This window comes from Lathyrus oleraceus, chromosome 7 (genome assembly GCF_024323335.1).
Source record: "Lathyrus oleraceus cultivar Zhongwan6 chromosome 7, CAAS_Psat_ZW6_1.0, whole genome shotgun sequence".
Lineage (NCBI taxonomy): Eukaryota > Viridiplantae > Streptophyta > Magnoliopsida > Fabales > Fabaceae > Lathyrus > Lathyrus oleraceus.
In genome coordinates, this window is record NC_066585.1 from 442,648,118 (window position 1) to 442,720,206 (window position 72,089).

At 36.4% G+C, this 72,089-nt stretch overlaps 1 protein-coding gene and 1 long non-coding RNA gene across 2 annotated transcripts; one reads left to right on the plus strand and one right to left on the minus strand.

The window, feature by feature from the left end:
* The first annotated feature begins 38,452 nt into the window (after window positions 1–38,452).
* LOC127104252 (proline-rich receptor-like protein kinase PERK12) lies at window positions 38,453–39,427 on the plus strand. Its single transcript, XM_051041445.1, has 2 exons — window positions 38,453–38,561; window positions 38,763–39,427. Exons 1-2 carry the CDS (start codon window positions 38,453–38,455, stop codon window positions 39,425–39,427), a joined length of 774 nt encoding a protein of 257 aa, XP_050897402.1.
* A 30,239-nt stretch (window positions 39,428–69,666) lies between these two features.
* Window positions 69,667–71,919, minus strand: LOC127108032 (uncharacterized). Its single transcript, XR_007795896.1, has 3 exons — window positions 71,772–71,919; window positions 70,075–70,143; window positions 69,667–69,839 (listed from the first exon to the last, which is right to left on the minus strand). It is a non-coding gene; the product is annotated as an uncharacterized LOC127108032 (long non-coding RNA).
* Window positions 71,920–72,089: the final 170 nt, after the last annotated feature.

Genomic DNA, 72,089 nt, shown 5'->3' on the forward strand with positions numbered 1-72,089 from the left:
ATTTTTGTGTTTGACAAGACCTTCGGACTTGTGCCTACGTACCAACATAAAAATGAGGGATAAAAATCTCATAGTTCGTGGTATCAATTTCAAAGTGAGTGAATTGCTTTTAACAAAAGATTTAAATTTAAAAGAGGAACAAATGGGCCTAAAAGAGTTTGAATGATTGTTAGTTATTTTTGTCTTTTAAAATTTTTAAGTCAATATGATTAGATTCATTTACAAGTTTGATTTAAGAAAAGATTTTTAAAATGCAATGGCATAAGGCCAAAGTTTCTAATTTGCAATAAAGTCTAAGTTTGAAATCACAAGCAAAGAAGGTTTTGAAAAGGGGAAGAGATTTTGAAATTTAAGAAGTGGGAGGAGATGAAGAGACTAATCCTAAGCATAAAATCAAAAGTTAAAAGTTAAAAATATCTGACCAATGGGATGCAATCCAATAGACAAAAATGTCATATAGAAACTCAATTTTCCTTTGGACTTTGAATCAAGCAAATATCAATAAGCAAGTAGCAATATGAAGAGTAAGGCATCAAATAAAGATAGCCACATCCAAGCAAGCAACTTCATAGTCTTCTTCTTAATCTTCTCATGTATCAGATGACATTCTCCTTGATTGGCTCAGAATAAGACATTAGACATAGGTTCAAAGTAACATTTGCATCAAGACCATGTCGCAGATGAATTCATGTGGATCCAAATACTTGCATCTGATGGAAGATCAAATCACAATAACTTGGTCTCAGAAATGTTGGCATTGGTCAAGTCCTCTTGCATAGGGAATGTTGCCTAATTCTAAGTCCAAAGCTCAAATCAAATCCAACAGTCCACACAAATATTTTTTTTTATGATTTTTGTTGTTTATTAAGTATTTTAAGGTCCTAAGACCATAAACACAAACAAAATATACAAACAAATATATACAGTCACAATATATGGCTCATGTGAGCAAAGTAAAAATGACATAAACATAAACAAGTTAAATGATATGTAAAATGACAAATGAAATGGTAAATGGATTGAATTTAAACAGCATAAAGTAAATGACTTGAAATTAAAAGCAAGAATAATAGAAGTTAGTCAAATGTTAGTTGATTAGATGTTAGTGACGTTTTTTCTTTTCAATTGATTAAGTCATTCTTTGGAGAACACTCAACCCTCTATTCACAAGCATGGATCTTTGAACCAAGACATCTTCCAAGGGAAGGAAAAAAGGCCAAGTTTCCATACAATACCATGAAATGGGGGAGACTTATAATCATACTTACTAGAATGTTATGCCTTTGGGTCAAAATTTAGCGTTATGTTAAGCAATCGTAATTGGACTTATATAGAAGTCACAACTATCTAAGGTCGGGCAATAGAAATTTTGGTGTTAATGCATGTTAGAGATATGGTATAATGAACCATACTCCTAAAACATACCACACTCAAAACTGAAATACTCGATCCAAATAAGGGATGGTGATTTCACTAAGGAAATACGCACTCAAACTCAATTGGGAAAGAAATGAACTTCAACACAGGAGTACCAGAAATATATCATCTATTATCGGTTACTAGGTAAGGAGATAACATAATCTGAGAGGATATCTGTTACCGATTAGGGTAAACATATCAAGTATGACTCGCTGAGGGCAACATGAGGTGTATTCATTACCAGTTATTGGGTCAGAATAACCTACTGGGGAAAAGCCAAATAGGATTTATAACTACCGGTTACTGGGAAGAAGGCCGAAGGAAGAGGATATCCGTCAACGGTTAGAGTGAACATATTAAGGATAAACTCAAAGGGAAGAAAATCCTTCATCGGTTAAGATGAACATATCAAGGATCGACTGTCGGGGAAAAGTAGGAATTACATCTATCAGTTACTGGGTAGAATACCGAAAAGAGAATATTCGTCATCAATTAAGATAAACATATCAAGGATAGACTCCGAGGGGAGAAAGTAGGATTTATAACTACTGGTTACTGGGTAGAAGACCGCAAAGAGGAGGAAACCCGTCATCCATTAGGATAAACGTATCAAGGATTAACCCTCTGGGGAATGAAATAGGGATTACAACTAACTTTTTACTGGGCAGAAAACCACAAAGAGAATATCCGTCACCGGTTAGGATGAACATATCAAAGATAAACTAAAAAGAAAGAATATTCGTCATCGGTTAAGATGAACATATCAAGGATAGACTACCTGGGGAAATGTAAGATGAATCTGCTGGGGAAATACCATAGGAAGTAGATCACCATTACCGGGTATTGGGTAAGAGTAAAGTACTCGCAAATTGAGAAGAATATTACCAGTTACTGGGTAATATACTCTCAGGGGACCAAAAGCATCGATCTAGGTAAGAGCTTAAAAGAAACGGTCAATCAAAGACTCAACCCGATGAGGATATAACTCAAGAGGAGTGGTTCCATCCAGATAATCGATTGTGGAGGAAACTGAAATAATAATCATCCACGAGGAAATAACTCAGTGGGGAATGAGAAAGGTTAAATTCTTTCTACTTAAGGGGCTGATACTCTACAATTGAGGGAGGATAGACGCACCAAATCTGCATGGGGAAATAATATCACCGTAGCAGAGGACCAGAAAAATGATGAATCAAAAAGTGCAATGATGTAATAATGAAATATATGAATGTATATGTATATGTATATGTATATGTATATGTATATGTATATGTATATGTATATGTATATGTATATGTATATGTATATGTATATGTATATATGATGATTATGCTGACAAAACAATCACGAAGGATACAAATGTTAACGATATTAATCATCGATACAACCCTCGGCTAATATCGACAGGATGAAGGCATCGACTGGAGAAAAAGAGTTGAGGGGTGGACATAAAACCATCCATCTCAAAGGCCCGACCCAGGGATAACTCCGCTGACGACCTTAGGGGAAACAAAAATTTGTACTGAATCTATACAAACCGTTGAGAATACATGCCTACAAATCAGTTGGGGAGGAGATCACAAAACTGAGCTGGGGAAACTGAATTGTCGAACCAACTGCTTGGGGAAAGACCAATAATGTTTTACACTTCTAAAACTTACTTGTTCTCAGACTGCGATTGATATTCCTTAATGAAATTGATTGTTCTTTAAAAGTAATTGCTTTTATTATTTTAAGAAAGACAATTTTTTTTTAATTCAATTTCAAAATGATCATTATAAAATTTAATTCTATTCGGCTGAAAAATAAATTAGAGTGGAAACGATTGGATAAAAAGCTCAACTTTATTTAATAGAATGGTAGTCTGTAAATGACAAGACTCCATAGATCTTTACAAAAGTTAAAAAATGGTAATTTACATGGAAAAGGGCTACATTAAGTACAATGATCACTAATACTTCTACATACTTCAATATCCAATGTGCTCTTGGCTTTGTTGAAGATGACGAATCAGAACCAAATGACGTGCTCAAGAATGTCTTCAAGACTGAAGATCAACCGAATGCAGTTACTTTCCATAATCCCTAATTTTTGTATAAATTGCCCCAAGGTGGGGTACTCAATCTATCGGGATAAATTTTCTATTTTATGTCTCTAACTTTTGCCTGGATCGCCCTTTCGGATTTTCAATCCACCGAAACGCTCATTTTTGCCTAAGCCGCCCTTTCGAGTTTGCAACTTAGCGATATGTTCTTTTCTTTTTAGGAGAAGTATTTCTTGACGACATCGACATTCATAGGACGAGTAAACTCTTCACCATCCATAGTTGTAAGAATCAGAGCACCGCCTGAAAAGGCTCTCTTGACAACATATGAGCCTTCATAATTAGGAGTCCATTTTCCCCTAGAATCTGGTTTGAAAGATAGAATCTTCTTGAGCATATGGTCACCTTCTCTAAACACACGAGGCCTAACCTTCTTATCAAAAGCTTTCTTCATTCTCTGCTGATATAACTGACCATGACACATGGTAGTCAACCTCTTCTCTTCAATTAAATTCAACTGGTCATATCTGGTTTGACACCATTCAGCTTCAGTCAACTTGGCTTCCATCAAAACATGCAATGATGGGATCTAAACCTCTACTGGGAGCATAACTTCCATTCCATAAACAAGGATAAAGGGGTTGCCCCTGTTGAAGTGCGGATGGATGTACGATACCCATGGAAAGCAAATGGCAACATCTCATGCCAATCTTTATACGTCACAACCATCTTCTGAATGATCTTCTTGATGTTCTTATTTGCAGCTTCAACATCCCCATTCATCTTAGGTTTGTAAGGAGAAGAATTATGATATGCAATCTTGAAGTCTTTGCAAAGAGCTTCCACATTATTATTGTTCAAGTTAGATCCATTATCAGTAATGATCTTACTTGTCACACCATAACGACATATAATCTGATTCTAGATAAACTTTACAACAACTTGCTTGGTTACATTTGCATACGATGCCGCTTCAACCCACTTTGTCAAGTAATCAATAGACACCAGAATGAAATGATGTTCATTCAAAGCTTTAGGCTCAATCATGCCAATCATATTAATTCCCCACATGGAGAAGGGTCATGGAGAGGAAATGACATTCAACAGTGTCGGAGGAACATGAATCTTATCTGCATAAATTTGACACTTATAGCATTTCTTCACAAATTTGTAACAGTCAGATTCCATTGTCAGCCAATAGTAACCCGCTCTCAACATCTTCTTAGCCATAACATGTCCACTAGAATGAGTACCAAAGGAACCTTCATGGACTTTAGTCATCAATAAGTCTGCTTCGTGTCTATCCACACGTCTGAGCAGAACCATATCTAAGTTTCTCTTATACAACACATCACCATTTAGGTAGAAGTTTCCAGCCAATCTCCTCAAAGTCTTCTTATCTTTCAAAGATGCCCCAGGCGGGTAAACCTGACTTTGGAGGAAACTCTTGATGTCAAAATACCACGACTTCTCATCTTTGATCTCTTCAACAACAAACACATGAGCTGGCCTATCAAGACGCATTACAGTTAAATTAGGAACTTCATTCCAAAACTTCACTACAATCATTGAAGTCAACGTTGCAAGAGCATCTGCCATCCGGTTTTCATCTCAAGGGATATGATGAAACTCAACCTTTGTAAATAAATTTGAAATCCTCCTCGCATAATCTCTATACGGTATCAAACCGGGTTGATCCGTCTCCCATTCTCCTTTGATATGATTCACAACCAAAGCTGAATCGCCATATACGTCAAGATGCTTGATTCTGAGATTAATGGCTTCTTCAAGCCCCATAATGGAAGCTGCATACTCAGCCATATTATTTGTACACTTTAAAGTCAATCTATCTATAAATAAAAAATGTGTGCCTTGAGGGGTAATAATCACTTCCCCAATGCCATTACCATATAGATTAACATCTCCATCAAATACCATGCCCCAATGAGAACTAGTTTCTGGCCCTTCTACAAGCAATGGTTCATCACAATCTTTCATTTTCAAGTACAAGAACACTTCATCAGGAAAATCATACTGCACTGACCGGTAGTCTTCAATTGGTTGGTGAGCCAAATGGTCAGCTAAGACACTACCTTTAATCGCTTTTTGAGATCGGTATTCAATATCATACTCGGATAACAACATCTGCCAACGGGAAATCCTCCCAATTAAAGCAAGCTTCTCAAAAATATACTTGATTGGATCCATTTTGGACATCAACCAAGTAGTATGATTCAACATATACTGGCGCAGACGCTTAGCAGCCCAAGCCAATGCGCAATAAGTCTTTTCAAGCATAGAATGTTGAGTCTCACAGTTGGTGAACTTCTTACTAAGGTAGTAAATAGAATATTCTTTCTTTCCAGTTTCGTCTTGCTGACCTAGAACACAACCCATACTTTATTCAAGCACCGTGAAATACATGATCAACGACCTTCCTTCAATAGGCGGAGACAAAATCGGAGGCTCAAGCAGATATTCTTTGATACTATCAAAAGCTTTCTGGCAATCTTCGATCCTATCACAAGATTGATCTTTCCGAAGAAGCTTGAATATAGGTGCACACATGGCAGTCATGTGCGAAATGAATTTTGAAATATAATTCAAGCGGCCGAGAAAACCTCTGACTTTCTTCTCAGTTTTAGGCGCAAGTATTTCTTGTATTGCTTTGACCTTGGCATGATCAACTTCAATACCTCTCTCGCTGACAATAAAGCCCAACAACTTACCAGAACGAACACCAAATGTACATTTATTGGGATTCAAGCAGAGTTTGTATTTCCTTAAATGCTAGAATAGCTTCAATAAATACTCGACATGTTCTTCTTCATCACTGGATTTAGCAATCATATCATCGACATAGACTTCGATCTCTTTATGCATCATATCATGAAAAAGAGTGGTCATGGCTCTATGGTATATTGCACCAGCATTCTTTAAATCGAAAGGCATCACTTTATAACAGAATGTTCCCTAGGGTGTAATGAATGTGGTCTTCTTCATATCTTCGGGTGCCATCTTGATCTGATCATAACCGGAAAATCCGTCCATAAACGAAGAGACTTTGAATTTAGTTCTATTATCTACCAACATATCAATGTGTGGCAGAGGGAAGTCATCTTTCGGACTAGCTGTGTTCAAATCTCTATAATCAACACACATTCGGACTTTTCCATCCTTTTTAGGAACAAACACAATATTGGCCACCCATTACGGATATTCAGCAGTAATAAGGGAACCGACATCAATCTGCTTCTGCACTTCTTCTTTGATCTTTACTCCCATATCAGGGTGAGTCCTCCTCAATTTTTTCTTGACCGACGGGAATTCTGGCTTCAACGGCATTCTATGCTCCACAATCTCAGAATCCAAACCAGGCATGTCTTGATAGGACCAAGCAAACACATCTGAATACTCTCGGAGAAGATCAATCAACGCCTTCTTAACCTCTGGACACAGTTGAGATCCAATCTTGACTTCCTTTACATCATCTTCGGAACCCAAGTTGACTAACTCAATCCGCTCTTCGAACGGCTGGATAGCTTTTTCCTCGTGCTCAAGTTGATGAGATAGGTCATCAGACACTTCTTCATCAATCTCTTCCTCAACCTCAAACACAGGGAACTCAAAGTTTGGAGAAGGAGTAGGATCATTGTATTCAATGGGTTTTGAAACCAACCTGCATAATGATTTGACATTTTGATTTTACAGAAGTGAATTGTGACCAAATATTATGCAGATGGACAATTATTATTTATTTATGTTTTTTGTGATTACCATTTTCGGAAAAGGAAAAAGTAAAAAATAAAAACATCTAGATGTGGATGAATAGAATTGCATTTTATTGATGATAATTTGAAAAATGCCCAACAATGTTCACTTCTCCCTTAGGCATAGGAGAAGGATTTTTCTTAAAGTAATTAAAAATAAAATTACTTAGAACGATGGACAATAACAGGAATATCAACAGCAACCCAATTGTTGCACGTCTTGCCATGCATCACAAAGTTGGTGCAATCTTCATCTTCATCTCCTTCGATCAAAACATATGAGTGTTATTCATTACCATGGATGAACCCTCCGCTACGGAAACTCGGTTGCACTTCTTTAGCTCTAACATTAGACGACCCTCGCTGGAATCCCAATCCGGCTTTATTCTTTTTCTCGGAGACCTCTACCATACAACCCTACTGATCTGTACTTCCATCTTTAATAGCTTTCTGAGCATCCTTCAAAGAAGACATGGGTGCCCCAGTTTTATTCACTTCAGCAATAGACAAGGCTTGGAACGGAGTTTCAACCTCCTCCTCAGCTTTCACATATGAAAAAGACGACAAATGGCTCACCAAGAGCATTTTGTCTCCACCTACAATGACAAGCTTGCCATTCTTCACAAATTTCAATTTCTGGTGCAGAGTAGATGTTATAGCTCCAGCTTCATGGATCCATGGCCTTCCCAACAAGTAACTATAGGCCGGGTGGATATCCATTACTTGAAAAGTAATTTGAAAATCACTCGGACCTATCCTCACTGGAAGGTCCACTTCTCCTATGAAGGTTTTGCGAGAACCATCAAAAGCCTTGACGATAATGCCACTGCACCTCATAGGGGCGCCTTGGTAGGAAAATCTAGACAAAGTTGATTTAGGGAAGAACCAGTATCAACCAACACATTTGATAGTGCATCCTCCTTGCAATTCATCGATATATGTAATTCCAGATTATGATTTCTGCCTTCCTCAGGAAGCTCTTCATCACAAAAACTTAGATTGTTGCAAGAAGTAATATTAGCCACAATGTGGTCAAATTGATCCATAGTTACGTCATGCTCAACGTAGGCTTGTTCCAACACACTTTGTAATGCTTCTCTGTGCGCTTCAGAATTCATCAGCAGAGACAACACTGAAATCTTTGAAGGGGTTTGGATCAGCTGCTCCACCACATTAAACTTGCTCTTCTTAATTAATCTTAGTACCTCATCATCATCATTAGGCTTCAATTTAATGGATTCACCAGACTGACACATTGGAGCACTAACCAGGCTTATTGCAGGTACATCAACCTTCTTACCAACTGAAATTTCTTCTATCACTTCTTTCGGGAAAATAGGACCGAAAACTCTACTACTACATGTCACCTTTGCAATATCTGCAATATTCACAACAGAATTGGTCGTAGGCAACAAAACATCTTGACCATTTTCCATCATTATAGCATTATACTGATAAGGAATAACTCTATCGGATGCATACGAGACGGGGCCCACTAGCCGTATTACTAACGGCGATACCGATCTATTTGCATTGTTACTGCTGCTGCTATCAAATTGAATCATTACCCGCTCCGGGGTCTTAAACACTGGAACAATTACATTGACATCATTTATATCCCTTGACTATTGAATCTGGATTACATTCTCATCCATCAACCTTTGAATATCTCTCTTGACGATGACGTACCCTCGAGGGTTTACACTGCAAATTGCACAACCATCATGGTCGTGCTCACAATCACTGATGGTACACAAGGTCCTATGCATCTCTATCAAGGACCTACGAATACGTCGCACATTGAAGACTCGGAAATTTCCTGGGAAACCTTTTACCATATTGATATAGGAATTACGATGAGCGGGTAACGGATTGGCTTTTACATTCGATGCACGGTCCTCAAAGGATACCATCCCACTCTTCACAAGTTTCTGGACTTCATACTTCAACAAGTAATAATTCTCAATATCGTGGCCCGGAGCTCCTTGATGAAAGGCACAACGGAGTTCAGGCTTATACCACCACGGAAGTGGTTCTGGAATTTGAGGCGGATTTCTTGGTTGGAGTAGGTTCTTGAGAACCAAAGACGGGTAGAGTTCGGCATATGACATAGGAATAGGGTCGAAAGAGACCTTCTTCCTCTCGAAGTTTTGTTATTGATGATTATTTTTGGTGTTGTTGTAGTTGTTGGTTCTTTGTTACAGCTGTTGTTGACGTTGTTATTGAACTGGCATTGATTGATTGTTTGAAAATACCGGAATAACTGATGAAACTTGATGTTGATGCTGACGCGGTTGCAGATTTCTTTTGAGATGAGGCCTCATCTGCCTCCCTACTGATACTGCATTGGTTTCCCTTTCCTTCTTTTTAGAAAAACCACTTCCATACTTTCTACTAGATGTCACCTCTTCTTTAGACAACCGTCCCTCTCGGACTCCTTCCTCTAACCTCATCCCCATGTTTACCATTTTGGTAAAGTCACTAGGGGCTCTAGCGATCATTCGTTCGTAATAAAACGAACTTAGCGTCTTCAGGAAAATTTTGGTCATCTCCTTCTCTTCCAACGGAGGATTAATTTGAGCATCAAGCTCTCTCCACCACCTCTGGGCATACTCTTTGAATGTCTCTTTGTCCTTTTGAGACATAGACCTCAACTGGTCTTTATCATGCACCATGTCTACATTATACTTATACTGTTTCACAAAAGCTTCACCCAAATTATTAAACGTGCGAATACTTGCACTGTCTAGCCTCATGTATCATCTCAAAGCGGCACCAGTCATACTGTCTTGAAAGTAGTGAATCAATAACTGATCATTATCAGTTTGAGTTGACATTTTTCTGGAGTACATAACAAGGTGGCTAAGTGGACAAGTATTTCCCTTATACTTTTCAAAGTCAGGGACTTTGAACTTTATCGGGATCTTAACATTTGGTACCAAGCAGAGTTCAACAACACTCTTACCAAACAGGTCTTTTCCTCTCAATGTTTTCAACTCCTTGCGCAACTCAAGGAATTGATCCTTCATTTCATCCATTTTCTCATAAACATCAGGGCCCTCAGACGGCTCAGAATGGTAGATGTGTCTTTAACGCGAGGCAGAGTATGAACAATGGGAGGCGGCACAGACATGACCAGGCTAGATGTCGGCATATAAGCAAATGTGGGTGCAAACCCTTCAGGCATAAAAATCGGTGGCATCCCCCACAGGAATCCAGCAGGCATAGACGGACCAGATTGAGTAGCAGCAACAAGCACAATTGAGGTAGCAACCTCTGAGATGACATTCCTCCTCTGAGGAGGAGGAGTTACAGGAGTTGGAGAAGACTGATTCTGAGAAGCTAGAACAGACTCCATCATAGCAGTTAGACGAGCGATCTCATCCTTTAGTTCTCGGTTCTTTTTCTCTAAGTGCTCCATGATTATTGGTTGATTGACGCGAGTGTTGTATCGGTGAGTCAGCTTGGCTGAAGTACATAAGAATAACTGATAAGACATCTGGCGGAAGAAAACCTGCTTATAGAAATGATGCATGAAATGCAATGTTTTGCTTGTCTTTATTTTCAAGGAACATGTTGTTTTATTTGCAAATATATAATAACAATAGTAACAATTTGATTGACCATAAAATCTCTTTTATTCATATAATTTGGAAAGATTACACTGAGTACAATTTCAAAATACAAATACAAGAGAAAAGGAAACTAATCATCCTAAGGATCCCCTAACAACAGTGTCAGATGATTTGGCCGCAGACGCATACTTCCTTCGGATGCATCGAATCTCAGACTCAAAGGATGTCTTCATCTGAGCCTTCTCGAGGACAAGCTAATCAACAATCTTCTTCCAAGCGTCGGAAGGATGAGGAATACTATAGAAAGATGGACACTCTGGCTCTCTCTGTCTCTTCACTACTCGGTCTTCAAGAAGTTCAATAAGCGCGTCTTTGTCTTTCGAATCAAGCTGCAACTCGTCATGCTTTCTGCTCAAAGCATGGAATCGCTCTTCCCACATATCCTTCTCTTGCTTCATCTTGGCGAGTGCGTCTTCCAACTCCTCTACATCTTGGTTAGGGAGAGTTAATGGCTCAACCACAACCATAGACATAGGTCTTTCACAAGCATACGAAATCTTCAACTCCAAAGCTCTCTTCTTCACCCAAGTAGTGTAAGCTTCCAAAGCTACACAGTTGCACGGACCAAGCTCGGATCTTTTGTTCCTATGCACGTTATGCCAAGCATGTACCATCTTCTGCTTCTAATGGTGGGGATATTTACCCTCTAGATAGAAAATACCTTCTAACTGAGTGTTATTCGGTTTGTCTCTCAAGGGGAACCCAAGTTGACGACGAACCAAAGTATGGTTGTAGGGGATTTCTCCTTGTGTACCAATGAGAGGCACATTAGAGAATTCACCACAACTATCAATGATACCCAAGCCAATCAAGGCATAGTCATACCAAACAATATCATCATTAGTGAGGGACATAAGTCTCTAAAACTACCGTAGACATTGTTTGTTCTCCACAAAAGCAGGCGTCTGAGGCAAGTGCAAAATAAACCACTTGTACAGAAGAGGAATACAACACACAATAGTCCCACCACCTTTAGAATTCCTCAAATTCAAAGAGAAGTACATATCACCCAACAGAGTAGGCACATGATTCCCAATCAAGAAGATTTTAATGGCGTTAACATCAATAAAACCGTCAATGTTAGGGAACAAAGCTAAACCATAGATGAGAAACACAAAGATGGATTTGAAAGCATCCATACTACCGGCTTGAGCAAAGGTAGTGACTTTCCCTGTGAGAAACTCAGAAGTCAATCCAAACATTCCTCCTTTCTTCACCCAATGAGCCTCAGTCTCAGACTTCTTCAGATGAAGAGCTTCAACTATAATATGAGATCCGGGGATCTCCTCCAATCCACTAAAGGGGAATTTGTCAGAAACAAGTATTCCCAAGAGATGGGCATACTCCTCTAACGTAGGCATAAGCTGATAATCGGGAAAAGTGAAGCAACGGTAGAGAGGATCATAAAACTGCACCAACACACTCAAAAGTCCTTCAACTACATTAGCAGATAACATAGACAAAAGCTTCTAATGACGTTGCTTGAAGTCCAAGGGATCTAATACAAAAGATGAAAGCTTCCTTAACTCTTTTAAATCAGGACATCTGAAACTGTACTTCTTAGTGTTCCTTCGTCCACAATCCATGGTCTGAAAATATTTGCAAATAAAACCTCAGTTCCTTGAAGTTATTTTTTATGTAATGAATGTCATGATCCTCATGAATGCATGAATGCAACAATCATAAATAAGGGATCACACACAAGGCAAACAAACAAAGTTCAAGGGATGAATCAAGTAATTGTCAAGATCAATCATCTATTTTGGTGGATTATGGTTTTCACCTTATCAACACCCAAGTTCCATTGATATTGACAAGACTTGATTGGATCAACCAAGAATCAAAGGGTTTGTTGTGAGTCACGAGCATGGAGTCAGGTTAAGAACCATCCCAAAGGAGTGTACTAAGGATAAAAAACATGTAGATCATGTTCTAAAAGGTTCCCAGAGTCTTAATTCCATCTATCGGATATTATAGGTTTGGATGACTGACTCATCAACCCATACTATTCTAAAGAGAAACTCATCTGAGTGTAGTATCACATAATAACTATTATCAAGTCTACACCTGAACAGTCTCCGTGCTACGTCCTAAATATGCCAAGTTGGGCTAAATGTTCTACGACCCTCAGCTTCTCGGACCCCAAATCAAGGAAAGTAATGCCTAACCACAAATAACTTGTGTGACATCAATAGCTCCAAAACGGTCTCCACTGAGTAGATGGGTCTCAAGCCGACTTGTTAAGGACTACTCCACACAAGTTGAACAAGACTATATCATCCTCCTATCTTAATTGCACTCAAGTTCGGGTTATAACTTATCTCACTACTCAGAGATCACCAAGCACAACAAGCCGATTATATCACACAAAAAAAATATACAAACATCAAATATACAATTATATACACACAAAAAGAGTAGGCTAAACCCACTGAGGACTACTCCCCAATAGAGTCGCCACTTAATTTCTGTAGGGGTAAATTCATGACCATTAAGCTATGGATAAACTTAACGTCAATAAAACCAGAGTCACCACCGCGCTTTTATTGTTTCGAAAGGAAAAGGGAAAAAGTACGAACAAAACCCAAAGATAAGAAGTTTTCAAATCAAAACTAATAAAATTCCAGAGATTACAGGTAAGCGGGTCGGTTACACAGAGGGAAGATGTCAGCACCCAAAGTGTCCTAGGTACTCCTAGGGAGCCCTTTTTATGTGTGTATACGTTTTTGGTATAAATATGTTTGAAATAAATAGAGTGTGGGGATGAGAAAAGAATTCATTAATTATATTTTTGTGTTTGTCAAGACCTTCGGACTTGTACCTACGTACCAACATAAAAATGAGGGATCAAAAGCTCGTAGTTTGTGGTATCAATTTCAAAGTGAGTGAATTGCTTTTAACAAAAGATTTAAATTTAAGAGAGGCACAAAGGGGTCTAAAAGAGTTTGAATGAGTGTTAGTTCTTTTTGTATTTTGAAATTTTTAAGTCAATATGATTAGATTCATTTACAAGTTTGATTTATGAACGGATTTTTAAAATGCAATGGCTTAAGGCCAAAGTTTCTAATTTTCAATAAAGTCTAAGTTTGAAAATTACAAGCAAAGAATGTTTTTAAAATGGGGAGAGATTTTGAAATTTAAGAAGTGGGAGGAGATGAAGAGACTAATCCTAAGCATAAAATTAAAAGTTAAAAGTTGAAAAGATCTGACCAATGGGATGCAATCAAATAAACAAGAATGTCATATAGAAACCCACTTTTCCTTTGGACTTTAAATCAAGCAATATCAATAAGGAAGTATAAATATGAAGAGAAAGGCATCAAATAAAGATATCCATATCCAAGCAAGCAACTTCACAGTCTTCTTCTTAATCTTCCCATGTATCAGATGACATGCTCCTTGATTGGCTCAGAATAAGACATTAAACACAGGTTCACAGTAACATTTATATCAAGACCATGTAGCAGATGAATTCATGTGGATCCCAATACTTACATCTAATGGAAGCTCAAATCACAATAACTTGGTCTCAGAAATGTTGGCATTGGCCAAGTCCTTTTGCATAGGGAATGTTGCCTAATTCTAAGTCCAAAGCTCAAATCAAATCCAACAGTCCACACAAATATTTTTTTTATGATTTTTGTTGTTTATTAAGTATTTTAAGGTCCTAAGACCACAAACACAAACAAAATATACAAATTAAAATAACATAAAGTAAATGAATTGAAATTAAAAGTTAGTCAAATGTTAGTTGATTAGATGTTAGTGATGTTTTTGCTTTTCAATTGATTAAGTCATTCTTTGGAGAACACTCAACCCTCTATTCACAAGCATGGATCTTTGAACCAAGACATCTTCCAAAGTAAGGAAAAAGGCCAAGTTTCCGTACAATACCATGAAAGGGGAGAGACTTACAATCTCACTTACTAGAATGATATTCCTTTGGGTCAAAACTTAGCGCTATGTTAAGAAATCGTAATTGGACTTATATAGAAGTCACAACTATCTGAGGTCGGGCAATAGAAATTTTGGTGTTAATGCATGTTAGAGATATGGTATAATGAACCATACTTCTAAAACATACCACACTCAAAAAGAAAATGATCAAAGGATGGCCCTAATCTCATCCATACTTGTATTGGTTCATCTAACAAAAGTTATTGATGAATCAATTAGCCTTAGGATATTGAGACTTCATTGGTCAATGAAAGGGATGAGATAAAATGGGATTGAAGATGAAGAGGGAGGGGAGATGAGAGAAACACAAATTGGTCATGGGAGGAATTTTATCAAATTAAAATCATTCATTCATTTTGAGAGATGAAATGTACATTTCATCAATCCTCTAAATCCAATGATTTTAATCCAACAAAAGTCAAATCAACCTTGACCAAGGCTCAAACACATAATCAAACTTCACAAGTCAATAATAATGGCTCGACATAATTTATACACAATTAATCAATTAAAAATCAAATTAAAATGCATTTAAATTTAATTATGCTTGATCAAGAACCTAAAACCTCTTCAAGACACCAAATAAATGGCCAAGAGATTTACCCTAGGTCAAACAAGGTCAAAGGACCTTAGACAAAAAATTTCATAATTTTTGAAAAGTCAGAAGTATTTTTAGACAATTAAAAATATGCACAAAAACAATTAAATCATGACAAATATCAAAATTAATCCAAAAAATAATTTTAATTCAGAAAATGAAAGAGGAAAATATTAGAATTTTTTTGGTGAAAGTCCCATATTTTTTGGATTAAAAATGAAATTAATATGAATTAATCAAAATAAAAGGATTAAATGAAAAACTAGAAAATAAAATATAAATAAATAAAACAAGGGCCATCAGATCTCCCTCATTAGTTGAGGTGGCAGATCTGATGGCCAAGCACGCGCATTTCACCAGCGCCTCAGTCAACTGTGCCACACGCGTGGTAATCAAATTAGATGGATGAGATTAAGACGTGAGAACCAAATCAGATGGCCTGGATTGTTCCAGCGCATCACCGGAGTCTTAGCTTCGGTCATATTCTCCGGTGAGCACCACCGGTCTGGTCCAAGCTCAAATCAATGGAAAATGAAAAGTGAATACACTAATTTGAAGGGAAAATGCCGAGGAGCACGAATCTGGCCTCAATTTTCTCCAATTCCAAGTATATAAAAAGATACAGGGATTTGAATTTTGAGGATCATGAACTTAGATGCTTCGGTTTAACCTCAAAGCAACTCAATCTTCTTAACTACATTGATAGGACTTTAGACAACCAAAAATTGACAAGAATGGTGAAGAATTGAGGGAGAATCGAAGAGATGAAAATTCTGAAAATTCACCTTCAATGGAGCTTCAGATTGGCACGATCTTGTCCCACCTCTAAAAATGATAATGCGATCCCTCGCGATAGGACGCGGAAAAATGTTGTTCGAAACAGAGTCGCCACCGAACTTTATTCATTCTAATGAAGGAATAGGAAAATATCGAAAAAAACCTTTAGGAAAATGAATAATGGTCGTCGCAACCATATTCAGGTTCGGGAGTTGATTACGCAAGGGGAAGGTATTAGCACCCCTCACGTCCGTTGTACTCAACGGGAACCTTTTAGTCTGATTTTGCTATTTGACTGTTAATTGACTGTTATTTGCTTGCTTCGAGTGAATAGAATTGATGATAGATATGGATGAAGACCTCAGGAGGGGAAAATAAGAGGTTTTTATTAGTGTGCTCACGAAGATACAGCAATCTCCTGCCTACGTATCCTTATGGTGCAATAAGGAAATCAGAGCATTCGTAGTTCGGGCTACTACGAATATTTGGTGTGTTTTGTTTTGATGAACGACTGTGTAGGTCGGCGTTCTAACGGCTAAACGCTGGCTTGTCTACTCTCGGTGGAGGCTCTAGCACTGGTTTGTTGTGCGCATTAGAAAGGATTGACATTGTTCTTTATGAAAGGGTTTTGGTCACGCGGGGGTGACAAGTTGAATTGATGTGTTTGGGTTTGATTGGTTTCGATCGCGCGGGGGCGAGAAGCTAGTTTGATTTGTTGAGATGTTTTGAAGAACGACGAAAGATTGAGCAATATGGTGTACACTAATCGTCCAATTCTTTCGAGGAATAATAAGGCGACCGCCTTCTATTCCCTTTTCGTTCAAATTATTTTGAATGTTTGTTTGTGGATGTTGAATACGCACGGTAGTGAGGCGTACGCCTCCTACTTGCTTATTCAAAGAATAATGAGGCGTACGCCACCTATTCCCTTATCCAAGTTTATTTAAAGTATTTTAATCGGAAGTCGATAATTTGTGCAATATGGCGTACGCCAATTATTCAAATAATCGAGAGATGGTGAGGCGAACGCCTCCCATCTGTTGTCATCTGAAGTTTAATTTAAGAAAGATATGCTTAGATGTTTGTATGTGATTTACGAAAATAGTTTGTATTTGAATTGGTAGGTTTGGATTTGGTATGTTTGGAAAGTCGATGATTTGAGCAATGTGGCGTACGCCAATTATTCAAATAATCAAGGAATGGTGAGGCGTACGCCTCCCATTCTCTATTGAAGTTTAAGTTATATTTTACGAAATTGTGTTTGATCTGAAATGTGATTTGAGCTTGTATGATTATTAGGGTTTTATTTGAATGACAAAAATCCGAGCAATATGGCGTACGCCAATTATTCGAATAATCGAGAGATAATGAAGCGGAAGCTTACTATTCTCCTTTTCATTCAAAGATTAATAGAGCTTTTAGAATTTATAATTAATTGGGGGAGTGATTTTAATTTTATGGAGTTTTAGGGTTTTAAATGAATGACGAAAATCCGAGCAATATGGCGTACGCCAATTATTCGAATAGTCGAGAGATAGTGAAGCGGAAGCTTACTATTCTCCTTTTCATCCCAATGTTTATGTTTAAAAGAGAAAATTCTTTTGAAATTGAATGATTTGAAAAGTGGTTTGAACTTGTGTTTATGAAATGAATTTTATTTTGTGTATTGTTCATCTACTCGATTAATCAATAACCGAATAGGTCTCATTGTAAGAAAGCCCAAGAGTAAGCTATGTGAGGTTGATGGCGATGCTAAGAGCAATCGACTTACAAGGGTGTTTTAAAAATGGACTCGACATTAAATCGAGAATTGTGGTCTGTGCTTTTTGAAATTGGTTTGAATTGATGGATTGATATTGAATAAAATTGAAAATGATTTATGAAGTGATGATGATATGAAATAGTTTTTTTTGTTTGAAATAATGTGAAGTTGTGAGAGTGGAAGAAATTAATCCATTTCTTTTTTAGCAAAAATTAACTTATTAAAACTTGGTTAAATCGGTTAATTGAATTAATTAAAATTAATTATCAAAATTATTTAATTAAATCAAATAATTAAGTTAATTAAAATTGATTAATAGAAATTAAACTAATTAAAGGTTTTAATCAATTAATTAAATCAAATTAATTAAATCAAAAGAGAAAGAAAATGGATATTAACATTGACTTAACCGGTATGTGTTGACGAAGATGTGCTCGGAACCGGTTTGAGCGTAAGGACAATATGATTTGTGTCATACGCAAATTCAAAACTCGGTGAAAGTATTCCATTGATATATTGAAAATATGGCGGCATACCGGCATGAAATTGCCGGATCCACGAGTTAGAATTCCGATTTATCATAATAGAATCATTTATTGGCGATACAGCGATTATTTACACGTTTTATAATTATCTACACACTGTGGGCAATATGGAAAAAATGTCAACAGGCAGAAAATTTAAACCAAACTTAGATTACATTTTTTTTTCAGTCATGATATATGAAATATGAAAACAAAATAAAACAAGCTTGATGTTATTCAGACAAATGTAACGAGATCGATATCTCTTCCTTGTACATAGATAGTCAATCATACACACCCTTCTTTATTAAGCCTAAACGTGTACCATACACAAAAATTCACTTAAAAACAATCGATTCCAAACTGGGAAATACTCAAATCAGTTTTCGAACCCGATATACCAATTTAATATCCGGGTGAAACAACTCAAAACAGATGCAGCATACTGATATTGATTTAATTAATAGATATTTCCCAAAGGAACAAGTCCACACAAATGCATCATAATGATATTAATTCAATTAACGACCATTGCTTCAACGGGAACATCAATACCATAACAGTACACACTAAAGAAGAAGCAAATACTACCACACCAACACTCTTATTTTCATGATATAATATGCTACACTGTTCAAACGAGACAAGATGCACCAAATGCAAGGTAAATGCTGCTGATGTAAAAACAATGCACCCAAGTAAACCCAAACGAACGTAAATGGGAGAAAACAAGGTTACCGATAGAGGACGGGGGTGGAATCAAAATGCAGTCGCGACGGTAAGGATATCGTCGGAGATGGTGGTCCAAAATGACGATTGTCGGATTTGTTTGAAGACGGTTGTGTAGTGGCCGACGAATGTGTTGAAGGTTGTTGGTGAGTAGCTCGCGACGACGGTTGAAGCGGCGGAGGAAGAAATGCGTGGTTCGTAGCAGAATCACAGTGTAACAGCAACAATCACTTGAAATCGATCATCTACTTGACATATCCATGGCTCTAAAGCTCACGATGATAGACTCCAAACTTTCCCTGTAAACTTCATATATTTCCAAAAGCAACACATTTTCAACAAATCAAATTAAACAAAAATTAAAGTTGTTACAGGAATGGTTGAGAGGTGGGGCAAAATGGGTTTGGTTTTAAAGGTGGAATCGCCGGTGGAGGTGTGTGGTTGAAACGGAAATTTCGATGGTGGAAGCTGTGGATTCGTGGGAGAAATTTCAGGGTTGTGGGTTTGGGGGTTTCGTCGGTGGTTGAAGGATGATGAAGATGAACGGTGAGGTGAATCGCGGAGGAGAGCGGTGTTGTGTGGTGAGAGTTACAGCGGTGATGGGGTTGTTGGTTGTTGAAGAAAAATGGGTTTCTTGGGTGGCGGTGAGATGCGAGGGTTTTTGTTGTCGCGTTTGTTGGTGGTTTGAGAGACGATGAAGATGAACGGTGGTTTAGGGTTGGGCGGATTTGAAGGGTTGATGGAGAAAAATGGGTTTTGATGGTGAGTTGAAGACGGTGGAATTGCGATGGTGGTTACCGCGGTGGATTTTGGTGTTGGACAGTGTGGAGTTGAGAGCGAAGGGAGAGGCGAAGGTGGATTTTCTGGCGGTTGAGGAAAATGAAGGGGTTGTGAAGGGAGGGTGAGGGATTGTCAGAGTGAGTGAATTGTGAGGAGAGGCCTGGAAAATGAGTGAATGAGAGAGAGGTATTTGAGAGATTCTGAGAGATCTTGTGAGGATTTGCAGCGTGAGTTTGTTGTAAGTGGAGAGTGAGGTGTCACGTGGGAATAGGTTAGAGGATCTCTTTTGGATTCTCTTTTTTTCTTTTCTTTTTTTTTACCGTTGATGATGAGAGAAAGATGATGATTTTTTTTTATTAATTTAAAAAGCTATTTATTTAATTTTCATTGGAGGATAAAAAATGGACATGGGAATTCTATTTCTCTTTTTTTTAAATGATTCAATTGATTTAAATGGTATTAAATCGATTGATCCAAATAAAAATCACAACCTCCTAAATAAATATGATAATGGTAAAAATGAAGTCATGGAAATTCCTATTTATTCAACCCGAATACTTTGGCGAAAAAATAAAATTAAAATGACTATCAGTGAATAAAAGTCAGGCAAAATTTTGTTCAAAAATTAAATCGGACATACTAAAATGATCAGCGCAAAATATACTTATTGAAAAATACAGTATTTTCTTCGAATTCTGAAATAAATTTGCACTGATTAAGAGGCTCATGCGGGTCAAGATATAACCGAAACAGTCACTGCTGATTTTGCCTGTTCTTGAGAAATGATTCAACTGATTGGTCTGTATTCTCAATAAATTCATTCTGACTGACATTTTAGGTATTATTTATGATGAAATGTATGTCATGTTGTGCATATGATGCTAAATAAAAATGAAATTAATTCTACGAAAATTTAAATATGCCCGGACAAAATTGGGGTATGACAGCTGCCCCTATTTAATTATCTTGAACTAGAAAGTAAGAATGACAACGGTCTTCATACATTCGTGGTGGAAGGTAATTAAATACGAAAAGACTCAAATTTTGTCCTTTGGGATGCAATGGAGAAATGCAGACGGAAAATGCAATGGATTCTAACAGCACCAAGGTAATAGGGGTTGAATGTTCGATCAATGTCAACCCTCGAGTCGACATTCAGGTCTTGCAAAGGTTGTCATTGATGTGAGAGCGGAAACCGAACGGGTTCTTTGGCACTAAAAGGATGACAGTAAAATTAATTGCCATCACCAAAAGGATGATAGAATTCACCATGATTTTCAGGACTATCATCATCAAAAGGATGATGGAAAGATCCGAGCTTCAAAAGTAGTCATCACCAAAAGGATGATGGTTACAGTGGCTATAACAAAGGTCGCCATCACCAAAAGGATGATGGTAAGATCAACAACAAATCCCGCTATCACCAAAAGGATGAAAGTTAGACACAATCCAAAGATTTCCATCACCAAAAGGACGATGCCCGTCATCAAAAGGATGATGGTTATTTTGATAAAGTTTCCCATTACCGAGAGTATAATATCAAAGCTATCACCAAAAGGATGATAGTTGATTCATCAACTTCAAAGATCTCCGTCACCAAAAGGATGAGGGTAAGACCCAACAACAAAACTTGTTATCACCAAAAGGATGGTAATAAGTCAAATAACTTCAATGATCACCATCACCAAAAGGATGAAGGTATAGTCACACAACAAACTTGTTATCACCAAAAGGATGATAGTAAGTCAAAACGATCACCATCACCAAAAGGATGAAGGTATAATTAAAAACAAAACTTGTTACCACCAAAAGGATGATAATAAGTCACACAACTCAAAGGATCCCCATCACCAAAAGGATGATAGTAAGATCAAAACAAAACCTTGTTATCACCAAAAGGATGACAATAAGCAACAATCACCAACACCAAAAGGATGAAAGTATAATAAAAGACAAAACTTATTACCACCAAAAGGATGATAATAAGCATACAACGCAATTGATCACCATCACCAAAAGGATGAAGGTAAGATCAAGACAAACTTGTTATCACCAAAAGGATGATAATAAGTCAACAATCGCCATCACCCAAAGGATGAAGGTATTGTCAAATGACAAAACTTGTTACCACCGAAAGGATGATAATAAGCACACACGCAGTTGATCACCATCACCAAAAGGATGAAGGTAGGATCAAGACACAAACTTGTTATCACCAAAAGGATGATAATAAGTCAACAATCACCATCACCAAAAGGATGAAGGTATAATTAAAAGACAAAACTTGTTATCGCCAAAAGGACGATAATAAGTCGACAATCACCATCACCAAAAGGATGAAGGTAAGGTCAAACGACAAAACTTGTTACCACCAAAAGGATGATAATAAGCACACAACACAATTTATCACCATCACCAAAAGGATGAAAGTAAGATCAAGACAAAAACTTGTTATCACCAAAAGGATGATAAAAAGTCAACAATCACCATCACCAAAAGGATGAAGGTATTGCCAAACGACAAAATTTGTTACCACCAAAAGGATGATAATAAGTTCACAACGCAATTGATCACCATCACCAAAAGGATGAAACTAAGATCAAGACAAAAACTTGTTATCACCAAAAGGATGATAAAAAGTCAACAATCACCATCACCAAAAGGATGAAGGTATTGTCAAACGACAAAACTTGTTACCACCAAATGGATGATAATAAGTTCATAACGCAATTGATCACCATCACCAAAAGGATGAAGCTAGGATCAAGACAAAAACTTGTTATCACCAAAAGGATGATAAATAAGTCAACAATCACCATCACCAAAAGGATGAAGGTATTGTCAAACGACAAAACTTGTTATCACCAAAAGGATGATAATACACACCCAACGCAATTGATCACCATCACCAAAAGGATGAAGGTAAGATCAAGACAAAAACTTGTTACCACCAAAAGGATGATAATAAGTCAATAACCTTAAATATCACTGACACCAAAAGGATGACAGTAAGATCAAACAAACCGAACTTGTTATCACCAAAAGGATGATAATAAGGACAGAACTTCAAAACTTGTTATCACCAAAAGGATGATAATAAGCTGAAACAGACTCAATGATTGCCATCACCAAAAGGATGAGGGTAAGATCAAAACAAAACTCGTTATCACCAAAAGGATGATAATGAGCCCATAACTCAAATGGTCACCGTCACCAAAAGGATGAAGGTAAGACCAATCAACAAAACTTGTTATCACCAAAAGGATGATAATAAGTCAATAGTCACCATCACCAAAAGGATGAAGGTACTACAAACGACAGGACTCGTTATCACCAAAAGGATGATAATGAGTCAACAATCACCATCACCAAAAGGATGACAGTGAGATCATAACTTCAAAAACTTGTTACCACCACAAGGATGATAATAAGTTATATTAACTTCAAATATTGCTGACACCAAAAGGATGACAGTGGATTTGGACTTTCCAAATGTCACCATCACCAAAAGGATGATAGCTTAAACCACACTCCATAATCTCTATCACCAAAAGGATGATTTTAGATTAAACTGGACGTCATCACCAAAAGGATGATGGTTGAACCAAAATGACAAGGATCCTTATCACCACAAGGATCGCCGACACCAACAGGGTGACGGTAAGCTGTAATAATTGCAGAGGTCACCATTCACCAAAAGGATGAAGGTTGAACCAAAACTTCAAGGATCTTCGACACCAAAAGGATGACGGTAAGATCACAAATGTCAATGATTTACCATTACCAAAAGGATAACGGTTACCGTAAACAGGACAATGACCAATATTATTCCTCAATGGACTTTCACCAAAAGAATGATAGTGAGAAAAATATTGGAAAAATAAGGCTACTGTCAAAGTTCAGTAAACCTGATTTGTTGGGTAGTATTGGAACATTACCGAGTAAGACTTGCTTGGGGTATCCATCAATAAAAGGTTGCAAAACCAATATTCTCTAGAGAGATGTAGTTTCTGTCAACAAAAGGTTACAGGAAATGACTTGTTGAGGGACGCTCAACGCGAAGCAAACTAGGTGTTTAAAGAAACACTGTTTGACTTATCTGAGGATAACATCTTATCAACAAAATGTTAAAGGATGTAACTCTATGGGGAACACCCGATAGTAGGGTAGGAACTCACTCAGAGGAAGTGACCATGACTCAACTGAGGGTTGGCCTGGATGCCTACGACTAAACCTTGGATTTTGATTCGCGCTATATGCATAAATGTCATGTATGCGTTATGTATGAGGTGATGCATATGATGCATGTGATGCATGTTTTAATGCAAAGGATGCTTGGTTTGTTTGGGATTGGCCCCCCTTTCAAAGGCGATGTATTTTTGGAAACCAATGTTGGTTGTTTTTGTTTTTGTGTGGGTGCCAGCAAGGTGGACTTTGTTTTTGTGTGGGCTGTATTATTGGTTGGTGGAAAGGTTCTGACTTCCCGACACTCGGTAGTTGATCATGTGATGAACACACAATAGATGCGGATACTCTTGATGTACCAAGTTTGATTTCTTGCTGATATGTTGTGTATTTGTCTTCGAGAAGATCTCAGTTCTTTCTTCTGATGAGTTTGGTCAGCCTGTAACTGAGCATAGCGACGTGATCAACGCATGATGATTGTGCTTTTGATGTGCCCTAAGGATTCTTGTTGTACTGGTATGGAATTTCGACATTTGTGAATTCAAGCAGTCACTAGTGTCTGATGCAATCTGCTTGACTGACTTGAAGATATGAAGGGAATTTGTCCCTTGCAACTTGTCTTGCCCCAGACTGTAGGGTGTTCACAGGAATTCTCCTTGAAAGAAAGCCTTTAGGAGTGGTTATCCGATGTCATGGTCTGAGTTTTTTTTTTCAGTGTCTAAATCTGGCCATGGTCTGGCCCTTATTAGCCTTTGAAGGACTTGCCCCAGACATACTGAGTACTGAAGTGTTTTTCCTCCTTGATCAACCGATGCTTGGAGATTTGTCTTATACTGACTACTTCTTAAGTCAATATGATCAAAAGATGCCATGCCCCTGATTCACAGGATGGTCTTGATTCGTGTCAGCACCAACGATCAAGTGCCTCTTGAATTGCCCCTTGTTGGAATTTACTCAATGTCAAGTACTGACTGACAATTAAGAATTGTTATTCAGGAAATGGTGATTTTAATGCAATAGTTATGCAAGTTTTGAAAAACAATCATTCATTTGGAGTGTCAAGGTAGTGTGTGGCGAGTGGATCATGTGTCCAATCGCGGTGCTTGATTCAGCTAGCGTGTGAGTGATATAGTGAGAAGAGGATATTAGCAAATCTTTGGGAGTCAGTTTACTCAACCTTGCTATAACATGCTTTCAGAACAAACCTTACTTCAATTAGGTCTTTTGAAGGTTGTAACGTGGCTTGGTTCATGGTTATTGAAACAAAAGGATATACGGCTCAAAGTTTATTTTAACCCACCCCTTCTTCATGATGATCTTCAATCCTATGTTCAGTTAATTCACACATATTCGTCTTTTGCAGGTGTAAGGATAAAGATGGTGATTCAAAGTCTCTTGGAATGGCAGCCACCTTATTTTGTTTTTTTGGATGTCGGTGACCCTTTGATTTTGGTATGGTGGTCACTGATTCTTGTTTTTTTGTTTTGTTGGAGACTTTCATTGTCTCTTTCGATTTTTGTTTTGATCCCTAACTTTTGCATGGACCGCTTTGTTTGAAGCTTTAATCCATCGGGATTGCCCCTGTTTTTGCCTAAGTCTCCTTTCAGGGTGTTGGACTTAGCGGGCTCTTTCTTTGATTTTTTTTATTGTGACTGCCAAGTCATTGGTCATTGAAGAACAACCGACATAAAATTTGGATTTGTATGGTCCCTTCGACACTTCAAGATGTGTGCGGAGAATGTCATATGGTTGATCCTTGTATGGGATATTTCATCTTGTAATTTGAACGTGTAGTCAGATTAACTGAACACTACCCTGCCCCAGGTTAAGCGTAAGGGTTTGTAGATCTGAAAGAAACTCCTACTTCTAGGCTCGAAGTGGTTAACTAGGGATTAACTCCTTATCTCTCCAGTGTTTGGGGATTTGAAACAATGCATGTACATCATTAGTAGGGTTTTATCCGAAAGCATTCAATTAGCAATTATGAGTTTTTTTTGTTTTTGTCATCCTCCTTCCAACATTTGCTAACAATAATGTGATAAAGGAGGTGAAGTGTAAAAGTATGTGTTTGTGCTTTTGAAAATGTGATAGATGAGTGAATATGAAAGATTGATTCAAAGCATGCATAATCATCCCATTAACAAAACCAAATACAAATAACAATGTTTAAAGCATACAGTACTTAAACAATCAAGAACAAATTACGAGAATGTGAAAGGGTAAAAAATGGCGTAATGATCGCCTTCATTCAAATGAACAGGCCTTCATCTTTTGATTCTTTGTGAGGAATTGCTCTGCTTGTTCAGGCTAGTGAGGAACTTTATCTTCGAGCTTCACTCGACTCTGCATGCGCCGGCATGGGGTTTGTTGCAACGTTTGGCCTCACTGGCGTGAATGTAAGTGCTTTACAGTTAATTAAATCTTGAACCTTGTGCTTGAAAGCCTTATAGTTCTCTATTGCATGCCCTGGGGTACCCATGTGATACTCGCAGTGAGCATTGGCGTCGTAGCCTGGAGGATATGGTGGAGTTGCAGGTGTTATCTCCTTTAGAACAACCGATCCATCCTTTAGAAGGTAGGGAAGGATCTTGCTGTATGACACTGGCAAAGGATCGAAATGTCTTTCTGGCCTCCTTGCCCTCTGCTGGTTAGGTGGACATGGTTGAGCACGTTGATGTTGATTCTGATGTGGTTGTTGGTAAGCCGGCTGTTGATAAGGCTATTGATACGGTTGCTGATAGGGTTATTGATATGGTGTTGGGATGACAGCAGCAGTCTGGTGATAAGGCATAAGAACATTCGGATGTGCCCTATATCCTCCTCCTCCCATTATAGCATTGGTTTGACCTTCTGGCTTCCTTGGGGGATTGGGGTAAGGTTTCTTTATCCCACTTGAAGCATTAGCAGCACAAGGTAGCTTCCCCTTCTTGATCTGGCTCTCAATTCGTTCACCCACAGAGACCACCTCAGCAAAAGTTGGGAAGCTGGATCCTACCATTTTCTCCATGTATTGGGTATGCAGAGTTCCCATAAACATGTCAATTAGTTCTTTGTCAAGAAGAAGAGGTTGGACACGAGCTGCTAGCTCTCTCCAACACTGTGCGTATTCCTTGAATGACTCATTGTTGCGTTGAATCATGTCTTGCAGCTGTGTGCAATTGGGTGCTAGATCAGTGTTGTACTGATAATGCCTTAGGAATGCTTCAGCAAGGTCTCTCCATGACTGGACCTGACCTTTCTCTAGTTGCATGTACCACTCCAAGGATGCCCCACTGAGACTATCTTGGAAGTAATGAATCAGGAGTTGATCATTACTGATGTGGGCAGCCATTTTGCGGCAGTAGGCTCTGAGGTGAGTTCTTGGGCAGCTGATCCCTTTGTATTTGTCAAAGTTAGGGACTTTGAATTTTTGTGGAATCACGAGTCCTGGCACCAGGCACATGTCAATAGCGTCCAAACCGGGAGTAGTGTGAACCTCCAAGGACTTAAACTTTTCCTTCAAAGCATGGAGTCTATCAACAGTCGGGTCTGGGAGACCTCCAACAGCAGGTTTGGCGGGTTGTGGCATGAAGAAGGCGTCATATGGATCCTCATCACCTATCACAGATCCATGGCGAGCAGATGTAGCAGAATGGTCATGGGGGTTCACATTGACCATTGGGATCGGAATAGGGATCGGTCCTCATTTAGGTTGGGCAGGATTACCATCAAGTTCAGTTACTCCAGGGATGCTAAGGGATGGCGATCCAAACTGGGCAGCAACTTTCCTGGCTTCGGCACTAGTCTCAGCATCTTTTTCCTTCTGGGCCAAGAGTAACATGGTCTCAAGCAAACAATCCATCTTTTCCTGCATGGAGTCAATATCTGTCCTCATCGAAACTTGGTTGGCTTCAAGCTATTCAAGTGTCATCTTATAATTGCGGCGTGTCTCGTACCGGTGTCGAGTAGTCAGCGTTTACTAGACAAAGGGTAGAGTATGGTGTAAGTTTTTGCTTCTGGACAATGATATGCAATGCATGCTTATGATATGCAAATGCATGAAATTTTGCCATGTTTTTCGCAGAGGAATACAAATATTCAAGATCAATAATGCGTTGTGTACATTAGGATAGCAGGAGGAAGAAGGTTTCTCTGATTACTAGAAATTCCCAAAGGTAGGTTCTAAAGTTATGTTTTCAAGGAAGGAACTTAGACTCACGGATCAAGTTCAAAACTTCCTCGCAATGGTGGGCTAGCCACATCGTGATGGGAGTTCTGAAATGATCTAATCTAAGTGGGATTCTCGTATTGTTCGAACAGGGTGTAGACCCTTCGGTTCAATACTACATAATCACCGATCATGAAAACAAAACTTGGGTTTAAGGCGAGGTTCCTAGAGTCACGGATCGTATTTAGAACCTCCCCCACAATGATGGGCTAGCCATATTATGATGGAAACTCCAAACAGATCTACTCCAGGTGGAGTCTTCGTATTGTCCCAATGAGGTGTACACCCCCCGGTTCAATACTACACAACTCCGGGTTCTAAGTTTTTTCTCGAAGCTCGGGTATGGAGCTTATCTCACAACATATACCAAGTCCCATATCAAAGTATCAAGATAAAATACATACAACACAAGCAATCAGAAAAGAATACAGAGAAATAAGTATGAAAGAAAAGAATATCTTCCAACAGTCATAGCAAAATCAAACTAAGTTAGGCTAGACTCTCTCTTGCTTGGAGCAGGGTCCCCAGCAGAGTCGCTAGTCTGTCGCACCTCTAAAAATGATAATGAGATCCCTCGCGATAGGACGCGGAAAAATGTTGTTCGAAACAGAGTCGCCACCGAACTTTATTCATTCCAATGAAGGAATAGGAAAATATCGAGAAAACCTTTAGGAAAAACAATAATGGTCGTCGCAACCATATTCGGGTTCGGGAGTCGATTACGCAAGGGGAAGGTATTAGCACCCCTCACGTCCGTTGTACTCAACGGGAACCTTTTAGTCTGATTTTGCTATTTGACTGTTAATTTACTGTTATTTGCTTGCTTCGAGTGATTAGAATTGATGATAGATATGGATGAAGACCTCAGGAGGGGAAAATGGGAGGTTTTTTATTAGTGTGCTCGCGAAGATACAACAATCTCCAGCCTACGTATCCTTATGGTGCAATAAGGAAATCAGTGCATTCGTAGTTCGGGCTACTACGAATATTTGGTGTGTTTTGTTTTGATGAACGACTGTGTAGGTCGGTGTTCTAACGGCTAAATGCTGGCTTGTCTACTCTCAGTGGAGGCTCTAGCACTGGTTTGTTGTGCGCATTAGAAAGGATTGACAGTGTTCTTTTTGAAAGGGTTTTGGTCACGTGGGGGTGACAAGTTGAATTGATGTGTTTGGGTTTGATTGGTTTCGATCGCGCCGGGGCGAGAAGCTAGTTTGATTTGTTGAGATGTTTTGAAGAATGACGAAAGATTGAGCAATATGGTGTACACCAATCGTCCAATTCTTTCGAGGAATAATAAGGCGACCGCCTTTTATTCCCTTTTCGTTCAAATTATTTTGAAAGTTAGTTTGTGGATGTTGAATACGCACGGTAGTGAAAGAAAAGAAAAGCTTTAGTCTCTACAGCGTAACAGAAGAGTTACGATATCGACTTAATAAAAGTCCCCGGCAACGGCGCCAAAAACTTGATCGCGACTTTATGAATCGAATTTAGGGTACAAACTGCAAGTGCACAGTTCTATCGCGTAGTTTTAAAAGATATCGATCCCACAGGGACTTATGAATCGATATACCGTTTTCTAAGGTTACTTCGTAAAGCTAAGGCGGGTAATACTTTGATTGTTTGGGGAAAAGTTAAAACTAAAAATAGAATCTAAATTAAATATCAACTAAACGGATATCGGTATGTAGTTCGTCGTAATTAGGGAATCAATTCTTCGTTGGTTTCTTGGTTTTAAAATAAATCTTTTCAGTTGACACTATTGATTAAAAGTCTTATCTCAAACTCTCGCTATGTTGAATAAACTATGATTTTATATTAACGTAGCTGTCACTTATTAGTTAAGTCAAAAACCACTTTTTGAAAACAATAGACTCCGTAGAAACTCTTTTTAAGAAAACACTAATCGTTTAAACACCCTTGTCTCAAACTCTCGCTCCGTTGACTTAGGTTATACAATTAAATTCAAATGCTTAACTCTCGCCCTCACATTCAACCTTTAAAAATACTTTTTGAAAAAGATTAGAATTTAATTTACTCTAAAAATTGCTTTCGCCCTGATCTAGAATTAATGTCCAACTTACACTGTCCAGTTAAAAACTCAAACTCTCGTTCTATTGATTTTAACTTCTTTATGTCTTTTACTTTCGTACAAAAACCTTGTTATTAAACCTGTAAGTTGAAACCGTAAAAAGAGTGATTTTATTTTAAACTTAATTAAACCAACTTAGTTGTGATTCCTTTATTCCGCTTACTCTACATACCGATACCTAAATAAATTAGCCAGACATGCTAAACAGATCTAAATAATTATCATGCATAAACAGATTCATCTCAGGCAAATAATATAGATCAATAATAAAGTAGGGCATATATAAATTCAAACAATAATTAAAGAACCTGAGTAATTAATAGCAGTCTTGAACATCCACCACAGACCGGTTGGATTTGTTCTTGAATTCTTCAATCAGACAGAAAAATAAAAGTGAAGGAATAAAAATCTAGGGTCTAACGTAAGGTTAGATCTAGTGAAAGGTACACAATAGTTTCCGGTGTAGAAACTATTGTGCAAAAAATTAATTAATTGCTGGAAAAGGAAATAGAAATTGCAAAAGGAAAAAAAATAAAGACTGTAAAAATAATGCTGTAAAATATGCTTGCACTGCTGGAAGAGAAAAAGCGCGGAAAAGAGAAACGGCCGAGGAAAAAGCAGAAGAAGAGGAACCTAGGGTTTTTGCCAAAAGCTACTATTTATATTAGTCACTTTTGTAACTGCTTCCAAAGGTTTTCCGTGTACATAGCCTTCACGTTGCAAACGGTCAAGCGTAACAATAGGCCTCAACGTCTTTGTTGCGCTTCTGGAGCCAAAAATATAGGAGAATGGTGTGACGTCCGTCACACCATGTGTTACGCTCGTAACACAAGTGGGCAGAGCGTGACGCTCGTCACAGCCTGTGTGACGCTCGTCACAGGCGTAGCGCCTGTTCTTTTTGGGCTGGGCATTGGCTTTTGATATTTGCTTCTTTTCATTCCTTTTTCACCTCCTTTTCTTCCTTTTTCACTTCCTTTTCAAATAAGCTACCTGAGACAAATAGAAAGAAAATACCGAGTAATATCGCGTAAAAATGAAATAAACTGAAGTAAATAATAATATAATTTAATTAAATCGAGTCCTAGAATGTGATATTATTTCATGTTATCAAATTGATGGATTGATATTGAATAAAATTGAAAATGATTTATGAAGTGATGATGATATGAAATAGTTTTTTTTGTTTGAAATAATGTGAAGTTGTGAGAGTGGAAGAAATTAATCCATTTCTTTTTTAGCAAAAATTAACTTATTAAAACTTGGTTAAATCGGTTAATTGAATTAATTAAAATTAATTATCAAAATTATTTAATTAAATCAAATAATTAAGTTAATTAAAATTGATTAATAGAAATTAAACTAATTAAAGGTTTTAATCAATTAATTAAATCAAATTAATTAAATCAAAAGAGAAAGAAAATGGATATTAACATTGACTTAACCGGTATGTGTTGACGAAGATGTGCTCGGAACCGGTTTGAGCGTAAGGACAATATGATTTGTGTCATACGCAAATTCAAAACTCGGTGAAAGTATTCCATTGATATATTGAAAATATGGCGGCATACCGGCATGAAATTGCCGGATCCACGAGTTAGAATTCCGATTTATCATAATAGAATCATTTATTGGTGATACAGTGATTATTTACACGTTTTATAATTATCTACACACTGTGGGCAATACGGAAAAAATGTCAACAGGCAGAAAATTTAAACCAAACGTAGATTACATTTTTTTTTCAGTAATGATATATGAAATATGAAAACAAAATAAAACAAGCTTGATGTTATTCGGACAAATGTAACGAGATCGATATCTCTTCCTTGTACATAGATAGTCAATCATACACACCCTTCTTTATTAAGCCTAAACGTGTACCATACACAAAAATTCACTTAAAAACAATCGACTCCAAACTGGGAAATACTCAAATCAGTTTTCGAACCCGGTATACCAGTTTAATATCCGGGTGAAACAACTCAAAACAAATGCAACATACTGATATTGATTTAATTAATAGATATTTCCCAAAGGAACAAGTCCACACAAATGCATCATAATGATATTAGTTCAATTAACGACCATTGCTTCAACGGGAACATCAATACCATAACAGTACACACTAAAGAAGAAGCAAATACTACCACACCAACACTCTTATTTTCATGATATAATATGCTACATTGTTCAAACGAGACAAGATGCAACAAATGCAAGGTAAATGCTGCTGATGTAAAAACAGTGCACCCAAGTAAACCCAAACGAACTTAAAGGGGAGAAAACAAGGTTACCGATAGAGGACGGGGGTGGAATCAAAATGCAGTCGCGACAGGAAGGATATCGTCGGAGATGGTGGTCCAAAATGACGATTGTCGGATTTGTTTGAAGACGGTTGCGTAGTGGCCAACGGATGTGTTGAAGGTTGTTGGTGAGTAGCTCGCGACGACGGTTGAAGTGGCGGAGGAAGAAATGCGTGGTTCGTAGCAGAATCACAGTGTAACAGCAGCAATCACTTGAAATCAACCATCTACTTGACATATCCATGGCTCTAAAGCTCACGATGATAGACTCCAAACTTTCCCTGTGAACTTCAAATATTTCCAAAAGCAACACGTTTTCAACAAATCAAATTAAACAAAAATTAAAGTTGTTACAGGAATGGTTGAGAGGTGGGGCGAAATGGGTTTGGTTTTAAAGGTGGAATCGCTGGTGGAGGTGTGTGGTTGAAACGGAAATTTCGATGGTGGAAGCTGTGGATTCGTGGGAGAAATTTCAGGGTTGTGGGTTTGGGGGTTTCGTCGGTGGTTGAAGGATGATGAAGATGAACGGTGAGGTGAATCGCGGAGGAGAGCGGTGTTGTGTGGTGAGAGTTACAGCGGTGATGGGGTTGTTGGTTGTTGAAGAAAAATGGGTTTCTTGGGTGGCGGTGAGATGCGAGGGTTTCTGTTGTCGCGTTTGTTAGTGGTTTGAGAGACGATGAAGATGAACGGTGGTTTAGGGTTGGGCGGATTTGAAGGGTTGATGGAGAAAAATGGGTTTTGATGGTGAGTTGAAGGCGGTGGATTTGCGATGGTGGTTACCGCGGTGGATTTTGGTGTTGGACAGTGTGGAGTTGAGAGCGAAGGGAGAGGCGAAGGTGGATTTTCTGGCGGTTGAGGAAAATGAAGGGGTTGTGAAGGGAGGGTGAGGGATTGTCAGAGTGAGTGAATTGTGAGGAGAGGCCTGGAAAATGAGTGAATGAGAGAGAGGTATTTGAGAGGTTCTGAGAGATCTTGTGAGGATTTGCAGCGTGAGTTTGTTGTGAGTGGAGAGTGAGTGGAGAGTGAGGTGTCACGTGGGAATAGGTTAGAGGATCTCTTTTGGATTCTCTTTTTTTCTTTTCTTTTTTTTTACCGTTGATGATGAGAGAAAGATGATGATTTTTTTTTATTAATTTAAAAAACTATTTATTTAATTTTCATTGGAGGATAAAAAAATGGACATGGGAATTCTATTTCTCTTTTTTTTAAATGATTCAATTGATTTAAATGGGATTAAATCGATTGATCCAAATAAAAATCACAACCTCCTAAATAAATATGATAATGGTAAAAATGAAGTCATGGAAATTCCTATTTATTCAACCCGAATACTTTGGCGAAAAAATAAAATTAAAATGACTATCAGTGAATAAAAGTCAGGCAAAATTTTGTTCAAAAATTAAATCGGACATACTAAAATGATCAGCGCAAAATATACATATTGAAAGATACAGTATTTTCTTTGAATTCTGAAATAAATTTGCACTGATTAAGAGGCTCATGCGGGTCAAGATATAACCGAAACAGTCACTGCTGATTTTGCCTGTTCTTGAGAAATGATTCAACTGTTTGGTCTGTATTCTCAATAAATTCATTCTGACTGACATTTTAGGTATTATTTATGATGAAATGTATGTCATGCTGTGCATATGATGCTAAATAAAAATGAAATTAATTCTACGAAAATTTAAATATGCCCGGACAAAATTGGGGTATGACAGATCTTGCTTTCAATTATGCTTTGCCTTGCTTCAGATGCTTGTTGGAAGTGAAATGGATCAAGAAAAGGTATGGACTCTTGGAGTTTCAATCTCAAAATAGATGGAGAATTGGAACTCGATTTTCAAATAAAATCTTCAAGCTTATCCTTCAATGGTGAGGGTTTGGGGTTGCAGGTTCAAAGCTTGGGCACCACGTCCCTAATTCTGAGAAATGGGGGTCTTATTTATAAGCCATGAGATTGATTTCCACACACTTCCAATTTTGGCAAAATTTGAAAATTCTCGTTGCATGCTTGCATGGGCGTGTGATAGGCCCATCATGTGATGCAATATGATCCAAAATTGAGTGAAAGTCATGTTGAATTCATGTTGGAAGGTCATGCAATTGTGTATGAAAAGTGGAAGTGGAAAACATCCAAATGGTCCTTCAACTTACACCCATCCGCAAGTCCTTCGTACTTTGGCCAAATAAGATGATATTGGACTTTTTAGAAAGATGAGATCAAGGGGAACAACTTTCATGTTGAACACGTTTTCATTTGAAGCTTGGATCATGATGAATTTTGAGGTGGAAGTTTGGGAAATCAAACATTATTGAAAATTTTCTAAGTCCCAAGTCAAATGTTTACTTCTTCCACCTTGAATAACTTTTTCTATGTACTTAAAATGAGACAAGTTCCTTCATCAAAGTTGTATCTATTTCAAACCTATTAAATTTAGTCACAAATTTGACCTCATTTGGATTTTGCATGTAGGAGTTATGCATTTTAGAAGTTGAGGAAAATCACTTGTTCAATGGTATTGACCCAAAATGACCTATAATGTTTCCTCTTGGAACATGCATTTACAAGTTGAATTTGAACTTTCTCCAAACATGAAAGTTGAATTAGACATATTTAATTTGACCATGCAATTTGAATGGCTTTCATATCATAAAAATTGAGCAAGTTATGGTCTTGGGAAGTTGACCTCCAAACTAGGGTTCAGACAAAATGACCTAGAATCTTTCACCATAAAAAATGACTTTCCAAGCAAAACTAGCTCTTTAATTTAACATGAAAGTTGTTTGTAATGTCAATTTGAGTAGCATTTATCTTGGAATAATTTTCATATGATAAAAATTGTAGGAGATAGGGTCTTGGGAACCCCAGTTTTAACTAGTTGACTTTCTCTAATCAACCACCATGAACCATCTTGCTAGCTTGACATTCTCTTGACTTTTGGGACTCAAGGAGGATGACATATGCATAAGATGATGTAATGTGAAGTATACCTTAAAATATTTGATCAATTGTTGAGGAAACGTTTTGAAGAAGTCACACAAGATACCTAGATGAATTAGGGTTTCCAAGGCAAACAAACTTCAAACTCTTGATGATTTCTTGATCAAAATATAATGTGAAGACCATGGGGATTCATATAGGATTCTTAGAACCAGTGTAAACCAATTCTTGATTGTGCTCCTTGCGTTGAGGGTTTTAAACCCTAGATATGAGCTAGATGGAGCATGAGTGAACACACACACTACCTATAAAAGTAACAAACTATACATTGACATATTTTTGGTATTTTGGTTAGTGAATAAAGAAAAATGAAGTATGATACAATCAAATATGCTTGGTGATCTCTCCCAATGCAAACCCAATGAATAAGGGGTAAAGAGGATGCCAAGGTGTGATCCCAATGCTAATGTATATGATGAGATAACATGAGGGATCTTAGGGTCAAAATTAGGGTCTTAAAACTGATGTTAAGAGAATATTGAGGTATCTGAGAGGAACATCTAACCTCGGCTTTATGTACAAGAAAACATCAGAGTATAGGCTTTCTGGGTATTATGATGCAGATTACGCTGGAGACAGACTGGAGCGCAAAAGCACATATGGAAACTGTCAGTTTCTAGGAGGAAACCTCATCTCATGGGCTAGCAAAAGACAATCAACCATTGCACTCTCAACTGCAGAAGTGGAATACATCTCAGCTTCACTATGGAGCACTCAGATGCTCTGGATGAAGAATCAGTTAGAGAACTTTCAGATATATGAGAGAAACATCTCTATCTTTTGTGACAATACTACTGCCATATGTTTAAGTAAGATTCCTATTTTGCATTCCATAACAAAGAACATAGAAATTAAACATCATTTTATCAGAGGCCATGTTCAGAAAGGGGTAATAATTCTAAAATTCATAGATACAAAATACCAATGGGCTGATATCTTCACAAAACCCTTAGCTGAAGATAAATTCTCCTTCATTCTGAAACATTTAAACATGGCAGATTGCCCAAAGTGATTCTGAACTTGTGCTTCTCCTCTGATGTGTTAAAATAGGCTCTGACTTAAATCTATTGTTGGCATCTGGTTTTGGTTCTGATACTTCTACCAGTTAGATGAAATTTGAATTAGAAACCCTCTTAATCAAAACTCTCTTGGTATTCTTGATGTCAAAAACATCAACATGTGGCCTCTCTAGCATCTGACCTTGGATCTTCTAGACAACTGTCTAGCATAGAACTCAAGAGCCAGACTGTTGAGATCTCCTCGAGCAGTGTGCATATTTTTGGGATTAGACAACCATCATTAGCTGCAATTAATTCTCTCCAAGTGTGTCAACTCAGAATTATGAACTAATTAATTTTGTTGTTTCCTATTCTCAATTAACGTTGTCGTTTTGCATGTTACACGGTGTGTATATATTTTTCATAATTCTCACTTTCACACTTTTCACTCACAAACCTACACAAACCTTCTTGTGCTCAAAATTTATGCAAGCTCATCAACACTCTTCTAGTTCATCAACGTTCTTCAATCTTCATCAACATTCAACAACATCTTCAGCTTCTCCAAATGGGTCTGCAACAACAACAGGTCTACAACTACTCCTAACAAATGGAAGCAAATGAACACCCTATTGAAGCTCCATAACAAACCACTACTGAAACTGCTACAACATCAACCACTATTTACAGGGAACCCCACGTCCTTGATCGTCCTCCTCACGTCAACCTTGAAACGCCGTTTGAAAAACTGGTGGTTCTATGTGAGTCACAGGTGGATTTTGAAAACATGAAGCACGATGGAATTTATCTTACTGAAGATCTGTAGAACTAAGGATGGGGAAATTATTTTCAGAGACTTTATGGTCCCATTTATACCTTTCTCGTAAAAGAGTTCTGGAGATTCGCAGACTGCGATGACCATTGCATAGTTTCATATGTCCTAGGAGTTAAGATGGGTATCACTGAGAAGTCAATTGTAAAACTTCTGGATATGGAGAAAACTGGGGGCAAAAGAATTTACAACATAAACCCTAGGGTAGGATACATGTCCCAGGAGATTGTTCCAACTATCTTCAAACAAAACTCTGAAGGGAAATCCTCCAAGATCAAGGAACTTCACCAGAATCTGAGATTCTAGTTGAAGATCATTTTGGGTACCATCCACCACTGACCAACCTCAAACTCTTCTGACTACATCAACATAGATAAGAAGTGTATCTTATATTGCCTCCGCAAAGGACTCAAGTTGAATCTATCAACGTTACTCTTCAAGTATCTAAAGGATTCAGTCAGGGATACAAGAAACCACATGAAGCCCATAAACTACATTCCTCTGGGGAGGCTCATCTCTGACGTTCTGATAGAAAGCGGGCTAGTGTTTCATCTGATATCCTACAACCTGATGGAAGATGTGACTGTAGATGTTGGCAAGCCTCTGAATGCTAGAAATCTGAAGAGCACTGGGGTCATCGAAAGAGTCTCAGTCAAGCCAACTCTAGACACTTCCTGGGAAGCTCTGAAGGATCAGAGAAAGATACCCAAAGGTCTCTTCTTTTCTCTAAGATAGACCCTCCAGAGGTCATTGCCTATTACCTATAGGACCTGACATCTTAAGGGATGGATATCTCAGAGTTCTTAGTGGACTGGCTTCCAGAGTAGACACCTAACTTCATGAAAAGGAAGAGAGAGCCTTCTAAGAAGTCAAATAAGTCGAAGACTCTGAAGCTGGGAGAACCGTCAGCTACTAGATCTCTTGTGCCTCTGGACTCTTCTGTTTCAAGTAAGTCATACCCCTCTGAAACTCCCTCAAATTCTAATTTAAAGCAAGTATCTTCGTCTCTACCTCAACCATCCTCTACCCATACCCCCTCTGAACCCACCATATCTATTCCAACTCTCTCTGAACCTCACAACTATAACCATTCCTCACCCCCTTTACAATAATTCAACCTAATTACCACAACACTTCCTATATCTAAAGCCTTACTTCTGAATGAACCCATATCACCTCTCTCCTCAACTCCTTTTTCACCGCCATATTACGACATATCTTCTAACTCTGAACAACCAGAAATCCCTGACCCTTCATCTCCACCATTGGCCCAACTCCAAGCTATAACACTATCTAACCAACCTCCATCTATCCCAGATACCCCTGTGCCTTCTTCTTCTGAACCTCAAACAGAACCACCTTCTAAAACTCAAATAGAACCATCTTCTGCACCTCAAACAGAACCACCTTCTGAACCCCCAACTAAACAACCCTCTGAACCTCCCACTGAAACCACCCACACTTCATTAGAACCCATTAATCCATCATCTGAACCTGAACCAACCTTCCTTACCCTGGAAGAGTCAGTTGCTTTATTTTCAGAATCTTCAAATATGAAGCTCAGAACACTGTCTGAACAATCCATCCTAAGTGATAATCCCTCTGAAGTGAGGAATCAATGGAATGGATTACTTAGATGGATGACATCTGAGGTCTTCAAGCTGAAAGGCCTCTCTAAACAAGTCAGAAATGACTATATCAGAGAAGCTGGGGAGAGGATAGAGGCTCGTCTGGCCAGAGAAACTGAAGAGAAAGCACACCAGGAAGCTGAAGAAAAGGCAAGACTGAAAGCTGAAGAGTTGGCACGAAGGTAGCCAAAGAAAAAGCTACCGCTGAGGTAGCTGTTGTTGCTGAATCTGAAGCTAAAGCCAAGACTGACACTGAAGAAGCAGCACACATTGTTACGGAAGAAGCTGTTAAAGTAAAGGAAGTTACTCTGACTCAGGGTGAGACCTCAAACTTTGATCTTGATCCATTGGTTCTCAAGACTCTGGAAGAACTCCAGAAGGAATAATAGCTTGTGAGAGCCAGACTAGATCAACAAGACTCTGTCAACTCCAGTATTCAGACCTTTATGACTTAGCTGCTTCAGAGGATGTCGCCTCCTTCAAACCCCTAGGCACGTTAGGCTTTATGTTTTGTGTTTTTTTTCTTCTTTAAAGTGTTTTGGCTTCTATGTTTTTTCCTTCTCTATACCTCTTTCACATTATCTAATGAAATTTTGTTTTGCACTATCTGTTTTTCTCGGTTATGTCTTTTTAAGTCTCACAAAAAGGGGGAGAAATAATTAAACAACCTTCTGATGAAATTAATATCTGAGTCTCATAATTCACTACTTACATCTAAAAAATATAAATATATTGCGCAGTTTAAGCTTTCTTGCAGGAAGTATCTGAGTAAAACATCTAAGAAACAAGCTAAGCAACATAAGAGGTTATGGTAAGAAAATCCAAACCTTCTAAAGTATCAGATTTAGGGGGAGCTTACTTATCTCAGGGGGTGCCATAATATATCTTACTCTGAAATTATCTTCCATTAATCATTATGAAGTATCATTGTTTCATCAATAGTCTGAAGTTTTGTCATCATAAAAAATGGGGAGATTGTTAGAACAAGATTTTGGGTTTGCAATTTAGCTCTAAGTTTTAATGATAAAAAATGATGACACATTTTGGTACCCTAATGAAACTCTCTAAGTGTACACGACTCTAACGATAAATGAATCAGATGAAACAACATCTGACGTCACAAAAGTCCAGAACAGCTGACTTAGAGTCAAAGTTATTCGCTCTAACACTGAAGATAACAATGTCCATAACATTTGTCATCTGAAGACTTTGTAACTATTCATCTGAAGGTTCCCACACATGAATACTTTGATGATCCTTACATGAGAAGAACGTATAATTAGAGATCAGTTAAGAACTTCTAAAGATAACATAATAGACAATTATCTGTAGAATACAAGATCTAAGAGAAGAATATGAATTCCGCGCACTCTGATCAGATCAAGAACTTAACGATGAAGTATTCTAAATTTGGTATGAATCTCTACACGGATAAAATTAAATACTCTCCTAAAATGTTATGGAAAGGACAATAAAATTTATGCATTTAAGTCCCATCATTGGCAAGATATTAGCATCAATGTTCCACTCAACAGTATCATCTCCAAGCACTATAAAAAGGCCCAACTATCATCATACCAAGACACAAAGCTATTACACAAGAATTTTGCACATCAAAATCAAGTCATACACTAAATTCTTGTCTCACAATTATCACACGAGTTGTTGCTCTAAGTGTGATCCTTGATTCTTGCTCTCATTGTGTTCACATTGCTTATCTAGAAGCACTAAACACTTTCTTGTAATTCCAATATAGTTGTTGTAAATTTTCTCAAGTGACTTGTGAAGTGTGTAGACTTGAGAGGGCTAAGAGATCAGTGTACTCTTAGACGTTTGTTGTAATATTTCTAGATTATTGGATTAAGTCCTTATTGAAGGCGAAATCACCTTGGTCGGGTGGACTAGAGTAACTTTGATTTTCAAGCGAACCAGGATAAACTTCTGTGTTGTTTGTCATTGCCTTTATGTGTTTAGCGTATCTCAAAGTTTTTATTGTCCGCAAAAACAATTCAAACCCCTTTTCTTGTTTTTCTCTACCTTCATACTCCTCACCTATCATTCATTAGGTTTGTATTGGGAGAGATCACCAAGCATGTTTGGTTGTATCATACTTTATTTTGTTTGTTTTACTAACAAAAATACCAAAAATATGTCTAATGTAGTTTTATTTCTTTTGTAGGTAGTGTGTGCATCCCCATGTGCCTCATCAAGCTCATAACTAGGGTTTGAGACCCTCAAAGCAAGGGATCAAGTTAACAAAGGTCTACATTGGTTCAAAGCATCATATATGGATTCCCCTGTTATCTATTTGTCATTTTGATCAAGAATTCATCAAGAGTTTGAAGCTTGTTTGTCAAGGAATCCCTAATTCATTTGGGTATCTTGTGTGTTTTCCTCAACAAGTTTCTTCAACAATTGGTCAAATATATCATGGGGTACTCCATTTTACTTAATCTTAAGCATATATGATTCTCCATGAGCCCCAAAGAGCAAAGGAACTTCTAGTTTTCAAGTTGGTTCAAGGAGGTTGATTGTTATCTTTGTCTAAGACTTGATATGAACTTTTGGACTTAGAGTAGGCAATATCCTTGAGCTCTGGAAGAACATGGCCAATGCCATTATTTGAGACATTTTCTTGGCCAGTGCCGTTCATCTAATACAAGCCTTGAGGAACTCCTTTGATTCGTATATTATACTCATTCTCTCTTGTCTGAATTGTTATATTGGTTTATTAATATCATCTGATGTTTCTCTTTAAGTATGCTTGAAGGGATATTTCATCTGATACATCTAAAAGACATTGAAGACTGCTTGCTTTGGAGTGCTTGCTTGGATGTTTGGTTATCTTTATTTCATACCATCGGTCTTCTTATTAATTCTTGAATGCTTATGCTTGTTGATTGCTCAATAGTCCAAAGGAAATGGGTTTCTATTTGACATTATTGTCTTGTCGATGCTTCTCATTGGTTAGATATTTTCAAGTCTAAAATTTTAAATCTTGTCTAGGATAGTATCTTCATCTCCTCTTCTCCTTCTTTAATTTTAAAATCTATACCTCATTTTAAAACTTTCTTTGTTTGTGTTTTCAACTTAGACTTGTTTTAATGAGTAGAAACTTTGGCCTTACGCCATTGATTTTCAAAACATTTTTCTTAATCAAACTTGTAAATGAACTTAATAATATTGACTTAAATTTCAAAAAGGACAAAAAGAATAAAAACATCATCTAATCATTTTGGCCACTTTGTGCCTTTTTCTTTTAAATTTTTCAAAAAGAGAGCATTTAGATTTGAGTTATCTTTGGTTGAGATATAATTCTCCCATTCCATGATATATTGATTGTAATACTTTCCATTTATTAGGGGTTAGTGACATACTTGTTGATTGAATCCAAGTTGGATCCCTCCCTTTTAAATGTTGTAAAGCCCTCATTATCGATGGATGTTTGATTGAGTATCCTCTCATTGATAACGAAAGATCTTTAAGATTTTGTTAAAATCAATCCACCCATTTTTGAAATTTTTACCATGAACTACGAGGTTTTGATCCCTCATTTTTATGTTCGTACGTAGGCATAAGACCGAAGGTCTTGACAAACACAAAAATATAATAAATGAATTCTTTGGGTGCTAATACCTTCCCTCCGTGTAACTAACCCCCTTACCTGTAATCTCTGACATTTTTTATTAGTTTTGATTTGAAAACTTCTTAGCTTTGGATTTTGTTTCTACTTTTCCCTTTTTCTTTGGAAACAATAAAAGCCCGGTGGCGACTCTAGTTTTATTGACGTTGAGCTAACTAATAGCTCAGTGGTCATGAATTTACCGCTAAAGAAATAAAGTGGCGACTCTGCTGGGGAATAGTCCTCAGTGGGTTTAGCCTAATGTTTTGTGTGTATATATTTGTTTGTTTGTGTGATACTTTATGTCTGTTGTGCTTGGTGATCTTTGTGTGGTGAGATAAGTTCTAACCCGAACTTGAGTGCAATTAAGATAGGAAGATGGTAAAGTCATGTTCGACTCGTTTGGAGTAGTCATTAACAAGTTGGCTTGAGATCCATATACTCAGTGGAGACCCCTTTGGAATTATAGATATCACACGAGTAAGTCATGGATAAGCATTACTTTTTCCACCCTGGGAGTCCGAGAAGTTGAGGATCATAGAACATTTAACCCAACTTGACCTATTTAGGACATAGTGCGGAGACTGTTCAAGTGTGGACTTGATAACAGTTGTTACGCGATACTACACTCAAACGAGTTTCTCTTGAGAATAATATGGGTTAATGAGTCAGTCATCCTAACCTATAATATCCGATAGATAGGATCACGACTCTGGGAACTTTTTAGAACATGATCTATAGGTTTTTATCCTTAGTACACTCCTTTGGGATGGTTCTTAACCTGAATCCATGCTCGTGACTCACAATAAACCCTTTGACTCTCAGTCGATCTGATCAGTTATCGTTAATAACAATGGAACTTGGGGGTTGATAAGATGAAAACCATAATCCACCAAAATATATGATTGATCTTGATGATAACAAGATCCATCCCGTAACCTTTGTTTGTGTTTTCCTTGTGTGTGATCCCTTGTGTGTGATTGTTGCATTCATGCATACATACGCAACATACCATTCATCATAGTAATACATTTTTCAAAGGAACTAAGGTCATATTTGCAAATATTTTCAGACCATGGATTACGGACGAAGAAACACTAAGAAGTACAATTTCAGATGTCCATATTTGAAAGAGTTAAGGAAGCTAGCATCCTTTATAGTTGATCCCTTGGATTTCAAGCAACGTCATGAGAAGCTTTTATCCGTGCTATCTACTAAAGTTGCAGAAGGACTCTTGAGTGTCTTGGTCCAGTTCTATGATCCTCTTTATCGGTGCTTCACTTTTCCTGATTATCAGCTTATGCCCATGTTGGAAGAGTATACCTATCTCTTGGGTATACTCGTATCCAACAAGGTACCCTTTAGTGGATTAGAGGAGATTCCTAGGTCTCAAGTGTTAGATGATGTTCTTCATTTTAAGATGTCCGAAATCGATGCTAATATGACGAAGAAAGGAGGGATTCGTGTTGATGCTTTTGAAGCCATCTTTGTCTTTCTTGTCTATGGTTTAACATTGTTCCCTAATATTGAAAACTTTGTTTATGTTAAAGCCATTAGGATATTCTTGATTGGGAGTCATGTTCCGACTGTGTTAGGTAAGGTGTATTTCTCTCCGCATTTAAGGAATTCTAATGGTGGAGGAACCGTTGTATGTTGCATCCCTCTTATGTACAAGTGGTTTATTTCGCACTTGCCGCAAACACCAGTCTTCTTGGAGAACAAGCAATGTCTATAGTGGTCTCAGAGACTTATGTCTCTCACTAATGAATATATTGTTTGGTATGATTCTGCATTTGATGGCTTGAAGATTATTGACAGTTGTGGTGAATTATCTAATGTGCCTCTTATTGGTAAACAAGGAGGAATCAACTACAACTCAGCTTTGGCCCATCTCCAGCTTGGGTTCCCCCCTGAAGGATAAACCTAATAACATTCAGTTAGAAGTTCTATTCTATCAAGAGGGTAAATATCCCCAAAATTTAAAGAGTAGGATGGTGCACGCTTGGCACAATGTTCATAGAAAGGGAAGAGTCGAGCTTGGTCCGTGCAATTGTGTAGCTTTGGAAGTTTACACTACTTGGGTGAAGAAGAGAGCCTTGGAGCTTGAGATGTCGTACGCCTACGAAAGACCTGTGTCTATGGTTGTGGCTGAGTCGTCAACTCTCCCTAACCAAGATTTAGAGGAGTTGGAAGATTCACTCGCCAAGATGAAGCAAGAGAGGGACCTTTCGGAAGAACGGTTCCATGCTTTAAATCTAAAGCAAGTGGAGTTTCAACTTGAGTTGAAAGACAAAGATGCACTCATCGAGATTCTTGAGGAGCGTGTAGTAAAGATCCAGAGAGAACCAGCGGATTTATTTTCCTCTAGTATTCCCCAGCCTTCCAGTGCTTGGAAGAAGATCGTCTACCAACTCGTCATTGAGAAAGCCCAAATGAAGACCTCTTATGAGTCAGAGATCAGACGCATCAGAAGGAAGTATACTCCCTTGGCCAGTTCAGCTGATTCAGTTTCCAGGGATCCTTAGGATGATACTTTCCTTTTCTCTTGTATTTGTATTTTTGGTTTCTGAAATTGTACTCGGTGTAATCCTTCCAAACTTATATATATATATATATATATATATATATATATATATATATATATATATATATATATATATATATATATATATATATATATATATATATATATATATAATATATATATATATATATATATATATATATATATATATATATTTTTATGGTCAATTCAAATGTTATTATTGATTATTATTAATTAAAATATTTGCATGTAAGGATTTATATGTTCCTTCAAAAATTGAAATAAAGACATTGCATTTCATGCATCATTTGTTTAGCAGGTTTCTTCAGCCAGATGTCTTATTGTTCTTCGTCTTTGTATCAAACAAGCTGACTAATCACTACGATACTCGTGCTAATCGTCAAAAAAGAATGGATCATTTGGAACAAGAGAACCGAGAGCTCAAGGAAGAAATTGCTAGAGTCACCACTCTGATGAAGTCTGTCTTTGCTGCTCAGAATCAACCATCTCCAACTCATGCAACTCCTTCTCAAAGGACTGTCATCTCTGAGGTCGTTTCAACGCCAGTGCTTGTGATTCATGCCAGCCAATCTGCACCACCTATGTCTGTTGGGTTCCCGTGGGGAATGCCTCCGAACTTTATGCCCGAAGGTTATGCTCCAACTTTTTCTCCTATGCTGACATCTAGCCTGGTCATGTCTTTTCCTCCTCCTGTCGTGCATACTTTGCCTCGTGTCGAGGAAACCATTTATCATTTTGAGTCGTCTGAGGGCCCTGATGTGTATGAGAAAATGGATGAGATGAAGGACCAATTTCTAGAGCTGAGAAAGGAATTGAAGACCCTGAGGGGTAAAGATCTGCTTGGAAAAAGTGTTGTTGAGTTGTGCTTAGGGTCCAACGTGAAAATCCCTGTCAAATTCAAGGTCCCAAACTTTGAGAAGTATAAGTGAAATACTTATCCTTTGAGTCATTTTGTAATGTACGCCCGCAAGATGCTGACTCAGATAGATAATTATAATTTTTTAAGTAATTGGATTTAACGAGTGGATACAATTATTATTATTATTATTTAATGGTCTATAAAAATACAAGTTCTCAACTTTTCCTCTTAGTTCCCTAATTCTATCGTTTTTCTACTATTTTTCTTCCCCATTGTTCCTGGATGAAAATGTCGCTGCTCCTGAAACAATGTTATCTTCAACGACAAACTCAAGCAATGTACCACCCATGTCATCCTCATCTATAAAAAGTCGTGATGGACATTTATGTGGTTGTCAAGGTTGAATGATATCGTATAAGTACAAGAAGGGATCCAATAAAGATAAGCTTTTTTGGAGAAGTCCATTTTAGAGGGGTGATGACACTTCTGATTTGTTCATCTGTGATGAAGATATGGTAGAAAAATAAGGAAATGAAGATGGGAGCAACATGAATAAAGTTGTGGGTTATTTGAAGGATTTGCATGAAGATGCAAAGAAGAAGAACAAGAGTTTGAAGAATAAACTGAAATTAGAGAAATGTTTTGGAAAAATGAAAATGTTACTAATTATAATCTCTTTTATATTTAATTTGTACTTTTGTTCAAATGTAAATGTAGAAGGATTGTGATAGTTAAGAGGCATTTGTATATTGTTTAGATTGTACTTTCTACGTGTTGACAAATTTTGGTTATGAAATTGAATTAAGGTTGGCAATCTTTTTTGCAGAGTAACAATTAAATGTTGGATTGATGTTTGCACTGATCATTAGGAAACCTATTAATTAGAAATGTTGGCTTAATATTCACAATTAAATGTTGGCTTAGTGTTTGCAGTGATCAGGTGAAATGTTGGCCGAATATTTCTTTAACTTGTTAATTAGAAACATGCTATGAAATTGTAAATTGGTGTAACTTTGCACAAATTTTTGTGTTTCTATGTACCGAGACATTGGTGTATAATAACAGTTAAATTTTGCACAAACTTTGCATAGTTACTGTTATGCTCGTATTAGGAAACCAATCCAATTTTTTACATAGAAGCACATGACAGAAAATGCTAAAACAGATACATTAACAAACTTTGACTACTTAATTTCATACGTTGATCATAGTACAAAAACATATACAACCCATGATAAAAAATGACATAATTTCAAAGCACACGCCACTGGTACATATTGCCAAAGTACATAATTTAGAGTACACAAAATGCCAAAGTACATAAACTACAAATACATAAACTACAGAACTTCAATTTGTTCTACATCATTGGGTAAGGGCTTTTTGGATTTCCTTCAAACTCTTCATTCTCTTAGTAGTGACACCAACTAGTCATCTTGGTTCTTTTTCTTCAAGAATCATAAGGGGTCATCAGAATTATTTCCAGGTCCAGCAAAGTTCCTTGTATTCAACATCATAAGTTTATCACTTTTTCTTTTCACAACTGGAACTCGATTCACATTTTCCCTCTTTGATATCATGCTTTTGACCTATAATGATATCACATTTTTAGCAGAATTGACGCATGAATAAAACTAAGTAGTAGTGACCATAGAATGACTTAGAGGATCATTTTTTGATTTCCATATATGTCAACTCACCTGCAGATGGTCTGACGTCAATATAAATTTCAACTTCACACTCACTTTCTTCTTAGCAAACAAAGATAACAATGATGCATCCTCAACATTTGTAAATGGTTTCAAATCTTTTTCCAAACTAACACATTCATGTTTTCACCATATTTTCACACCATCAAGATTGAAGTTTGAATCCATAACCTTAGTTAGATCTTGTGGTTTAAAGGAGGACCAATAATCATTGTCTTGTCCATTGTATGCAGGTCTATCCCCACCCTCATATCTTAAGTTTGAGTCTTTTATAAAATAATCCTTAGTGTAAAATACCACCTTAAACAAGCCCATCTCCTGTAAATTGGACATATGCTAAGGGATAATTTTGTAAAATATTCACATAAAGTACAACAATTCAGACAACAAACTATCAAGTGAGCATTAAATAATCAGTCAATGTGTAAACCTAAAAACTATAGTCAATATTAGCTTATTATATTCCCTTTTAGATGCAGATGAAACTGTGGGACATAGGAAAATGACATAACTCTAAAAATGGAAAAGAGAAAGAGATATGTGAGACACACCTAATCTGAAACACAAAACACAAAAGACCACAACTTTCAAGGACCGCTGACTTTAAGGACCACACCAACCTTCTTACAAAGCTACTTGATTTCGTCAACCTTCATTAACAATAATTTGCATCAACGGAGAGAAGGATTGTATTGAGAACGTAAACCACACGATTTTATGTCTTTAGGATTTGTGAATACTTTTAAAAGAAAGTCAAAGAAGTAGTAAATTATTTTAATCTCAGTAAAATCTACTTGGCGTTCTTTTAACTATAAAAAAATCTTCATGTACTACCATGTCTTACTCATATCTAACATAAGGGACCAAAAGCGTTGACGACAAATCTTTGGGAGATTATTCTTTATCGAAACTTTTTACAGAAACGAAAAGTTAAAATAACTAATTTTATAGGAACTAAAAACACATTTAACCCTGTTTTATTTTAAAAGGACTAAAACTTCTTGCACAATCTTGTAATGACTAAAAAAATATAACTTTTTAAGACAAAACAAATAAAAAAGATAATTTTATAAGAAATAAGAATATATTTAATTCTATAATTCAAATCTACATTTTTTTTGTTTACTTTAAAAAAATAATATTAAAAATTAAACCTGTCACACATGTTTTTCTATTTTCTATTCTTTAAAATAATTTATAAAATTGTAATTTTCATATAGATTTTTTTTCTTTTTTAAAAAAAAAAAAATCTTTTTGTCAAATTGTTTAATGGTTGAAATTCATTATTTTTAAAGGTGAATAAATGGAACGTTGTGGGTTCAAACCCTTCATTTTCTTAGTTGTGACACCAACTAGTCGTTTTGGTTATTCTTCTTCAAGAATCATAAGGGGGTCATCAGAATTCTTTCCAGGCCCCACAAAGTTCCTTGTATTCAATATCATAAGTTTATCACTTTTTCTTTTCACAAATGGGACTTGACTTACCTTTTCCCTCTTTAATATTTTGCTTTTGACCTATAATGATATCACATTTTTAGAGTAATTGACACATGAATAAAACTAAGTAGTAATGACCATAGAATGACTTACACGATCATTGTTTGATTTCTATATATGTCAACTCACCGCCAGGTGGTCAGACGTCAATATAAATTTCAACTTCACACTCATTTTTCTTAGCAAACAAAAATAACAATGACACATCCTCATCATTTGTAAACTACTACCTTCATGTTTCCACCACATTTTCAGACCATCAAGATTGAAGTCTGAATCCATAGTCTTATTTTGATCTTGTGGTTTAAAGGAGGACCAATAATCATAGTGTTGTCCATTGTATGCATGTCTATCCCCACCCTCATATCTTAAGGTGGAGGTTTTTACAAAACAATCCTTAGTGTAAAATACCACCTTAAACAAGCCCATCTCCTGTAAATTGGACATATGCTAAGGGCTAATTTTGTAAAATATTCACATAAAGTACAACAATTCCGACAACAAACTATCAAGTGAGCATTAAATAATCAGTCAATGTGTAACCCTAAAAACTATAGTCAATATTAGCTTATTATATTTCCTTTTAGATGCAGATGAAACTGTGGGACATAGGAAAACGACATAACTCTAAAAATGGAAAAGAGAAAGAGATATGTGAGACACACCTAATCTGAAACAGAAAACACAAAAGACCACAACTTTCAAGGACCGCTGACTTTAAGGACCACACCAACCTTCTTACAAAGCTACTTGAGTTCGTCAACCTTCGTTAACAATAATTTGCATCAACGACGAGAAGGATTGTATTGAGAACGTAAACCACACGATTTTATGTCTTTAGGAATAGTGATTACTTTTAAAAGAAAGTCAAAGAAGTAGTAAATTATTTTAGTCTCAGTAAAATCCTAATTGGCGTTCTTTTAACAATAAAAGAATTTGTCTGTACTACCACGTCTTACTCATATCTAACTTAAGGGACCAAAAGTGTTGACGACAAATCTTTGGGAGATGATTCTTTAACGAGATTTTTTACAGAAACGAAAAGTTAAAATTGTTAATTTTATAGGAACTAAAAACACATTTAACCCTATTTTATTTTAAAAGGACTAAAACTTCTTGCACAATCTTATAATGACTAAAAAATATAACTTTTTAAGAAAAACAAGAAAAAAAGATGATTTTATAAGAAATAAGAATATATTTAATTCTATAATTTAATACTACATTTTTCTATTTCTTATTCTTTAAAACAATTTATAAAATTGTAATTTTCACATAGATTTTTTTCTTTTATAAAAAAAAAAAAATTGTCAAATAGTGTTATGGTTGAAATTCACTATTTTGAAAGGTGAATCAATGGAACGTTGCAGGTTCAAACCCTTCATTCTCTTAGTAGTGACACCAACTAGTCGTTTTGGTTATTCTTCTTCAAGAATCATAAGGGGGTCATCAGAATTCTTACCAGGCCCCACAAAGTTCCATTAATTCAATATCATAAGTTTATCACTTTTTCTTTTCACAAATGGAACTTGATTTACCTTTTCCCTCTTTGATATCTTGCGTTTGACCTATAATGATATCACATTTTTAGCGTAATTGACACATGAATAAAACTAAGTAGTAATGACCATAGAATGACTTACAGGATCATTGTTTGATATCCATATATGTCAACTCAGCTACTGATGGTCTGACGTCAATATAAATTTCAACTTCACACTCATTTTTTTAGCCAACAAAGATAACAATGACGTATCCTCATCGTTTGTAAGTGGTTTCAAATCTTTTTCCAAACTACCACCTCCATGTTTCCACCACATTTTTAGACCATCAAGATTGAAGTTTGAATCCATAGTCTTATTTTGATCTTGTGGTTTAAAGGAGGACCAATAATCATAGTGTTGTCCATTGTATGCATGTCTATCCCCACCCTCATATCTTAAGGTGGAGTCTTTTACAAAACAATACTTAGTGTAAAATACCATCTTAAACAAACCCATCTCCTATAAATTACACATATGGTAAGGGTTAATTTTGTAAAATATTCATATAAAGTACAACAATTCAGACAACAAACTATAAAGTGAGCATTAAATAATCAGTCAATGTGTAACCCTAAAAACTACAATCAATATTAGCTTATTATATTCCTTTTTTAGATGCAGATGAAAATGTGAGACATAGGAAAACGACATAACTCTAAAAAATGGAAAAGAGAAAGAGATATGTGAGACCAACCTATATGAAACACAAAACACCAAAGACCACAACTTTCTAGGACCGACCGACTTTAAGGACCACACCAAACTTCTTACAAAGCTACTTGAGTTCGTCAACCTTCGTTAACAATAATTTGCATTAACGGCGAGAAGGATTGTATTGAGAACGTAAACCACACGATTTTATGTCTTTAGGAATAGTGATTACTTTTAAAAGAAAGTCAAAGAAGTAGTAAATTATTTTAGTCTCAGTAAAATCCTAATTGGCCTTCTTTTAACTATAAAAAAATTTGTCTGTACTACCACGTCTTACTCATATCTAACTTAAGGGACCAAAAGTGTTGACGACAAATCTTTGGAAGATGATTCTTGAACGAGATTTTTTACAGAAACGAAAAGTTAAAATTGTTATATTTATAAGAACTCAAAACACATTTAACCCTATTTTATTTTAAAAGGACTAAAACTTCTTGCACAATCTTATAATGACTAAAAAAATATAACTTTTTTAGAAAAAACAAGTAAAAAAGATAATTTTACAAGAAATAATAATATATTTAATTCTATAATTTAATACTACATTTTTTTTGTTTGCTTTCAAAAAATAATATTAAAAATTAAACCTATCACACATGTTTTTCTATTTATTATTCTTTAAAACAATTTATAAAATTGTAATTTTCATATAGATTTTTTACTTTATAAATAAATAAAAAATTGTCAAATAGTTTAATGGTTGAAATTCACTATTTTGAAAGGTGAATCAATGGAACGCTGGGGGTTCAAACCCTTCATTCTCTTAGTATTGACACCAACTAGTCGTTTTGGTTATTCTTCGTCAAGAATCATAAGGGGGTCATCAGAATTCTTTCCAGGCCCCACAAAGTTCCATTAATTCAATATCATAAGTTTATCACTTTTTCTTTTCACAAATGGAACTTGATTTACCTTTTCCCTCTTTGATATCTTGCGTTTGACCTATAATGATATCACATTTTTAGCGTAATTGACGCATGAATAAAACAAAGTAGTAATGACCATAAAATGACTTACAGGATCATTGTTTGATATCCAGATATGTCAACTCACCTACTGATGGTCTGACGTCAATATAAATTTAAACTTCACACTCATTTTTCTTAGCCAACAAAGATAACAATGACGCATCCTCATCATTTGTAAGTGGTTTCAAATCTTTTTCCAAACTACCACCTCCATGTTTCCACCACATTTTCACACCAACAAGATTGAAGTCTGAATCCATAACCTTAGTTAGATCTTGTGGTTTAAAGGAGGACCAATAATCATTGTCTTGTCCATTATATGCATGCCTATCCCCACCCTCATATCTTAAGGTGGAATCTTTTACAAAACAATACTTAGTGTAAAATACCATCTTAAACAAACCCATCTCCTGTAAATTGCACATATGGTAAGGGTTAATTTTCTAAAATATTCATATAAAGTACAACAATTCAGACAACAAACTATAAAGTGAGCATTAAATAATCAGTCAATGTGTAACCCTAAAAACTACAATCAATATTAGCTTATTATATTCCTTTTTTAAATGCAGATGAAATTGTGGGACATAGGAAAATGACATAACTCTAAAAAATGGAAAAGAGAAAGAGATATGTGAGACCAACCTATCTGAAACACAAAACACCAAAGACCACAACTTTCAAGGACCGACCGACTTTAAGGACCACACCAAACTTCTTACAAAGCTACTTAAGTTCGTCAACCTTTGTTAACAATAATTTGCATCAATGGCGAGAAGGATTGTATTGAGAACGTAAACCACACGATTTTATGTCTTTAGGAATAGTGATTACTTTTAAAAGAAAGTCAAAGAAGTAGTAAATTATTTTAGTCTCAGTAAAATCCTAATTGGCCTTCTTTTAACTATAAAAAAATTTGTCTGTACTACCACGTCTTACTCATATCTAACTTAAGGGACCAAAAGTGTTGACGACAAATCTTTGGAAGATGATTCTTGAACGAGATTTTTTACAGAAACGAAAAGTTAAAATTGTTATATTTATAAGAACTCAAAACACATTTAACCCTATTTTATTTTAAAAGGACTAAAACTTCTTGCACAATCTTATAATGACTAAAAAAATATAACTTTTTTAGAAAAAACAAGTAAAAAAGATAATTTTATAAGAAATAATAATATATTTAATTCTATAATTTAATACTACATTTTTTTTGTTTGCTTTCAAAAAATAATATTAAAAATTAAACCTATCACACATGTTTTTCTATTTATTATTCTTTAAAACAATTTATAAAATTGTAATTTTCATATAGATTTTTTACTTTATAAATAAATAAAAAATTGTCAAATAGTTTAATGGTTGAAATTCACTATTTTGAAAGGTGAATCAATGGAACGCTGCGGGTTCAAACCCTTCATTCTCTTAGTATTGACACCAACTAGTCGTTTTGGTTATTCTTCGTCAAGAATCATAAGGGGGTCATCAGAATTCTTTCTAGGCCCCACAAAGTTCCATTAATTCAATATCATAAGTTTATCACTTTTTCTTTTCACAAATGGAACTTGATTTACCTTTTCCCTCTTTGATATCTTGCGTTTGACCTATAATGGTATCACATTTTTAGCGTAATTGACGCATGAATAAAACAAAGTAGTAATGACCATAAAATGACTTACAGGATCATTGTTTGATATCCAGATATGTCAACTCACCTACTGATGGTCTGACGTCAATATAAATTTAAACTTCACACTCATTTTTCTTAGCCAACAAAGATAACAATGACGCATCCTCATCATTTGTAAGTGGTTTCAAATCTTTTTCCAAACTACCACCTCCATGTTTCCACCACATTTTCACACCAACAAGATTGAAGTCTGAATCCATAACCTTAGTTAGATCTTGTGGTTTAAAGGAGGACCAATAATCATTGTCTTGTCCATTATATGCATGCCTATCCCCACCCTCATATCTTAAGGTGGAGTCTTTTACAAAACAATACTTAGTGTAAAATACCATCTTAAACAAACCCATCTCCTGTAAATTGCACATATGGTAAGGGTTAATTTTCTAAAATATTCATATAAAGTACAACAATTCAGACAACAAACTATAAAGTGAGCATTAAATAATCAGTCAATGTGTAACCCTAAAAACTACAATCAATATTAGCTTATTATATTCCTTTTTTAAATGCAGATGAAATTGTGGGACATAGGAAAATGACATAACTCTAAAAAATGGAAAAGAGAAAGAGATATGTGAGACCAACCTATCTGAAACACAAAACACCAAAGACCACAACTTTCAAGGACCGACCGACTTTAAGGACCACACCAAACTTCTTACAAAGCTACTTAAGTTCGTCAACCTTTGTTAACAATAATTTGCATCAATGGCGAGAAGGATTGTATTGAGAACGTAAACCACACGATTTTATGTCTTTAGGAATAGTGATTACTTTTAAAAGAAAGTCAAAGAAGTAGTAAATTATTTTAGTCTCAGTAAAATCCTAATTGGCCTTCTTTTAACTATAAAAAAATTTGTCTGTACTACCACGTCTTACTCATATCTAACTTAAGGGACCAAAAGTGTTGACGACAAATCTTTGGGAGATGATTCTTGAACGAGATTTTTTACAGAAACGAAAAGTTAAAATTGTTAATTTTATAGGAACTAAAAACACATTTAACCCTATTTTATTTTAAAAGGACTAAAACTTCTTGCACAATCTTATAATGACTAAAAAAATATAACTATTTAAGAAAAAGCAAATAAAAAAGATAATTTTATAAGAAATAAGAATATATTTAATTCTATAATTTAATACTACATTTTTTTTGTTTTCTTTCAAAAACATAATATTAAAAATTAAACCTATAACACATGTTTTTCTATTTTCTATTCTTTAAAACAATTTATAAAATTGAAATTTTCATATAGATTTTTTTTTGTCAAATAGTTTAATGGTTGAAATTCACTATTTTTAAAGGTGAATAAATGGAACACTGCGGGTTCAAACCCTTCATTCTCTTAGTAGTGACACCAACTAGTCGTTTTGGTTCTTCTTCTTCAAGAATCATAAGGGGGTCATCAGAATTCTTTCCAGGTCCCACAAAGTTCCTTGTATTGAATATCATAAGTTTACCACTTTTTCTTTTCACAAATGGAACTTGATTGACCTTTTCCCTCTTTGATATCTTGCTTTTGACCTATAATGATATCACATTTTTAGCATAGTTGACACATGAATAAAACTAAGTAGTAATGACCATAGAATGACTTACAGGATCATTGTTTGATTTCCATATATGTCAACTCAACGCCAGGTGGTCAGACGTCAATATAAATTTCAACTTCACACTCATTTTTCTTAGCAAACAAAAATAAAAATGACACATCCTCATCATTTGTAAATGGTTTCAAATCTTTTTCCAAACTACTACCTTCATGTTTCCACCACATTTTCACACCATCAAGATTGAAGTCTAAATCCATAGTCTTATTTAGATCTTGTGGTTTAAAGGAGGACCAATAATCATAGTGTTGTCCATTGTATGCATGTCTATCCCCACCCTCATATCTTAAGGTGGAGTCTTTTACAAAACAATCCTTAGTGTAAAATACCACCTTAAGCAAACCCATCTCTTGAAAATTGCACATATGGTAAAGGCTAATTTTGTAAAATATTCATATAAAGTACAACAATTCAGACAACAAACTATAAAGTGAGCCTTAAATAATTAGTCAATGTGTAACCCTAAAAACTACAATCAATATTAGCTTCTTATATTCCTTTTTGAGATGCAGATGAAACTGTGGGACATAGGAAAACGACATAACTCTAAAAATGGAAGAGAGAAAGAGATATGTGAGAGAAACCTATCTGAAACAATAAACACCAAAGACCACAACTTTCTAGGACCGACCGACTTTAAGGACCACACCAACCTTCTTACAAAGCTACTTGAGTTCGTCAACCTTCGTTAACAATAATTTGCATCAACGGCGAGAAGGATTGTATTGAAAACGTAAAGCACACGATTTTATGTCTTTAGGAATAGTGATTACTTTTAAAAGAAAGTCAAAGAAGTAGTAAATTATTTTAGTCTCAGTAAAATCCTAATTGGCGTTCTTTTAACTATAAAAAAAATTGTATGTACTACCACGTCTTACTCATATATAACTTAAGGGACCAAAAGTGTTGACGACAAATCTTTGGGAGATGATTCTTTAATGAGATATTTTATAGAAACGAAAAGTTAAAATTGTTAATTTTATAGGAACTAAAAACACATTTAACCCTATTTTATTTTAAAAGGACTAAAACTTCTTGCAAAATCTTATAATGACTAAAAAAATAACTTTTTAAGTAAAAACAAGTAAAAAAGATAATTTTATAAGAAATAAGAATGTATTTAATTCTATAATTTAATACTACATTTTTTTGTTTACTTTCAAAAAATAATATTAAAAATTAAACCTATCACACATGATTTTCTTTTTTCTATTCTTTAAAACAATTTATAAAATTGTAATTTTCATATAGATTTTTTTCTTTTATAAAAAAATAAAAAAATTGTCAAATAGTTTAATGGTTGAAATTCACTATTTTGAAAGGTCAATCAATGGAACGCTGCGGGTTCAAACCCTTCATTCACATAGTAGTGACACACACTAGTCGTTTTGGTTATTCTTCTTCAAGAATCATAAGGGGGTCATCAGAATTCTTTCCAGGCCCCACAAAGTTCCATTAATTCAATATCATAAGTTTATCACTTTTTCTTTTCACAAATGGAACTTGATTTACCTTTTCCCTCTTTGATATCTTGCTTTTGACCTATAATGATATCACATTTTTAGCGTAATTGACACATGAATAAAACTAAGTAGTAATGACCATAGAATGACTTACAGGATCATTGTTTGATTTCCATATATGTCAACTCAACGCCAGGTGGTCAGACGTCAATATAAATTTCAACTTCACACTCATTTTTCTTAGCAAACAAAAATAACAATGACACATCCTCATCATTTGTAAATGGTTTCAACTCTTTTTCCAAACTACTACCTTCATGTTTCCACCACATTTTCACACCATCAAGATTGAAGTCTGAATCCATAATCTTATTTAGATCTTGTGGTTTAAAGGAGGACCAATAATCATAGTGTTGTCCATTGTATGCATGTCTATCCCCACCCTCATATCTTAAGGTGAAGTCTTTTACAAAACAATCCTTAGTGTAAAATACCACCTTAAGCAAACCCATCTCTTGAAAATTGCACATATGGTAAAGGCTAATTTTGTAAAATATTCATATAAAGTACAACAATTCAGACAACAAACTATAAAGTGAGCACTAAATAATCAGTCAATGTGTAACCCTAAAAAGTACAATCAATATTCGCTTATTATATTCCTTTTTCAGATGCAGATGAAACTGTGGGACATAGGAAAACGACATAACTCTAAAAATGGAAAATAGAATGAGATATGTGAGAGAAACCTATCTGAAACACAAAACACCAAAGACCACAACTTTCTAGGACCGACCGACTTTAAGGACCACACCAACCTTCTTACAAAGCTACTTGAGTTCGTCAACCTTCGTTAACAATAATTTGCATCAACGGCGAGAAGGATTGTATTGAGAACGTAAACCACACGATTTTATGTCTTTAGGAATAGTGATTACTTTTAAAAGAAAGTCAAAGAAGTAGTAAATTATTTTAGTCTCAGTAAAATCCTAATTGACGTTCTTTTAACGATAAAAAAATTTGTCTGTACTACCACGTCTTACTCATATCTAACTTAAGGGACCGAAAGTGTTGACGACAAATCTTTGGGAGATGATTCTTTAACGAGATTTTTTACAGAAACGAAAAGTTAAAATTGTTAATTATATAGGAACTAAAAACACATTTAACCCTATTTTATTTTAAAAGGACTAAAACTTCTTGCACAATCTTATAATGACTAAAAAAATATAACTTTTTAAGAAAAAACAAGTAAAAAAGATAATTTTATAAGAAATAAGAATATATTTAATTCTATAATTTAATACTACATTTTTTTGTTTACTTTCAAAAAATAATATTAAAAATTAAACTTATCGCACATGTTTTTCTATTTCTTATTCTATAAAACAATTTATAAAATTGTAATTTTCATATAGATTTTTTTCTTTTATAAAAAAAAAGAAAAAAAAAATTGTCAAATAGTTTAATGGTTGAAATTCACTATTTTGAAAGGTGAATCAATGGAACGCTGCGGGATCAAACCCTTCATTCTCTTAGTAGTGACACCAACTAGTCGTTTTGGTTATTCTTCTTCAAGAATCATAAGGGGGTCATCAAAATTCTTTCCAGGCCCCACAAAGTTCCATTAATTCAATATCATAAGTTTATCACTTTTTCTTTTCACAAATGGAACTTGATTTACCTTTTCCCTCTTTGATATCTTGCTTTTGACCTATAATGATATCACATTTTTAGCGTAATTGACACATGAATAAAACTAAGTAGTAATGACCATAGAATGACTCACAGGATCATTGTTTGATTTCCATATATGTCAACTCACCTACGGAGGGTCTGATGTCAATATAAATTTCAATTTCACACTCATTTTTCTTAGCCAACAAAGATAACAATGACGCATCCTCATCATTTGTAAGTGGTTTCAAATCTTTTTCCAAATTACCACCTCCATGTTTCCACCATATTTTCACACCAACAAGATTGAAGTCTGAATCCATAACCTTAGTTAGATCTTGTGGTTTAAAGGAGGACCAATAATCATTGTCTTGTCCATTGTATGCATGTCTATCCCCACCCTCATATCTTAAGGTGGAGTCTTTTACAAAACAATCCTTAGTGTAAAATACCATCTTAAACAAACCCATCTCCTGTAAATTGCACATATGGTAAGGGTTAATTTTGTAAAATATTCATATAAAGTACAACAATTCAGACAACAAACTATAAAGAGAGCATTAAAGAATCAGTCAATGTGTAACCCTAAAAACTACAATCAATATTAGCTTATTATATTCCTTTTATAGATGCAGGTGAAATTGTGGGACATATGAAAATGACATAACTCTAAAAAATGGAAAAGAGAAAGAGATATGTGAGACAAACCTATCTGAAACACAAAACACCAAAGACGACAACTTTCGAGGACCGAACGACTATAAGGACCACACCAACCTTCTTACTAAGCTACTTGAGTTCGTCAAATTTCGTTAACAATAATTTGCATCAACGACGAGAAGGATTGTATTGAGAACGTAAACCACACAATTTTATGTCTCTAGGATTTGTGAATACTTTAAAAAGAAAGTCAAATAAGAAGTAAATTATTTTAGTCTCAGTAAAATCCTAATTGGCGTTCTTTTAACTATAAAAAAATATGCCTGCACTACCACGTCTTACTCATATCTAACTTAAGGGACCAAAAGCGTTGACGAAAAATCTTTGGGAGATGATTCTTTAACGAGATTTTTTACAGAAACGAAAAGTTAAAATAATTAATTTTATAGGAACTAAAAACACATTTAGCCCTATTTTATTTTAAAGGACTAAAATTCTTGCACAATCTTATAATGAATAAAAAAATATAACTTTTTAAGAAAAAACAAATAAAAAAGATAATTTTATAAGATATTAGAATATATTTAATTCTATAATTTAATACTACATTTTTTTTGTTTACTTTCAAAAAATAATATTAAAAATTAAACCTATCACACATGTTTTTCTATTTTCTATTCTTTAAAACAATTTATAAAATTGTAATTTTCATATAGATTTTTTTCTTTTTTAACAAAAAATATTTTTTTGTTATCAAATAGTTTAATGGTTGAAATTCACTATTTTTAAAGGTGAATAAATGGAACACTGCGGGTTCAAACCCTTCATTCTCTTAGTAGTGACACCAACTAGTCGTTTTGGTTATTCTTCTTCAAGAATCATAAGGGGGTCGTCAGAATTCTTTCCAGGCCCCACAAAGTTCCTTGTATTCAATATCTTAAGTTTACCACTTTTTCTTTTCACAAATGGAACTTGATTTACCTTTTCCCTCTTTGATATCTTGCTTTTGACCTATAATGATATCACATTTTTAGCGTAATTGACACATGAATAAAACTAAGTATTAATGACCATAGAATGACTCACAGGATCATTGTTTGATTTCCATATATGTCGACTCACCTACAGAGGGTCTGACATCAATATAAATTTCAATTTCACACTTATTTTTCTTAGCCAACAAAGATAACAATGACGCATCCTCACCATTTGTAAATGGTTTCAAATCTTTTTCCAAACTACCACCTTCATGTTTCCACCATATTTTCACACCATCAAGATTGAAGTCTGTATCCATAGTCTTATTTAGATCTTGTGATTTAAAGGAGGACCAATATTCATAGTGTTGTCCATTGTATGCATGTCTATCCCCACCCTCATATCTTAAGGTGGAGTCTTTTACAAAAGAATCCTTAGTGTAAAATACCACCTTAAGCAAACCCATCTCTTGAAAATTGCACATATGGTAAAGGCTAATTTTGTAAAATATTCATATAAAGTACAACAATTCAGACAACAAACTATAAAGTGAGCATTAAATAATCAGTCAATGTATAACCCTAAAAACTACAATCAATATTCGCTTATTATATTCCTTTTTCATATGCAGATGAAACTGTGGGACATAGGAAAACGACATAACTCTAAAAATGGAAAATAGAATGAGATATGTGAGAGAAACCTATCTGAAACACAAAACACCAAAGACCACAACTTTCTAGGACCGACCGACTTTAAGGACCACACCAACCTTCTTACAAAGCTACTTGAGTTCGTCAACCTTCGTTAACAATAATTTGCATCAACGGCGAGAAGGATTGTATTGAGAACGTAAACCACACGATTTTATGTCTTTAGGAATAGTGATTACTTTTAAAAGAAAGTCAAAGAAGTAGTAAATTATTTTAGTCTCAGTAAAATCCTAATTGGCGTTCTTTTAACTATAAAAAAATTTGTCTGTACTACCACGTCTTACTCATATCTAACTTAAGGGACCAAAAGTGTTGACGATAAATCTTTGGGAGATGATTCTTTAACGAGATTTTTTAAAGAAACGAAAATTTAAAATTGTTAATTTTATAGGAACTAAAAACACATTTAACCCTATTTTATTTTAAAAGGACTAAAACTTCTTGCACAATCTTATAATGACTAAAAAAATATAACTTTTTAAGAAAAAACAAGTAAAAAAGATAATTGTATAAGTAATAAGAATATATTTAATTCTATAATTTAATACTACATTTTTTTTGTTTACTTTCAAAAAATAATATTAAAAATTAAACCTACCACATATGTTTTTCTATTTCTTATTCTTTAAAACAATTTATAAAATTGTAATTTTCATATAGATTTTTTTCTTTTATAAAAAATAAAATAATTTTTTTTGTCAAATAGTTTAATGGTTGAAATTCACTATTTTGAAAGGTGAATCAATGGAACGCTGCGAGTTCAAACCCTTCATTCTCTTAGTAGTGACACTAACTAGTCGTTTTGGTTATTCTTCTTCAAGAATCATAAGGGGGTCATCAGAATTCTTTCCAGGTCCCACAAAGTTCCCTGTATTCAATATCATAAGTTTACCACTTTTTCTTTTCAGAAATGGAACTTGATTGACCTTTTCCCTCTTTGACATCTTGCTTTTGACCTATAATGATATCACATTTTTAATATAGTTGACACATGAATAAAACTAAGTAGTAATGACCATAGAATCACTTACAGGATCATTGTTTGATTTCCATATATGTCACCTCACCGCCAGGTGGTCAGACGTCAATATAAATTTCAACTTCACACTCATTTTTCTTAGCAAACAAAAATAACAATGACACATCCTCATCATTTGTAAATGGTTTTAAATCTTTTTCCAAACTACTACCTTCATGTTTCCACCACATTTTCACACCATCAAGATTGAAGTCTGAATCAATAGTCTTATTTAGGTCTTGTGGTTTAAAGGAGGACCAATAATCATAGTGTTGTCCATTGTTTGCATGTCTATCCCCACCCTCATATCTTAAGGTGGAGTCTTTTACAAAACAATCCTTAGTGTAAAATACCACCTTAAGCAAACCCATCTCTTGTAAATTGCACATTTGGTAAAGGCTAATTTTGTAAAATATTCATATAAAGTACAACAATTATGACAACAAACTACAAAGTGAGCATTAAATAATCAGTCAATGTGTAACTCTAAAAAGTACAATCAATATTAGCTTATTATATTCCTTTTTCAGATGCAGATGAAACTGTGGGGCATAGGAAAACGACATAACTCTAAAAATGGAAAAGAGAATGAGATATGTGAGAGAAACCTATCTGAAACACAAAACACCAAAGACCACAACTTTCTAGGACGGACCGACTTTAAGGACCACACCAACCGTCTTACAAAGCTACTTGAGTTCGTCAACCTTCGTTAACAATAATTTGCAACAACGGCGAGAAGGATTGTATTGAGAACATAAACCACACGATTTTATGTCTTTAGGAATAGTGATTACTTTTAAAAGAAAGTAAAAAAAGTAGTAAATTACAGGCGAGTAAGTCTCCAAAGGTCGAGTATCCGGTAGATTGCGCAGTAACGTCGTTCATCTAAAAGACACAACCCTTAACCCGTAGTTAGCCGAACTACGGTTTGCTCTGATTCTCATTCCAGATGAGATACGTAGGCATAAGACGCGATATCTTAGCGAGCACACTCCCCTTTAGCCCATAGGTAGCCGAGCTACGAAGACTCTGATTCTCATATTCAGATGAGATACGTATGCAGTGGATGCGACATCCGTGCGAGTCATTTTCGTTTGACCCCCTCTTTTACCAAATAGTACATTAGATAAACCCACGCCCTTTAGACAAGAACAACAAGAGTGGATCCCGTAGAGTACTACGGATGCATAAGGGTGCTAATACCTTCCCTTCGCATAATCGACTCCCGAACCCAAGATTTGGTTGCGAGACCTTGTCTTTTCCTTTCCCTTTTCCAGGTTTACTTCGAGCGTTTCCTTTCCCTCCTTTGGGATAAATAACGCACGGTGGCGACTCTTCTGTCTTTTCTTTCTCGCCGGTTGTTTTTTCGCATCTCCTTTTTCAGGTTGCGACACCTACGAGGTCGAAGAGTTGGCACCAGATAGGCGAATTTTAAGAGTGAATGGATAATACTTGAAAAAATATAGGCCTCTCCTTCAAAAGGTCAAAATTTTGGCAGATTAAAATAAGACGTCAAAAAATAAAGTTGGAGATAATGATGTTAGATACCAACGGCAAAGGCACAAAAGATAAATATACAGTGCTAAAGGCAGATAACATTAATGTGGCTAGAAGCCATTGTGTAAATATTACAAAAAATGGACTGGTACAAAGCGAAAAAAAAAAAGCAGTCAAAGCTGGCCAAATTTGGATTAGAAAGATCTAAGTTCAAGATTATAGTGCAAAGACACAGGCTCCAAGGTGTCAGCATGGGCTTTAAGCGCGTCAAGCTTCTTTTCGACGGCCATAAGTTCTTCACCGACTACTAAGGCATCACCGGTGGTCTGCTCCATAGTGGCTTGAGCAGGCTTCAAGACCTCGTCGACAAAGAGGGCCTCCTCCTTAACCATCGATTCCAACTCATTATCTAAAGTGGCAATTTGACGCCGAAGGGCATCGATTTGTTGGCGCAGTTCAGTGGCCCTTGCTTGTTTAGAAGCCAAATCCTTTTGCCGACCCTCCACGACCCTCAACATACTGGTGACTTCCGCATCGGCACACATTACCAAATCCCATTTCTCCTTCACAGAGGCTTCAGTATCAGTAATCTGGCGCTCAGTGTTCCATACATTGTTAATATGGCGCAACATAGGCACCAGGATCTGTTCTAGAGCCGCCATTGCACGTTTGGCGTTTTCAGAAAGTTGAAGATCCTTTAGTTGTGCAAGCGCGCTCAGGATTCTGGACCAACAGCAGGTTCATTCATGAGCACGAAGGGAAGGTCAACATTTAAGGCGTGAACGCGGATCTTGTCCATAAGAATTTTAGTCTTCGTCGCCTCAGGACCTATCTTATCAGAATGTAGTTGGTCAGAATCTGAGGATACCTCACGAGATTTCACCAGATTACGTAGCCTGGCAATGGCTTCCAAAGCAGAAGGCTTAATCGCCAGCCCTGGGAAGGTCGAAGGAGAAGCCGCCGACGAAGAATTTACCTGAGGAGAAGCAGTCGACAATGGAGTAGCATGGGAGGATTGTTGTTTGTTGGTGTCGACACCGACTGGCCCCCGGGGATTCTGCAAGGAAGCTGAAGAGAGACTCGAGTCAGAACTAGTCGAACTGGAGTCTAGATACGTCGTAGGACTAGTGACCGAATCAGAGTCACTGTCACTGATCTAGAGTGGAAATTCGATAAACTCACCAGCGGTGTCGACAGATTGAAAGGGGAGAGCTAAGGAAGACACCGGCGACACGGGAGAATAGTCAGCCACAGGCTGAGTCGGCTCAGTGGAAGCATCACCCTGCAGAAAGAAAACTGTGTAAGAGAAGCGCAACAAGATTACAAAGAGATAAATAGGGATACAGGTAAATACCTGTGCATATGCAGGGGAAACTGCATCCTGATGTGTGTCCTCCAGGGCAGTAGCAAGGGAAGGACCAATCAACGGCGAAGCTCCCACGACTGGAGTAGGGGCCGCACCAAGGGTGGGAGCGTCGACTGCAGGACTGTCGGCATCTGTGACAAGGACCTCTGAAGGAGGTGTTGTGTGATGTCTCTTCCTTTTATTGTCACCACTCTTGGAAGGAGAGTCATGTTTCTTCCTTTTGTGGCCATGATGGCTTTTGGATTTATGGTGGGAGGTGTGCTGGAGACACGAAGAGAGGTTGTAAGCAATTAATCTAGCCAAACAAGTGGATGAGCCGACAAGAAATACCTCAGTGCCTGAGGGAGCTGAGCGTTTGTGTTTTTTGGATTTTTTGGAGGCAGAAGAGCCAGTAGGCTATGTCGAGCGTGGTTGACCCTGCGCGTAAGTGAAACATTAGCAACCACGTAGTGTCCCTTTTAGAAAATAAAAGAGAATGGAGATGCTTCAAATAGGAGCATACAAAAGAGCTGGTTTTCTTCAAGACTTGAGATATGGGGCGCCTATCATCATCAAAAGATTTCTCAGGAGCACCCTACAGGAGAAGAGAGGATGGCTGAGAACAAAGAAAAAAATCAAAGGAGATAGTGAGGCAGCCAGAGTCGAACCTGAGCCTTTTGTGGCGAGGGAGCAGTTTGGTCGGCAGAAACAGAGCCTGCAGGATTTAGTGGGAGCGCTGCAAATAAATAAAGGAAATGCAAGTAAGTGACCAGATTCAGCTAAACGAGAGTATTAAAATTTCCAGAGAAATGTTACCAAGTTGCGTGGTTTCAAACACACTAACATATTAAGGATCAATATGAAGCGGTCCTGAGTACTCAGGCATATAATACTTCGTGGGGACCACTCTGTCGGCTTTTCTCTTTTTAGAGGCATTCTGCATGTACGAAGTGGGACAATAGAACCATACTGGAACCAAATGGCCAAAGGCCAAAGCCAGTGGACTAGATGGCAGAGGAGGGAATTTGACTTTTCCGGAGTGAAGAGCGTAAAGATATTTGTCTCTCACGTAAGCAGGGATTTTGAGTTTAGAAAGTTGATCGGTTACTTTCGCTTTTAGTTCGGCCGCAGCTTCCCAGATGGTCCCACGAAGATTATCTGGTCGATACACAACTTGGAAATAATCCTGGAAAGCACGAATTTGTTTAACATGAAGAGCCTTACATTTAGTCGACTTCGCCTGCAAACAAACAAAAGCCTCAGTTAATTCAAAAAGTTTTACATCAGGATTTCCAACATAAAGGGCAAAATATGCCTGCCACCAATCATGCAATTCCTTGGTACAATAGTGGGCTGGTCGAAAAGGGAGAGAGGGAAGATGCGGTCGGTTTTTCCAAATCTGTTCAAGCTCCTCATCGACCTCGCTCCAAGGTTGGCCGCAAAGGATATTGGCAAGTAGTTCTTGCGAAGAAAATAGAGGTTTGGGGATGAATTGACAGAGACCAAATTGCCTGGCCACAAGGTTAGGCTGGTAAGCTACCAGACCAGGATTGCTACTGGCAGTCTCCGCCGACAAGAAGCGGGGGACCAAAAACCGCCTCCAAATGAGGAAAGATTCAGTCCTTAGTTCCCCATAAGCCGGAGGGAAAGGCCTGGTAAGTCACTCAGGACCCTCAGTTTGATGGCAAAAGGGTGCCATAGAGGGTAAAAAGTCGACACGGGTCAACATGATGTCGAAGATGAGGCGAAACACTCGAAGGTCTGGGAAGTTCTTGTCAAGAGGTGTCAAGGGGATCATCCGTTTCCATATAATATGTCGTTCCTCTAGAGGACACGCAACCCTCCTCATCCCATAGGGGGCTACCTCTTTGGAGAAGGTGGCATTGAGCCACAATTGCAGGAACCAGAAAGGGCCATGAACCAATACGTTCTTCTTCCTGGAGTTTTCAGGGTCGAAGAGCCGACTCTGGAAGACAACCTCAGATAGAGATTCATAGAGAGAGGCTAGTAACAGCTGGCCTAAAGCAACTTCACGCTCTTGATGCAATTGGGTTGCCAGGAGAGCAAAGTGTTTGGCTACCTGCATAGACCTGGAGCAGAAAACAAATCGTGACAGCCAAAGAGTCAAGAACGCCACATGTTCTTCGTCGGTCACGGGGCCTGCAGAGGTGGAGTGATGGTCGATAAAATTGTTGTATGTTGGTTTGCATGAGTCACCAACGTCGAACCGCAAGGAGACTGGGGCTACGACCTCACAATTGAAAACTTCGCCAGTCGGTCTCAGCCCAGTGATCACAACAACATCTAGAAGTGTCGGCGTGATCATGCCACATCTAGTATGGAAGGATTTGGTCGAACTCTCCCAAAATTGAAGGGCGGCTAATAACATGCCACAATACTGGGGTGGGCCACAGCGGGCAATCTGCAAGAGGGTATAAATGCATGTCCTTTTCCAGTGGTCGATTTTCTCCGTTTTCAACCGGTCCATCCAAGCACAAAACTTAGGACAATTCCAGGGGGGCGGTTCTAAAGTTCCTATCGACGTATCGAAGGGAGAATGGTTGTTGAGCTGATATCACAGGTTCAGAAATATGACTGGCGGGAAAAAGGGAAGAGTCATTTTTGGTGATCTCTGGGTGTCGGTTTTCTGGGAGAGGACCTAGAAACGCTAAGGGTTCGTTAGCCAGAGTAAAATGAATCAATACCTGAGAATGCCAGATTTTATCCTTTTCTTCTACCAATGGAGGCTCAGGGACATATTCCCTACCATCAATGTTGATAGGGTGCGAGAGTTCAGCAGCTGAAGGTTTGTTGGAGGTGGCCATGGAGATAACAAGAGAGTTTTTCGTTATAGAGTAGAAGATGGTTTCACAGGAAAAAAGCAGAAGACAAGTGAGGACAAGGGAGTGCTGAATCAAGAATGCTAAAAAAGAGAAGAAGAAAGAAGAATGAGGGTTTTTATATCCCTTAAACCCTGAGCAAAGGAGAGGGAGCGGTTACACTTCCATGGCCGACACGTAGACTCAAGTTCCCACGCCTACAAACACGTGGAGGAGAGAGGGTAAACGAAAAGACAATAACGTTCTGTTTTGGAGACGTGAAGTGACGTAGAAGTGATTTTGTGCGTCTCGAGGGGAAGTAGAAGCACTCACCATGATTGTCTGACGTCACCAACATGGGATACACAGAGGTCCCACTAAGTAGAAGCGGGAATAGTTAAGGGTAAGTCGATAGTTTCAGAGATGCCATCATCTCATCATCATCATCGACAGTCGAAGACGACATCTCTGGGGGGAATTTTGTTACCATGAAATATTCCTAAGGCAGGTTTAAAGCACAAACAATGGAAAAAGCCCTATGAGTATAGGGAGCATACCTTACCAAAAGGAAGGAGGATGGTGAAAGAAAGCAAGAAAGAAAAAGGGCGAAGCCGACAGGGAAGGATGGCTCCGTCGGCAGGCCGTTATGTCGACCAATGCTAAGTTTTGGGACTTAAGAGATTCTAAGCGAATTTGTAGAAAACAGCTTCGCCCTAACATCTGGGCGGGAGAAATTTGAAATTTAAAATAAAATAGCAGTTCCAAAAGGAATAAGAGCGCCATAACATGGAGCAGTTAGCAAGACATGGGTGCGGCGGTTATGCAAGTTGTGGGTCATAACATCTGCTAGCTTCAAGGAGGTTAGCTTAGGAGTAGTTCCTCTAGTTTAGTATAAATAGGAGTATCCCATAAGGGGTTTAGAGGTGTTCACTTTGTACTATGAAACCACTTGTAAGAAAACTTCCCATTCCCAGCGTGAGGAAGCAAGAGTTTCTCTGAGAGTGTTATGTACGTGAATCACCACATTTATTTCAATGCAACTTCCCTACTTTTCAATTGTTCCCGTTGAACATTTTATCTTAATTTCTTTTTCTTTTGATTTATCATTTTACGTTGTCGTTTACGCTGTCGACACTGACTCTATCACGATCATAGAGTTTACCAAAAGCGTGTTCATAGTATACATCTTTTGAATGTTATAGCGCTGTCGGTCACAAGTCACCTATAGGCGATAACATTGTCCAAAACGTTCGTGTGGAAAACCATACACTTGTTCGACACTTTGTTGGGAGCCGTTCCTCACAAAGTCATTTCGTTGAAGCTTGAACAAGTATCACTTGCACTAGCACATGTCCTAGGATCAACTGGTCGATCCTGCAAGTAACCCTTCGTTTTAAGACCAGGGAGGACCAGCGGTTGCTTACCAATTTCCACAGTAAACACCACCTCCATGTTTCCACCACATTTTCACACCAACAAGATTGAAGTCTGAATCCATAACCTTAGTTAGATCTTGTGGTTTAAAGGAGGACCAATAATCATTGTCTTGTCCATTGTATGCATGTCTATCCCCACCCTCATATCTTAAGGTGGAGTCTTTTACAAAACAATCCTTAGTGTAAAATACCATCTTAAACAAACCCATCTCCTGTAAATTGCACATATGGTAAGGGTTAATTTTGTAAAATATTCATATAAAGTACAAAAATTTAGTCAACAAACTATAAAGTGGGCATTAAATAATCAGTCAATGTGTAACCCTAAAAACTACAATCAATATTAGCTTATTATATTCCTTTTTTAGATGCAGATGAAATTGTGGGACATAGGAAAATGACATAACTCTAAAAAATGGAAAAGAGAAAGAGATATGTGAGACAAACCTATCTGAAACACAAAACACCAAAGACCACAACTTTCAAGGACCGACCGACTTTAAGGACCACACCAACCTTCTTACAAAGCTACTTAAGTTCGTCAACCTTCGTTAACAATAATTTGAATCAACGACGAGAAGGATTGTATTGAGAACGTAAACCACACAATTTTATGTCTCTAGGACTTGTGAATACTTTAAAAAGAAAGTCAAATAAGTAGTAAATTATTTTAGTCTCAGTAAAATCCTAATTGGCGTTCTTTTAACTATAAAAAAATATGCATGTACTACCACGTCTTACTCATATCTAACTTAAGGGACCAAAAGCGATGACAACAAATCTTTGGGAGATGATTCTTTAACGAGATTTTTTACAGAAATGAAAAGTTAAAATAATTAATTTTATAGGAACTAAAAACACATTTAGCACTATTTTATTTTAAAAGGACTAAAACTTCTTGCAAAATCTTATAATGACTAAAAAATATAACTTTTTAAGAAAAAACAAATAAAAAAGATAATTTTATAAGAAATAAGAATATATTTAATTCTTTAATTTAATACTACATTATTTTTGTTTACTTTCAAAAAATAATATTAAAAATTAAACCTATCACACATGTTTTTCTATTTTATATTCTTTAAAACAATTTATAATATTGTAATTTTCATATAGATTTTTTTCTTTTTTAACAATTTTTTTATTGTCAAATAGTTTAATGGTTGAAATTCACTATTTTTAAAGGTGAATAAATGGAACACTGCGGGTTCAAACCCTTCATTCTCTTAGTAGTGACACCAACTAGTCGTTTTGGTTCTTCTTCTTCAAGAATCATAAGGGGGTCATCAGAATTCTTTCCAGGTCCCACAAAGTTCCTTGTATTCAATATCATAAGTTTATCACTTTTTCTTTTCACAAATGGAACTTGATTGACCTTTTCCCTCTTTGATATCTTGCTTTTGACCTATAATGATATCACTTTTTAGCATAATTGACACATGAATAAAACTAAGTAGTAATGACCATAGAATGACTTACAGGATCATTGTTTGATTTCCATATATGTCAACTCACATACAGATGGTCTGACGTCAATATAAATTTCAACTTCACACTCATTTTGCTTAGCAAACAAAGATAACAATGACGCATCCTCACCATTTATAAATGGTTTCAAATCTTTTTCCAAACTACCACCTTCATGTTTCCACCACATTTTCACACCATCAAGATTGAAGTCTGAATCCATAACCTTAGTTAGATCTTATGGTTTAAAGGAGGACCAATAATCATTGTCTTGTCCATTGTATGCATGTCTATCCCCACCCTCACATGTTAAGGTGAAGCCTTTTACAAAACAATCCTTAGTGTAAAATACCATCTTAAACAAACTCATCTCCTGTAAATTGCACATATGGTAGGGGTTAATTTTGTAAAATATTCATATAAAGTACAACAATTCAGACAACAAACTATAAAGTGAGCATTAAATAATCAGTCAATGTGTAACCCTAAAAACAACAATCAATATTAGCTTATTATATTCCCTTTTTAGATGCAGGTGAAATTGTGGGACATAGGAAAACGACATAACTCTAAAAAATGGAAAAGAGAAAGAGATATGTGAGACAAACCTATCTGAAACACAAAACACCAAAGACCACAACTTTCAAGGACTAACCGACTTTAAGGACCACACCAACCTTCTTACAAAGCTACTTGAGTTCGCCAACCTTCGTTAACAATAATTTGCATCAACGGTGAGAAGGATTGTGTTGAGAACATAAACCACATGATTTTATGTTTTTAGGATTTGTGAATACTTTTAAATTAACTAATTTTATAGGAACTAAAAACACATTTAACCCTATTTTATTTTAAAAGGACTAAAACTTCTTGCACAATCTTATAATGACTAAAAAAATATAACTTTTTAAGAAAAAACAAATAAAAAAGATAATTTTATAAGAAATAAGAATATATTTAATTCTATAATTTAATACTACATTTATTTGTTTACT

Excerpts from the sequence above, each read along its gene's own strand:
- LOC127104252 (XM_051041445.1), top strand. The coding sequence starts at position 38,453 with ATGAAAAGGAAGAGAGAGCCTTCTAAGAAGTCAAATAAGTCGAAGACT. Across the intron at positions 38,562-38,762 it reads TCTGGACTCTTCTGTTTCAA|CCTTACTTCTGAATGAACCC; the intron begins GTAAGTCATACC and ends CTATATCTAAAG.